General features: G+C 42.8%; 4 protein-coding genes across 6 annotated transcripts; all 4 read right to left on the reverse strand.

Moving 5' to 3' along the window:
- Window positions 1-2,434: 2,434 nt before the first annotated feature.
- gch1 (GTP cyclohydrolase 1) lies at window positions 2,435-26,538 on the reverse strand. Its single transcript, XM_080759093.1, has 6 exons — window positions 26,007-26,538; window positions 16,153-16,262; window positions 9,972-10,027; window positions 5,496-5,527; window positions 5,278-5,362; window positions 2,435-5,083 (listed from the first exon to the last, which is right to left on the reverse strand). Exons 1-6 carry the CDS (start codon window positions 26,374-26,376, stop codon window positions 4,957-4,959), a joined length of 780 nt encoding a protein of 259 aa, XP_080615219.1. The 5' UTR covers window positions 26,377-26,538; the 3' UTR covers window positions 2,435-4,956.
- On the reverse strand, window positions 12,689-13,696 carry LOC308312473 (DNA polymerase beta-like; the record flags this gene model as incomplete). Its single annotated transcript, XM_080759080.1, has 1 exon — window positions 12,689-13,696. The coding sequence occupies one exon, from the start codon at window positions 13,694-13,696 to the stop codon at window positions 12,689-12,691; it is 1,008 nt and encodes a 335-aa protein (XP_080615206.1).
- A 1,590-nt stretch (window positions 26,539-28,128) lies between the features above and the next one.
- On the reverse strand, window positions 28,129-57,949 carry wdhd1 (WD repeat and HMG-box DNA binding protein 1). 3 transcript variants are annotated; one of them, XM_080788027.1, is made up of 26 exons: window positions 57,865-57,949; window positions 57,305-57,401; window positions 56,076-56,187; window positions 55,536-55,687; window positions 54,635-54,746; window positions 53,790-53,840; window positions 53,473-53,568; window positions 52,541-52,633; window positions 51,062-51,168; window positions 49,342-49,486; window positions 48,812-49,016; window positions 46,811-46,995; window positions 44,077-44,261; window positions 41,777-42,018; window positions 40,659-40,796; window positions 39,591-39,747; window positions 37,801-37,915; window positions 36,752-36,883; window positions 36,379-36,605; window positions 36,030-36,169; window positions 35,838-35,894; window positions 35,680-35,711; window positions 34,902-35,072; window positions 32,463-32,605; window positions 32,173-32,308; window positions 28,129-28,518 (listed from the first exon to the last, which is right to left on the reverse strand). In XM_080788027.1, exons 2-26 carry the CDS (start codon window positions 57,379-57,381, stop codon window positions 28,342-28,344), a joined length of 3,387 nt encoding a protein of 1,128 aa, XP_080644153.1. In that variant the 5' UTR covers window positions 57,382-57,401; window positions 57,865-57,949; the 3' UTR covers window positions 28,129-28,341. The 3 variants fall into 3 exon arrangements, with proteins under 3 accessions (XP_080644153.1, XP_080644155.1, XP_080644154.1); XM_080788029.1 differs by lacking the exons at window positions 56,076-56,187; window positions 57,305-57,401; window positions 57,865-57,949 and adding an exon at window positions 56,012-56,050; XM_080788028.1 differs by lacking the exons at window positions 56,076-56,187; window positions 57,305-57,401; window positions 57,865-57,949 and adding an exon at window positions 55,884-55,903.
- Window positions 57,950-61,025: 3,076 nt separating this feature from the next.
- socs4 (suppressor of cytokine signaling 4) lies at window positions 61,026-62,793 on the reverse strand (the record flags this gene model as incomplete). The annotated part of the gene is made up of 1 exon (XM_080772855.1): window positions 61,026-62,793. One exon carries the CDS (start codon window positions 62,791-62,793, stop codon window positions 61,624-61,626), a length of 1,170 nt encoding a protein of 389 aa, XP_080628981.1. The 3' UTR covers window positions 61,026-61,623.
- Window positions 62,794-71,712: the final 8,919 nt, after the last annotated feature.

The raw sequence follows: 71,712 nt of genomic DNA on the forward strand, positions 1-71,712 counted from the left end.
CTCTCCCTCCCTTTTTATAGGTTTCCATAGCAAACAACTCGAAATCAAAACAAGGATACAGCTCAAATGTAGCCTTGTGGGGGTAGGCATTTGCTTCACAGGTGTGTGTGTGTGTGTGTGTGTGTGTGTGTGTGTGTGTGTGTGTGTCATTCCAAATAAGTAGTAAACTGTAATAGTATATATTAAGGTGGGAAAAGATACTCGATCTATATGGCCAGTAACGGGAAAATGTAACGTACGTGTTTCATAGTTTCTATCAATGAAGCCAGTGTGTGACGCCCTCCTCTCCTCTCCCTGAAGTTCTTCACGGTGTGTTTACTCAGCCACAGAGTGCATTCTATCCTACAGAGGGCGACCGTGTACAGTCCGGTCTGTCTTGTCGACTATCACAGGGTGGGGAATGGGGAACATATACTCTTTCTAGTTTCTACTACTACAGCCATCAGAGCCATGACTGCAGAACCGATAAAACAGTCACTGCAGTGTGTGGGAGCTAGTTTACCCATGCAGTGCTGACTGCTGAGTGATTGGGCTTGGCCTACCGTTCAGCCCCCCCCCCCCCCCCCCCTTATATCCTTCCCAGCTTTGAGTCCTCAGTGTATGTACCAGTATCTGCTCATCTTCCATTGCAATTTACTTACCATCCCAACAGATCCGCTGTGGCTTCTCCCACCTCGACAACAAAGGAGAAGGGGCCTCTAGCCCTGGTCCAGTGCATCAGCGAGTCTCGACGCACTGGACCAGGGCTAAGGGGCCGCCTCCTGCCTTCAGTGCCTTCAGCTCGTTAACAAAACTGATGCACAAACTTGGACCCATCAATCATTAGTGTTTTCTGGAGTCACTGGTGTTTCGAGTCTTGTGACAAACACCCTCCTCCAGGCGACCTGGGGTAGCTTTTGGCTACCCCAGGTAGCCAAAAGCTGGATTTCGACTGCAGCACCACATGATTGACACCACACAAAACATAGGCCCTATATCAAAATAGCCACAGTTTTCATTCAAATAAAGTACCCCCTCGCAGTACCGCCCTCTCCCCCTGGAGAACATTGATGTCCTATTTGTAATTATGTAAGGTCTAAGGACATAAGTGGGTGGGTCATTGTTTCTTGCTTAACAATGTAATGTAGATGAGTGGCCAACTGTCCTGTATAAAGAGAGGGCGTAGGGCGGAGACTCGTTGGGAATTAAGTAATTAACTATTCCGGTCGCCATTTCCCTGCCTCACTGTGGCGACAGATATACCATTGTAGATATAAGACTAGATAAAGTGCCCCTCGGGGCACAGGTCTCCACCAGGGCAGGGCAGGTTGTGGTCTCCTGGTGGCGCTATAATAGGCCAATGTGAAAAGGGTGACAATTGCCTCATGATTTCAGGCATTTTGTTACAAAAATGTGTTTTGCAAAAATCCACCGGTTGGTGGCACTACAACAGGCCAATGTGAAAAGGGTGGGATATATTCCTCAGCCTAGTAGGAAAGTCTGTGAAAGATTTCATGTAAATTGCACACTGCGTTCATGATTTGAGGCAGTTTGTTTCAAAAATGTGTTTAGCAAAAATCCACCTGTTGGTGGCGCTATAACAGGCCAATGTGAAAAGGGTGGAATATATTCATCAGCCTAGTAGGAAAGTCTGTGAAAGATTTCACGTAAATTGCACACTGCGTTCATGATTTGAGGCTTTTAGTTAAAAATGGGCCAATCCTGCAAGGCTGCAAACTTTGAAAGCCAATTAGGATGGAATATGAAATATCGGACAGATCCGGCTTGAACACATAACTATAGCATGACTATAGAGATAGCATGACTATAGAGATAGTGTTTAACGATTTGCATGATTTTTGGACAGAATCTGGAGGAGTAATATCAACAAATGTGTTTTTCAAAAGTAGGCCTCCTGGTGGTGCTATAACAGGCCGTTCTGGAAAATTTGGGGCAGAAGTTCATGTTGGCGTCCAGGGAGTGTGTGTGCAAAATTTGATCGGGTTAACAGTGCCAGAGATTAGCTGTACACGGACGGACGGACACACACAGACACGGACAGAATGCAAAACATACTCTCCCCATGCCTTTGGCCTGGTGGAGACAATAATTAAATAAACACTGTATGGTTTGGGTGTCAGATGACAAAATAACATAACCTTCAACAACATTCAAATTCAGAGCGACAAAGATAATCAACCGCTCGATGGAGGTGGAAAAAAAGTTTAAAAGTAGAATGGTGCTCAGTGGGACTGGAATACTGAAGAAAAGGCAGCAATCCGAGCACTCAAAAAGGTATAAAAATGAGGAGAGGTTGGATATAAAATCATGGTACTTTATTAGAAAAGTTTAAAAAGCCAACATGCTTCGACTCACAAAGGAGTCTTCATCAGGGCAGGCATGATGCCCTGATGAAGACGCCTTTGTGAGTCGAAAAATTATTCATTGTGGTGACGTGACGTGTGGTGGAATGTGATCATGCTCCACATGTAAGGTTTTCAGCTGAGTCATTCCCCCTGGCTGGCCCTGCTGACTGCACCCCACCATTCTGTAACCCTCAGAATGGTGAACACTATGTAGAACTCAAAATAATTCCTTCATTTTAGACCTCTGTTCTGTAGAATTTGGCAATTGTTTCTAGGCACTTAAAAGCACTTCTTGGGGTTCTGTGAACAAGCACATAGCAGTCACAAGAATAGTTGTCATGTGTATAGATTTATTTGTTGTCCTTTGATAAAAAGTATTTGAAATGAACACAATACAATAGTGGTGAAGGGGCCAACAGTACTGGACACCCCTCTCAACAAGGCCACAGATAATAAGAGAAGACCTGTTTAGTCAGCTATAACGCTCATCTTCCCATCCGCAACTCAGGCACGCACGCACACACACACAAATAATACATACTGTACATTGACAGAACCCCAGTGATAAATGTACAGTACACAGTAAAATCCTCATTGTTGATATGTGTACATATGATGGAGTGCACACACAAAAAGACAACCTACCTATGACGTGACAACAAATATTATTGTGATTCTGAAATGGACCCACATGGTAGCCCATAAAGGTCCATATCGAACAGCTCCGTATTCTGTACCCTCTTTGACTTAAATGAAAGATTTTACTGTGTGTACAGACTACATAGGTTAACACTCAGTCGGGGAGTAATATTTCATTAAAATGTCAATGTCAAAAGAATGCTCAAAAATATGGATAGCTACAAAATCACCACATACACAAAACCTTTTCCACATTGTTCACGACTACATCACAGTGAATGGAGTTCCTCCACTGACAATGGAAATGGAGGAATGTGTACAGCCGTGATTCCAGCAGTGGTTCCCATTATGTTTACATGTCTAGGATATAATGTGGACCCCCCTCTGAAAAGATCTTGTGCCAGGGACATTCATGAGTTGTGTTGTTAAAAATAAAATGTGGCAAACATTTTCAATGCTGTTCTGCAAGCTCACAAGGCGGTGCATCGTAGCACGCTGTGAGCTTCTTAGCTTGTAGATCGGCTATTTGAAAATAGGCAAGCATTCATTTTTGGGGGTTTGAGGTAATCTTATCTTCGTCTACTCAGGCTTTTGTGTGAACCCCACCCCAGACAGTTTTTATGTTCCATGATTCAGTATTTCGATATTTGATACCCCCTTCCTATACAAACCCATCGCAACTTCAAAGTCCATTTTCGATTAATTGAAAACACCTGTCTTTGGTTCTGATGACGAATCAGAATCGGTCCAGGCCCATAGTGCCTGAGTTAATTGGGCCTCATATGGGCCGATCTGCTATTTTGGAAAAATCGTGAAATCTTTTACAAATCTTTGAATAATATAAGCAAACATTTTTAACTAAAATCTTTGCTTCTGGGGGGTCCCTGGAACAAAATATTTTGAGATGGAGGTCGGTGGCTAAATACATACCTAATCTTGGGGGTCCTTGACATGAGCATGTTTGAGCACCACTGAGTTCTTTGGAAAACTGTTAGGATTTAGAAGACATTAATAATGGGTTAAGTGGAGGACAGAGCTTCAAGAATTTTCCAGGACACATAATCATGTGTGAGCTAGGGACGTACAGCTGCGCTGCCTAAAGGGCAGCGTACAGCAAGGAGGACACTGACCACTGTGACCAGCATTGATTTTGACAGCAACAATGTTAATTTTAGTCATGAATAAAATGCCATCTGCTAGTCGCAGTGCGATGTGTTGTAAGCTTGTAGATCAGCTAGTTTCAGAACATGACACCTGACTGCACGCAACAAAGCATAAAACGATTTGTCTTAGTCTCTTACTGGATCTCTTCTCCACTAGTCCCTCATAGCCATCATACCACTTATTATTTAATGTCATGGGAACTTAATGGCTCTGCATGTTCTGTGTGTGTATTTGATTTCAAAACCACACACACACCAGCAGATATCACAGGATCACTGGGACAAAGTCTGCTACAGCAAACAAACCAGTGAATCAACAAAAAACATCACTGTCTCTAGCCTCCACCAAACTACCTGGAAAGATTCAGATTAAAACATCACTGTCTCTAGCCTCCACCAAACTACCTGGAAAGATTAAAAACATCACTGTCTCGAGCCTCCACCAAACTACCTGGAAAGATTCAGATTTTACCTTTTGAACAAAACCATAATAGGTTCACAGTCACACGACTGGATTATCTCAAAATGACTAGGCGATGATGACAAGTACAAAAACACACATTGTGTGATAGTACAGAAGATCGATAGAGAAAAACAACTACGTGCATGTACTGTACTTGTACACACAAGCGAAATATAGACACACAAACGCACACACGCACACACAACAAACATCCATGACAGCACAGATGAGACAGCCCCATACAGGCAACCGGAGGAGAAAGACAGAATAGACAGAACATAGACAAAGTAACAAAGAGTGTAAAGGAAAGAACGTTTGTGTGGATATAGAGCCCACAGCGCCCCCCTCAACTCCTGATGAGGGTGAGGAACTCGTCACGTGTTTTGGGGTCCTCACGGAACACCCCCAGCATGGTGCTGGTCACCGTCTTACTGTTCATCTTCTGAACGCCACGCATCACCATGCACATGTGACTACAGAGGAGAGGAGAGGAGAAAGTATTTAAAATCCTGTGTGAAACATTAGCTTACTGTAATTAGCTTGTCACAATCATCTCCATGACCCATTTAGAGTGACCTGGTGCAACCTATACGTTGTTATACCTTTGAAGTTGATAGTTGTTGCTAATAATGCTATACATGTAGTAAAGTAACATGTGATGACCTACGTTGCCTCAATTACAACCCCGACCCCGGAGGGCTGCAAAGCTTCTGTGATGGCCACAGCGATTTGCTTGGTCAAGCGCTCTTGAACTGTGAACAAACAAGGATCAGAGCAAAGTATAAACTTAATGTAACATGGGTAAAGTTCATTCTTTTGTAACAGAAAAAAGCAGTGAATTACTTTATGCACACAAATTCCGAAGCAAAACAATTCAATGGGTACCTTGTAGCCGCCGGCTGTAGATTTCAACGATCCTAAAGGAGATCCAGAGACAAAGGAATATTTCATTAATTCATTGTTAGATTTTATTTAATGGGGGGGGTTTAGTCATAGTGTAGGCTGCTAAATGGGATTTAAACAAACTGACAAAGCCTCCCTGTCTAGTCTGTGGTTCAACAAAAGTAGCCTATTCTGCATTTGTGACTCAACCCACACACTTCTGAAGAGTAGTCTAGCCTGATAAACAAATATTTAAACAAATGAAACAGGATGGTTTGATTTGTGAAATGAAAATCATTTATATATCTAGATATTTGTACATTTTCGTGTCAAATTCCCACCATAATGAAGGATTTGAAATGGTGTATTCTGTTGAAAGTGAACCCCAAACACGGGCAAAGCATTTGCTCTTAGGTAGACAATAGCAATATGAACACATGTAGCTACTGCATATAATACTGCAACCCTTCACCGAATAACATCAGGAACTGGAGAGGTTTCACCAGCAAAAGTTGCGGGCAATCCTGGGAATCGGCTGGGAAGAACGCATCACTAACAACGTTGTTCTAACCCGTGCCGGCCTCCCAAACCTGGAAGCGATCATCACCAAGAACCACCAGCTGCAATTCCTTGGTCATTTATGTCGCAGGGAAGACTCATCCCTCCCCAAACAGACCATGTTTTGCAAACTCTATGGTGAACTCTAGGCTGCTAGGCCAGCTAGGGGGACCCAAGAGATGGCTGAAAGACCGATTTAAACAGCTACTCAAAAAGACCAGGATCCCTGTGGACAACTGGGAGGTCCTGGCAGAGGACCCCTCATCCCGGTGTTCAGAAACTTGAGACTGATCAAGCACAAGCAGCGGAAATGAAGCGTCAACAAAGACACCAACGTCTTATTACTCCAGGACCTGGCTAAAGATATGTATGCACTTCATTTAGCGGAGAATATATAACTAGAGCTCCATATATGGAGACGAGACATTTAGTGCTGATGACATCATGCAAATGAAGAACTCCATATATGAATCCAAACCGTCTGGGCACCGAGGCCGCTGAGCCAGCCTGACGGTTAGCTCAACCATCTGGGCACCTAGGCTGCTGAGCCAGCCTGACGGTTAGCTCAACCGTCTGGGCACCTAGGCTGCTGAGCCAGCCTGACGGCGCAACGCACGCTCCACTCCCGATCGCGACGGCCTTTGCCGTGTGTTTTCCCTCCCATCTCTCTCCCCATTTCCTGTCAGATTACTTTCAACCTACCAATAAAGGCAGAAAAGGCCAAAAACATATTGTAAAAAAAAGAAGCATCCAGCCGACTGGCATCGTTAATGTGACAAGCATCCAGCCAAGCCCCAGATACAGAGTTGAGAACTTGAGACCAAACCAATATTTGAATGATGATTAGAGACATACATACATGCTGTCAATGTGCTCCTGCTGAGGAGGTTGATGAACAAGCAGAAATTGCCCCCCATCCACCATTTAACTTTATTTATAATCTTATCCCTAACCTGTACTTGTACAGGTTACATACAGACTTTGCTTGATGTCTGTCTAGTAAGTAAGTAAGTAAGCCTTGAGGCCCATAGGGCAGGAGCCTATCTCCTGTTTCTGTAGCGTGAGGCAGCTTGATGTACAAGTACACCCCCTGGACATGACGCTAGTATGTCGCAGGGTCTTACCCCCAATACAACCCTTGATGCTGAGTGTCAAGCAGTCTTTGGTATGACCCGACCAGGGATTGAACCCCGACCTCCCAGTCTCAGGGCGGGCACTCTAACCACAAGGCCACTGAGCTGGTCTAGTGTCTACACACATAAAGTACATGTACCTAGCTAGAACAGCTTTAATTTGATAGATGGAGAGCTTTGGGGGTTTAGCACTAACTATTGATTAGAGGTGTGTGTGAATCCCACTGACCCCAATACCTAGACCTAATTATCTCAGTAACAGGTAGTACTGGACACACAAACACACGCACGCATGAATGCGCGCGAATGCGCTCGCATACGCGTGCACACACACACACACCTATAGACTCACCAATGCAGATTTTAAGCAGCTTAAACATACAGTACCAAGACAGACAGACTACTGGGACGGCAGTGGCTCAGGGGTAGAGTGACCGGATGGAAACCACAAGGTTCCCAGTTCGAACCCAGGCTCCCCTAGAGTTAGTGAAGTGTCCTTGAGCAAGACTCTGAACCCCTAATTGATCGCGATGTGCAGGTTGGTGCCTTGCATGGTTTCCTCCGGCATCGGTGTGTGAATGTGTGTGTGAATGGGTGAATGTAATAATAATAATAATAATAATAATAATAAGAATGTAATGCCTTGGATAAAGGCGCTATATAAATGCACAAAATAAAAATTAATTTAAAATACACACACACTATCTTAAAGTTACGCCTAATTCCCATTGAGAGACATTAGATTGAGTGAGGAGACATATGTGTTCAGTTAAGTGGGGCTTAAGAGTAGGATGGTGGGTATTATAGCAAGTGAAGACAAAGTTGGATGATGGGTATTGTAGTAAGCGGAGAGTGTTGGATCATGGTTATTGTAGTAAGTGGAGAAATCGGAGGAATTGTGTTCATACGTTTACATGGCAGGCAAAACATTTCAAACTTTCATTTTGCTTTAATTGGAATGGATTAAAAATCATGAAAACCCCCTAGTTTGACATGTCACATCCTACTTAAAGCATAAGGAAAGTTTGACATTTTTACCTGCCATAGGATGTTAATGAAAAAAGAAAAGCCCAAAACTAACAGCCGGTCAGCAAGTGGATTCATGAATGTATGTATATAGACAATATTTTAGGCCAATAAAACAAATACTATACAGTATACCAAATTTCCCACTTTAAACAAAAGACAAACTATCTTTACACCTGGGAAAAACTGAATCCATTCTATTTGGATCAAATAGTAATCTCAGCAAGGCAGATGGCTTCTTGGTTAGAGTGGGTGACAATATTATCACACGAAAAGATGAAATTACCTACCTAGGTTCCATCCTGGAGGCAAATCTTTCCGGTGATAAAATGGCCACCAACGTAATAAAAAAAAGTCAACCAAACAAGATTCCTATACAGGATCTCCTCACTGGTCAACAAAAACACCTTGAAGACCCTAACAGGAGCCCTCGTACAAGGTTTCTTCGACTATGCATGCACCTCCTGGTACCACAGCACCTCTAAGGCCCTTAAAACAAGGCTCCAGACTTCCCAAACAAACTGGTCAGGCTCCTACTTGGCCTCACTCCCCGAACCCACCTCACCCCTGCCCACTTTGACAGGCTGGAATGGCTTAGGGTTGACGACAGAGTACAGCATCTTGCAATGGGTCTGGTCCACAAGATTCGCTACACCACCAAGATACCCATGTACCTGTCTAAATACTTCCTTAATGTCAACGAAGTCCACACCCACAACACCAGAGGGAGTTCAACAAACCATGTGCAACCCAGATTCTGCACAAACAAGGGTCTAAATTCATTCCGCTGGAAATGTGGAACGCCCTACCAACAGTAATTTGCATGTCATTAAAACATGCAAATCCCTTGACTCCTTCAAAACTGCTCTCAAAGGGCACCTACGGACGGCTGCAATTCGAAACTGGCCCCCGTAAAATCTGAATCTGAATCCCCCACGCACCCCTTTTCCCCCTCACTGTATGTTTCTTTTCCATTTTTACCTCCTCTATAATGATTTCCTGTTTTGACTATATATAGTTGTGTATATTCGTACGTCTGTTAATGTTTTGATGAATTGAAAATGGTGGACCCTATTGTAAACAAGTGTAATGCTTTATGGTGTCGTCCACTCACAGTTAACAGTTTTTTGTATTGAGTTGTACTGTAATTCTGCAAACTGTTAATAAATCAATCAATCAATCAGAAGCCTGTCGGGTGCCGGACTATATGGCTTTCTTCTACCCAGCTATTTGCTTCTTTCCTTATAACATGTCCGATTGTCCGTGCCATCTCAGTCTGCCTCTCCTCATCACATCCGTTCTTGCCTCCACTGCCATCCTGTCTCACTTCTGCCCTCATCTTTCTCTCCCTCAGTGACACACCACACATCCATCTAATTATCCTCATCTCTGCTCAGCGCAGCTTCACCCTCAGGGCCCACGTCGCAATTCTGTACGTCACGCAACTTCTGACGCAGGTACAAAAACTAAAACAAATTCAAACTAATGTGTAGTTTGTCTTCCACTTCAGGTGAAAAAGCAGGGCAGCAGGGCAAATGTGACGTATGCAACACAGCTGCGGCAAATCCAATTATTTATTTATCTCTTTGTCTCTGTTGTATTTAACACCACAGTTATGAACATCAGCTAGGTGAAGGAAGACACATGTACAGTACAAGTACGTCATAAGTCCAAGTCGACAACAGGCTGAGCCAACTGGGGACTAGGAACAGATGCGTCACTGAAGCAATGTGTGCATGCATACATTTGACATTTTACTTACCTGGCCAGTTTGCTGAGTCCAAGGACCCTCTTGTTAGGGAGGTAACCAATATGAACCTGCGCAGAATGGACACACACCACATTAGCTTTTCTGGGTAGCCTACTATGTAGGACATAATTCATATTTTGTGTTTGCTAGTAATGCTGCCATTACTAGCAAACACAAAATATGAATTATGTAATTCTATTGTACTCTACATTTACAGTATTTACAGAAATAGTGAAACACGCTGATATGCATTGTAGCTTGACCGGTGGTTACTAAAAGTACGGAATTGAATATCAAAATGTACTAAAATGTGGTAGATTGAAAGTCAAAATGTACCAAAAATGTACTTAAGTACAGTCCTCAAGTAAATGTTACTGTCCAACCACTACAGTACAGTTTTTCACCTAGTAGTTTATGCTCAGTTTCAAGTGCCATGTAGAATAAGATCATCATGGGTGTGTTGGGATATGTACACCGTCCGGGAGTGCACTCACGCATTAGTTAAAGTATTGCACAGTGCGCTCAGTGCGCTACAGTATATCCGCACGCGACTACAAGCAACCAACAGTAAGGAGTCGGACTACAATGATGCTTCTTGTAAACTGACAAAAAAAAGGCAACAGCCTATCAAATTGCAGACCCACTATCCAGCAAAGCTACTGAGGACATGTATGTTTAAAGATGGACTGGTATTGCCAGGCTGATGATGTGGATTCACTCACACGTTTGAAGAACGTGTGAGTGAATCCACATCATCAGTCTGGCAATGCCAAGTAATATGTTGACAATATTAACAAGAACAATGTGTTCCTAGACATAGCCGGGTTGCCTACCCACTACCCAGGGCCAGTGAAAGTGCTCTTGGAGGTACACAGTGGTTACACACACATTATACACACACACATTATACACACACACATTATACACACACACACACACACACACACACACATTATAAAGGCCTCTCAACATGTGATTCCAAAATTGGGGATGATTGGATGTCGCTCATGTTCATAACAGTTTCTCTGCTCAGAAATAAGCTCCACTCACAAATCTTTTGAGGCAATTACAGGGAAATGGTATGGAGTATCATATTTAACGGTATTTAACGGTTTAACGGTCATTGTCACATGAAGTAGACAATTTTGTGCCAAATTTAGGGAAAGTAAATCATTTTTCGCTTTTGGCTCTGTGTTAATTGTTTACTCAAAGTGTGTTTGGATGGACATGGTTCATGATTTTTATTTTCCTTGTTTTTCTTACCGATTTGTGAGTTTTGGACACAATCTATAGTAATTGAATTGAATTGAAAAGCAATTAAGCAAAATGTCTGAGACTAAATGGTTCGCACACTAGCTGGTTGAGCCAACAGGATACACTCCCTTCTACTCTGACATGCAGAGATGGAGGGACAAACTGTAATAAGGAAGCAAAATGTGACAGACAGGGGCTGTGCTCAGAGGATGTGAGGAGAGTAGATAAACAACAGATGAGAAAAGGGGAGGAGGGAAGAGAGGCCTGAAAGATGAGAGGAGGTGAATAAGCTGGTGAATTGCTATTGTCGATTGCCTGAGCATCAGACGCACACACACGCGCGCACACACACACGCGCGCACACACACACACACACGCAACCACTCAAATGTCAGACGCAATTTGTTGACAAGCCTGGAAAAAGGGCAGCAGCAACAGGCATGCAAAGATCTCTATTGCCTATTTTCCCTTCTCTCATCTCTCTCCCTACCTGCTGTTCGCAACCCCCTGTCATGTTAAACATATTGTCTATCTTTATTAGTACACACTGCAAGATAACACAGATAACAGGGAAATGTATACTACTACAATTAGTATTAGGAATATTAATAATTGTTGAAGTAGTAGAAATAGTATACATTTCACCACATTCTCTGTTGCTCAGATGAAGAGGGGAAATGCTAGTGGGCACTAGCAGTAGCAGGTTGTCCTATTGTCTACTAAAAATGTTCTTCAAAAAACCGGTTAAGGCGTATAAAATACCACATATACAGTAGGCTCTGATACAGCCTGACAGCGAGTCCAGGTTAAATTCCTGAGCCCGACGAAGCTTTGCTGCGTGTCACTCCCTGACTCTATACCTAATAGCATAATAGCCCCACAAATCTAAAAGACAAAAAACAGTGTAATATAGTATCTGCATCGTTCTTCCACCGTCCATATATCCAGCCAACCCTCCATCCATCCATCAATCTATTAATGAATCCATCCAACCAATCATCCACCCATCCATCCGGCTGGATAGATGGGACGGATGGATGGATTCTTTCTTTCATTTTAAATGTCTAAAGTTAGAACATTTTAAAATAAATATATAAATTCACACTCTTATCATCATACATCATCACATTCCGTGCTCAGCCAATCAAATCATCACACAAAGCTGTGCATAGGAGCTAGCGCCCCCCCCAAAAAATATTTAAAAGGGTAATTGAAAAATGACATGCTCATCATGCATTAAAACAATTGATGACATAATGGATCCATCATGTATACAGAAAACCCAACAATGCCCTGTAAGAGATTGAAGTCATGGTGCATGCCACCACTTATATTGGTGGCTGACTGTGGCACGAAGCTTGGACAAGCCCATGGGTTGAGTTGGCTAGTCGTAGAAGCCGATGCCTGCTCTACAAGCCTCCCCCCTCCCCCCACAGACACAGAGTTTGCGTATTCTTGCAGTCATCTTTTTTGGTTCACTCGCTGCGGTCCTTTGGCTCTCTGTATCTATACTGGATGTATTCAAAGATTTCCCTCTCACTGTCCACCTTCAGAGGCTCGCCTGGCACTCCGGTGACCCCAAGTTTACGTACGGTGTACTCGTTAAGGGTGAAGCCTTTCTCCAGAGCATGAGTTCTCATGTTCTTATTAAAGATATCACTCCCTGTGAAATACAAAACACCACAGTAGTACTGGTCCTTGGGAATTAACCTGATGTCAATACGTCTGTGAAGGTACTCGTCATATTTGTTACTGCTCTGCAGCTGGCAGACACCCATGAACTTGGTGTCTCCTTTCGATATAATGTCTGTCACAAATCCAACGGACTCAAAGTGTTCCACAACAGCATGGAGGAGCTTTGGCTGCTTCTCAGTCTGAGAGGTGAAGTCTGGGTGGGTCAGTAAGAGATCAACATCACCACTGGATGCAACGCCTCTCCTGTAGCTTCCACAAATAGTTCCTACGTATGCTGGATCTACCTTCTTCAACTGCTTTAGAATGAAAACTTCCATCGTCTGCATTTCAGCTCGTGGAATCCGCTTCTCAAATTCCTCAAAGTACCCGAGTCCTATCCGTTGATGATGGTTTAGCTTGTGTTCAATGTTTTTCAAATCTTCTAGTGTTGTCACCCCCTCCTCAAAGAACTTCCTGGCTGCAGCAGGACCAATTCCAGTAACTCTGGTGAGGAGATTAATGGAGGAGGTTGTGCCATCATTACGAATCTCCTCCAATCTCCTTAGCTTGCCGGTTTGCAGAAACTCATCAATCTTTTCTGCAATTTTTGCTCCGACGCCGTCCAATGTCTTAGCCTCTGTACCACTTTTGATCTTTTTGGAATATTTGGCAATGGTAGAGGCAGCTTTCCTGTAGGCATTGTATTTGTGTATGGCTCTGTTGACATTCCTCTCATAATTGGCCAGTTCGACTAGAAAGTCTGTTATTCCTTTGTTTAGGGTTTCCTCCGGTGCTTTCCTCTTACTCATAGTCGATTTGTCCTTCACTTAATTGTATTATGGTAAATGTATTGTGTTGTTGACCAGTCCAATAAACAAGACAATACCTCGCAAGTCATTATCTGCTAACACAGCAGCATGTCTAAGCTAACAATGACCACACCCACAAATACCTGCTAACTTAAATTATAAAGGGACTCTGATTTTAAAACCTGGCCAAATTTGGCGTCATACATCATTATGTCAGACAACTGATGTCATATTATGCCTGCTTGACAGCTTAGCTGCTGCATCTGTGTCATGGGTTTGTAATCGGCTGCGTATGTCGGTGGTGTCGCTCGGCCAATCAGGGACCATGTATGTATGTATGTGGGTGGTGTCGCTCGGCCAATCAGGGACCATGTATGTATGTCGGTGGTGTCGCTCGGCCAATCAGGGACCATGTATGTATGTCGGTGGTGTCGCTCGGCCAATCAGGGACCATGTATGTATGTATGTGGGTGGCGTCGCTCGGCCAATCAGGGACCAATCCAGCTAGCGCCCCACACAAAAACTATTGTTTGTGTGTGGGGCGCTATCCCCTCCAACGTCATGACATGACGTCATGTGGCAGCCAAGTCTATGGACTTGTAATGTTTGTCTTATTCATGCCCCCCCCCCCCACCCAAATCAGCACGCCCCTCCGTGATGTCATGTGGCAGCCAAGTCTATGGACTTTATCAGTGCTGATAAGGAGGTGTCGGTCTCTGTCAGCGGTGCCTGCCGGAGGGAGATGGGTGAGTCATTGTGGGGTTAATGGAGACAGACACACTGATGATGCAGGTAGGAACCATGCAGTAAATGTGTGTGTGTGCGTGCGTGCGGGATTCACTGCTGTCACCATAGCCCATTTACGTGGTGAGAAAGATCAACAGCCAGCCTGTTTGCTTGCTCACACCTGCAGGCTACAATCAATACACAAGGAAGGAACAGTGGTTCCTTCCTTGGTTGGTTGTGGACTCTGGGGTGCAGGGATCCCTGCAAAATGAGTTGATATAACACAATGTAGCTGCTATTTAACAGATGTAAACAGATGTAAAGGGGCCTGGGCCATGGCTCAGCGGTCCAGGCACCTTGGCCGGCAGCCCGAGCATGGCAGTGTGTCGCGGGCTCGACTCCCGATCTCGACGGCCCTCACTGCATGTCACTCCCCCATTTCCTGTCAGCCTACTGTCTGTCTCTCTATAAAAAATATAAAATAAAGGCGAAAGCCACAAAAAAACAACATTTAAAAGATGTAAAGGAAGAATCTTTTTTGTATTAACAACTTAAATCTTGTATGGTACAAAATATGTTCTGATGGGGGTCCTTGACAGGACAGAGTTTTGAGAGCCACTGCTTTACAGAAGGCCAATTATGTCAAAGGCTCCAGGTGGAGCCAGGAGCAAAACGACTCTGGACAGAGATCTTTGGATAACTAGATCTCAGCTAATCTCATTGGATCTCATGTTCCCTCTACTCTCCGCTGGTCCAGTCACACCCGTGTTCCTCTCTGATCATGGTTTCTTATCTAACCCACAGGAAGGAAGGGCTTCTTTCTTTTCTGAACAGAGGCTTAAATTGTTTCCCAGGAGCACAAACTGCTGTCATGGCAGTGGGCTATGCGGTAGCAACTATCGAGCAACAGGTTGCAGTTCATTAGCAGAACAAAGAGTGGAGATGGGGCCAGGCCCCCAGAGCGGCTGGGAAAGGGTGAAGCCGCCCCACCCTACTGGCCTAAGCTGGCACTGCAGGTGGACAAAGTACACGCACGACCAAAAGAGCGCGCAGATTTAACGTACATGAATCGATTCAGGCGCGTTCATGGAGGTTACTACTTCCGCATGTTGGCCACCAAATGTTGGTGCATAGAGTTAGTCCGGGACTAACTCTATGGTGAGAGAAAAAACTAAGAGCATGTTATGTGGTGAAATTGGGAAATCAAAGTAGCAAAAAGACAATGGTCATTATTGGTCATTATTGGAACGTAAACCCTTTCTGGGTGATGCTGCAACAACGACCTCCTACTATGCATTATCTTTTATTTAGCTACTTAAGATTTTATATAGCTACTTAAGAACAAAATCAATAATTTTACATGAAATACTGACATTAGTCAATTCATTAATGCCCAATCAATCAGATTCGAGCATTTAACAGGGTAATACGGGAAAGTGGTCAGTTTGGCTGTGTGTGTGTGTGTGTGTGTGTGTGTGTGTGTGTGTGTGTGTGTGTGCGCGTGCCTGCATGCATGCATGTTTGTGTGTGCGCGCATGCGCAAATGTGCGTGTGTGGGTGCAAGTGTGTGTGTGTGCGTGTGTGGGTGCGTGTGCGTGTGTGGGTGCGCAAGTGTGTGTGTGCGCAAGTGTGTGTGTGTGTGTGTGTGTGCGCACGCACGTGTGTGTGTGTGTGTGTGTGTGTGTGTGTGTGTGTGTGTGTGTGTGTGTGTGTGTGTGCGTGTCCCCTACCCTGCCGAAGATAGGGACCAGGTGATGCTCACACATGGAGAACATGTCAATGTCTTTTACGATCACCATCTCATCATGGTCCTCATCAAAGATGGCGTCATTCATTACATCTGTGGAGGGGGAAACCACGTTTTTAGTCAGAGGCGGTCCGCTCCCTATATAGTTGTATTGTGTTAACACGTTGTAGTGTTAGACACTAGTGGGACTCAAAACCAGGCTGGCTGAGGGGTCCATGTGGGTTCAAAGGGGTGCATGTGGTTGGTCCCACATACTAACAGTCGACAGGCATTAGTCCGACACCCTACCCAAAACCCTAAACCTAACCTGACAGGAAACCACGGGTTAGTTTTAACCAGCCACGCATGTCGGGAGCCACGGGTGAGTTTTAACCCGGCCATGGGTTAGTTTTAACCTGCCACGGGTTAGTTGTAACCACGCATGTCGGGAGCGACGGTGTTGTCGGACTAATGCCTGTCGGACCGTTAGTATGTCTAACCAACGTATGTACCCCGGATCAAAGGGGCAAAGCCAAGTTAAAGGGGCAGTACACACTAAAGTCCTCACTGTTAAAACTCATTGACTGCCAAAGAAGAGACTTAAGTTACTACCGTATGTACTGTATGGCTCTCAGTTGCTACTAGGTGATCGATAAACGTCTGCCTCAGTCCACTAACTGAAAATTTCAAATCCGTTTATCTTGGATTCTTTTCCCAGATTGATCAAAACAAGCCTTATTCACAGAGTGAACTAAAACATGGCGGTTACAAAATGTTGTGTTACGGGTGAATTAAAATAAGATCACGGGACACGTTACACAGCTGGTCTTTACTTCCGGTTCACAGCCCTTGAGTTTTTAGTTTTCAAAATAAGAGCTTGTTCTGAAAAGACGTGGCAAGGGTTAGTATTGCTATCAAAATGTACTAAAAGTACCAACAGTAGAAAGTACCCATTGTGTAGATTGCAGAATGTCCCATATCACACGTTTTTAAAGGCAAAGAATGTATCACAATGCGTCTTGTAGATCTGCTATTATCAAATGGTCAAAATGCATACAGAGCGAAGTAAAAGTACAACATTTGTCACTGAGATGTAGTGGCGTATATTGAATACTCAAGTACAGTTAAAAACAAATCACACCCGTGTGAAGTGAGGGGCGTTAATATATTAAAGTCTAACTCATGTTGATTAGGTGATGTAAAACAAACAGTACTTAGTTACTTCAGAACCAGTGGAAACCATGCAAGGCACCAGGCTGCTCATCAGGAACAGTTAGAGGTAAGTGCACTTGGATGCTAACACGGCTGAGCCACGTATCCAAACGGGAACCTTCCAATTCCCAAGCTGCCACTCCACCTCCTGAGCCTCCTCCTGAGTCACATGGGAGCCATGCGCTTATGATATATAATAATATATCATATTGTTTATTGTCTTGACACTTTTCTATAGCACCCGTCACACAAGGCTGGATTTACCATTGATTCTTTTTAACCCATTTAGACCTGGGAACGATTCAAAAAAATGTCTTCTACATCATGACAGTTTTCTGAAAAACCTCATGTTTCTGTGCCGGTGGTTCTCAATATTTCATGTCAAGGACCCCAAAAATGATACCGGTATGTAATTGGCCGCCGACCGCCATCTGAAAATATGTTGTTACAGTGAACCCCCAGAATCAAAGATTTTAGTTAAAACGTTCACTCTGAAATATATATTCCATGATTTGCACCACATTTTAACGATTTTTCAAAAATAGCAGACCTACAAGCTCGTAGCACACCACTCTGTGGCGTGGCGGCTGTGGAAAGTCTGGTCCGGAGAGGGTTTGGATCGTGGTTGGATCATGATCTGTATACATTTCCCCCCATATCTCCAAACTCTATGGAGATATGGCGATCCTGATCCATTTCAGGGTTGTTTGCTGGGCTGGCTCCCCCAAAAAAGATTCGGAATGAACGAAGTAAGGGCTCAAAAATGATATTCTAGCCCAGGGGCCTTCACTACTATAAACCCAGCACTGGCCCCCCCACTCACACAGCTCAATACGATTTATACAAAGCTAAGAAGAATATACAATATAAAAACTAAAACACACAATCATTCTGAAACAACATCAAAATTGATGTGGCCAGTAGTCAAACTAGAAAAAGTGTCTCCATCTGTTACGGTGCTTCTCCCTGGAAAACAGTGGTGTTTATTATAGATGGGATCCCGTATGCTCTTTCTGATGTGGGTTTATTGCATTTCTTGTTGCCGAGGGCTCATATTGTGGCTTCAATAAAGGCTGCTTTATCTGTTTGTGGCTGTGTACCGGCCTCTCTCGCAAGACCGCACGTTTTAATTTCCTGACTGCCTATCTGTTTGAGCAAGGAAGGGGTGGGAGATTGTTCTGTGTGTGTGTGTGTGTGTGTGTGTGTGTGTGTGTGTGTGTGTGTGTGTGTGTGTGTAAAGACTCCACAATAAGTTAGCCAACTTATTGTTCTTTGACTTGTTACCTCAGATGTGTTTCTTTGTGAGCACTGTGTGACAAAGGAGAGTATGTGTGTGCTAACAGCTGCTTGCTTTGGTAGACGAATGTCACTGTTTATTTACCCAGTCTGTATTAACTAATTCACTCCACCAACTGGGCATTGACCGCAGGCAATAAGGCACTCTGACCTCTAATGAATTTGAGATGAATCGGTAGCAATCTGCCTCTATCAGATTTTTTTTCCTTCTTTTTAAATACATTTTAATCACTCACACAAATTAACCACTTAAACCCCATATGATTGACCGGATTCTTTTTCTATTATTGTGGGGAAGGCTTTCGGCGAAAATAGTAGATCGGACATGCTCACAGCGCGTCGCAGCCAGCGTTCATGATTTTGTTCAAAACGATAGATGGCAATCTTAGCCAAACGGAATGGAATATGAAAAATAGGACAGATCCATGTTGATCACATGACTATAGAGATACAGTGCACAGATTTGCGTGATGTTTGGACAAAATATATTTTTTTAAGATATTATTTTTCTGCTATTATAGTGTACAGTATGGTGACAGGAAAAGTCACCATCTAGAGAGTGTATGTGCAAAGTTTCACGTATATCGGTCCAGTCATAGGTAAAAACATGAATCGACATATTATAGCGCCACCATTTAAAAAAAATATCAAGTGGCATTTCTTCCACTGCCTAGTGGGAATGTGCATGCAACATTTCACAGTTCATGATTTGATCGGAAAATTAATGATCTATTCCCCCAGTATATTTGTATCCTATACACTAAAGTACAGTATTAGGTATGAATAGTACACCTGGCTGGCTGGCTCTGCCCCGCTGGTGTCAGACAATAGACCAGCTATTACCAGATGTGACCCCTGCTGCCTGTATGTGCGCTCCACTCAGTCAGCGTTGATGAATGGAGAGCGTGGGCCTCGGTTTGTGTCAGCAAGCAGAATGTGACAGCCGCTCGGCCCAGGACAGCCATCAACAGTCAACACCTACGCAGACACCCTCCATGCTCAACCCCAACACATCACACACTGCACCTGTGTACCACCCACAGGAATAAATGGACAACAATCACACACATGCACCCATTTACGAGCTCTATGTGTGAGACTCGCATAAGCACAAAAAACTTGATATAGTCCGGCAGGCAACAGCTATAGGTATCTTTTGTTTAAAGTGGGAAATTTGGTATATCGTTTTTTTTATTAGCCCAAAATATTGTCTATATACATTAATGAATCCACTTGCTGACCGGCTATCGGGATTGAGCAATTTATTTTATAGGGAGATATAATAATGTGACCATACCATTAACAACCTATAAGGCAATATTTTCAAATATTAATTATGCTTTATGTAACATGTGACATGTCAAACTAGGGGGTTTTCATGCAAACCTTGTAGCGTATACTCACGTCCTTTGAACTTGAAGAGGCACTCCCTGCGGGTCGAGAAGCTAAAGTTAACGCCTACTTGATGAGCCTCGTCTGATGATGCATTAAGAGGACTTTTAAGTTGAATTAAGAGAAGAGAATGAACAATGTTGACTACTCACCTTAAGCCTGCGGAGAAAAAATAAGATATTATTTTGATTTAAGAGAAATTGTTTGATAACACAAGAGACTCACCGACTTCCTGTTAAGAGAAGTATTTATACTCACCTACTTCCTGTGGGAAACAGACCTATGCCAACGGCGTATATACTGTATTTTCTACGTCCGAGCATAGACAGGGTAACGCCCCGCCTGCCTCTGATTGGCCTACCGACACTGAGCATAGACAGGGTAACGCCCCGCCTGCCTCTGATTGGCCTACCGACACATAGACATGGTAACGCCCCGCCTGCCTCTGATTGGCCTACCGACACTGAGCATAGACATGGTAACGCCCCGCCTGCCTCTGATTGGCCTACCGACACTGCCGGCCTTACCAGAGTTTCCTCCGAGGTGGAAGATACATGCTGGATAGTCTGCTGTGCGGTTACTCCGTGGTGGGAAATAAATATAAGTACGAGAATGACAGCTTGGCACGCGCGACAGTAACTTTTCTGTAGAAGAGGCAAACTAATATTATTTATTCCGTTGGGCTGTTTATTTGTATACATGTGTAAACTTGAAACATTTTTGTACTGTAAAAAGGTCTCTTTTCCCTTGATCTTTTTTAGTGTAACAGTATTAGTTTACTATACTGTAATTAGATTAATACACGAGTAAGACGCGCAAACGCGGGAAGCGAACGCAGATCGTAAATTGCAATAACAATTCACCATGACTCAGCCATAACCATATAAGGATTCCCCAAAGCAGCTATACGTCCAAATATGGAGTGTGGACGTAGCTCCATATATGGGCACAAAGTGTCTGTGCCCTTTGTGCCCATATATGGAGCCGAGTGATTTGTTGATGCAACACACTCCATATTTGGACGTAGCTCCATATATGGGCACAAAGGGGGGGACACGCACAGACATGATCTGCTAGGTCTCATAGTAAGTGCTCATTGCGTTCGCAACAATAATTAACACTAACACTTTCATTTAGAACACCAGCCAAATCAAATCATAGTACATACGTGTTCAATCAAAGCAAACGGCACAAACAATATTAGTTTGCCAGTTGCCGCTTCTACAAAAATTAAAGTTACAATACAATGAAGTTACTGCCGCGTGTTGCCATTCTCTTGTACTTGTATTATTTCCCACCACGGAGTACCCTTGCATCTCGGAGGACGGGCAGTGTCGGTAGGCCAATCAGAGGGAAGCGGGGCGTTACCATGTCTATGCTCGGACGTAGAATAGATATACGCTAACATGCCAAAGCAGTGAAAGCACCTACCTTCATCCTGTCAAGGGAAAGAATAAGAGAGCAGTTGTTAATTGGTTGGTACTAGATTGCCAGTGTGAGCCTGAGGCCCCGAATATCCCCCCGCCCCCCGTTATCAGGTCACCTGATCACTAAAATCGTCCTTGCAGTGTAAAGACCTTGACCTTGGCTTGAAGACAACGAACAGCTCTTGATGTTGACTCTGTTGATTCTAATTCTAATTCTCCTGCAGCATGCTTTTAGTTATATACCTTGGTTGCCTTGTCTCTGCCTGTTTTGAATCAGACTTTGAATCAGACTTGCCACAATGTGTATCTATGTGCATATGTGTGGGTGTACGCTTTTAATGCGTGTGTGTGTGTGTGTGTGTGTGTGTGTGTGTGTGTGTGTGTGTGTGTGTGTGTGTGTGTGTGTCACTCATCATGACTGTGTCCTCATACAGTACATATTCAAATCCAGTACAAAGGCACAACCCTGGGCATGATTTTTCTTAGAGTGAGTGAGTCATTCACTCAGAGGCGCACGTACACACACACACACACAGTCCCAATCCCGATTTTATTTATTTATGAAGGAAGGTTTCAAATAATTTTAAATTGACGTATGTGTTTCCACTATTAAATATCAAGAGCTGAGTGAATCAACTAGAGAATAAAACATGTATTTACTGTTTGAAGTAGGTGTGTTATGTTTCATTGGTTGCGTCTTAACCACTTAAATTATAGACTTTATTGGCCGATGTCCCCCGGGTGTTTGTACTAGGCTAGGCCTCCTAATTATGTCAACATTATTTAAAAAAAAAATTAATAAGAATTTGAAGGTTTTCAGAAACCTCAGGTTAGTTTTAGAAGGCGTTTTTAGAGTCAGCCTCAGGTCTAAACGTCCATCTATAAATGCACAATGTCATTGTCTGTGTGTACGGCTGTAATGCACGCAACTCGAGAACCGTTTGCCCCACTGACTTCAGATCTGACACACGCGTTCCACACCCCCACAGGAAGTGCAGTGCCCGTTGTCGAGTCGGTCGGACCCACAGTTGTCCAGAACCGCCACAAAAGGCTTGTGCCCGGGCTCTGGACAGGGCTCCTGCCCAGGGTCCATATATGGAGCTGGTCTGTTCTGACATCACAACACTCCATATTTGGGCATGCCTGACACATGAGAGAGAAAGATACAGAAATCTACAAATATGGGTATAAAAGGGACACAGACAGCTGACACGGGTACAATGGGTATTGATTGCATAGTCAGGTGGGGGCATGGATCTCCAACTTCCATCGTTACTGACATACTGTACTCTACAGCCGGGCACCAGTCTAGTGATTTGTAAACTGTAGCAATTTATTTCTCAAAAGTAAAGTGCTCAGAAATGCTGCTCTGCATTTCTACCGTATGTAGAAAAGAAGCACAGAACTTGGTCTTAAGTGTGAGCTAGTCTTTCGAGACAGCCTGTTGACTCATGTAGAGGAGATCTTGAATAAACAATATTTGGATATTCATGTCTTACCTGCTGTCCTAATAAATATTGGTACTCTGGCTATTGGCCGCGGGCCACCTTCTTGTTTATTCAAGATCTCCTCTACAGTTTTCTCCTGTGTGCCGGCACCGCCACAAGGACTTTGGTGTGCGTAGAGCCTCTTTGTACACAGCCTGTTGACTCATGTCAAAGAGGGCACTGTATTTCCTTTGTTTTGCCAATGGATTCCCAAATTGAGTGTGAGCAGATGCTGAGTCAAAGGAGCTTAAACCATTGAGGTTTGTGGAGACCGTAGAAGCGTAGAAGTATGTTGCTATGGTCAGAAGGGACACACCTGATCATATCCACCCACCACCACACGCACACACGGCACTGATACAGAGGTTCTCAACCTGTAGGTCGGGACCATCGAAAGAAAGAAAGAAAGAAAATGAATGCATCAAAAGTAAATCAGCAAACTATACTATAAGAACTGGTCAAACATTGCGTTGCAAGATGTTGTGAGCTTGTAGATCGTCTATTTTCACAATATTTATCCATGGAACGGAGTCAACTAAATGTAATGCCTCAACTCCTATACATTCCAAGTGCTTATCAGGGTGGGGGGGTCCCCAGGGCAAATATGATTGTTTTGGGGGTCACGGCATGAAAAGGTTGAGACACTGCACTAATACACCATTTATTTTCTTTACAGCACTAACACAGTACCACAACATGCTGTGTTTGTCAAACTTCTAAATCCAAATGTTTTTTTTTGTTTCGTTTTTCATTGCTTTCTCTGCTTTAGGGGTCAACGGGGCGGTTCTAGAAACAACCAATCAAAAGAGGGGAAGAGCACTGCTTAGTGTCTTTACAGAACAACACATATGTATGGCATTATAAGTGCCTACAAAACACACACACACACACACACACACACACCTCAGAGGTGCAATGGCACTTGATTATGTGGATAGTATACTATATGTATATGACATGGCTCATTTGAGGAAATGGACATACCGGTAAGCTACTGCAGCTCATTGAGATTACACTTTGTAGAACTCTATGTAAACTACTGTTCCTGTGAAATGTATCTAGGATTGTAGAGAAACTCAACATTCTTTGAATATGTTACAGCTTAACGATACACAACCACAGATTTCCTCCCCAACCACCCCCCAAGCCCAACGCCTCTAAACTACCTCCAGATGCATTACAAGAGGAGGATAGTTCAACAGGGACAGGAGGTCCAACAGAGGGAGTGAAGCGAATTTCGAGAAGAAAAAAAGAAAATGTGAAGAGGGGCAGCTCCCTGGTTCCACCACTCGAGGAAGTGGCGTGGAGAAGTCAGCCCATATGGACGCAGCAGTACCTCACTGGCTGTGGCTTGGAGAAGTCAGCCCATATGGATGCAGCAGTACCTCACTGGCTGTGGCTTGCAGTGGAAAGTAATGAAATACCAGTAGGCTACTTAGTTTGTTGCGGTACTTGCATACATTTTTCAATAATTTGTTCTTTACCTATAGGTTTGTTTACTTTTGTCCAGGGATGGATTAACCCCCATAGCGCTCGTGCGCACAATTTTTTGAGTTTTTCCGTGTTTTTATCAACTTTTTGACCTAAATTTAACAAAATCAGTGGCCAATGAAAGGTCCCCAGGAGCTTTTTTCAGGCTTTCAAGCCCAGTACAGAGCGGTCCAATTTCCCCAAAGGGCCCCTGAGAGCCAAGGGCCCCTGGGCCACGGCCCCATTGGCCCAATGGCTAATTTGGCCCTGCTTTCTATCTACAGTACTTCAAAGCAACTACCGGTATACTCCACTACAATTCAAAGCAACAGTTCATTCCAACAAGCACTACACTACATCTCAAAGAACATTTCAATACATTTTACAACACTACATTTCTAACAATTATGTTTCTACTTAATTCTTTCATATGAAAAGGACAAAAGCTAAATTAATCTGTCCAATTAGATAAGCAGATTTATGTAACATTTCAGGATTGCTGATATATTGTTCATCAATGAACGATGCATTAAGTCTTCATCCTTTCAAGGAATATGTTGATAGTGTGTATAGAGTGATAAGGCAGGGGGTCAGAATGAATGCAGCAAAAGGCCTCGGGTTGGATTGAAAGCCAGGCCAGCTGTGGCAAAGACTTTTCCTTAACATAGTATGCATGTAATGTAAAGGTGAGCTACCTGGGAACCCCATGGCGATGGCATCTTCACCCCTGTTGAATTACAATGACTATGGTGTGTGTGTGTGTGTGTGTGTGTGTGTGTGTGTATATATATATATATATGAGACTAACTATAATATAAGTGTGTAACTTTGTATCTGTTTTGCTGTTCAACCTGTGGGGGGGGGGTAAACCCATTTTTTAACAAAAAATAAAAATAAAAACTTGATGACAAAAAAATGAGACTAATTATAATCAATTCAAAATATTGTACTTGCAATTCATCCAAGTAATCTATACTTTTATAGCCGAAGTAGAAAAGTAGCAAGCCCATAGCCTCCTGCCCCTGTACTTTTTTAAAGTAGCCTATATATTTCCTTGTAAACCCCCACATTTCCACTCAAGTTGAGATACTGCAGTGGTACTAGTCATAAAGTTTTATCTTTTTCTTTCAGCTCTATTTTCTTCTTGGCTGCCATGAATTATAGCTGTATTTATTATTTATTTTCACCTATTTGTTTAACAATAAATAACAGAGAGTAGACAGTATAGATAGACAGCATTTCACAGATGAAAGGAACATATTTGCCTATAGGCTGTTTTTTTCTCTCTATTCTCGCTTCTTTCAGAAGTGTCATTTGCATTTGCGCGTGTACAGCTAATTAGCAACCAATTATAGAATGGCGAAGAACATTATTTCTGGACATGGATAATCAAAGCAAACGATAAGGCTGCCTAGGCTATATTGTACAATAAATGTTCCTGAATTGACAGCCATCAGCCGGGTATACTGTAGCTACTGTAACTATGCCACCTGTTGATCATCAGACAGACAAGACAAATCACCGAAATGCATTTCAATTATACATTTGGTTTTTAACAAAATATGTTGACTTACCCATAATTTTCTCCTGGTATCCCTTTGTGAAAAACTGCATAGCAGTGGCAGCCCTCCATGGAGTTTTGAGGAGTCCCTGTCTCTGCGGGTCCTCCCCGAGTCCTCTGAGGATGGTGGTGTAGGCTGCCGCAAGACTCGGTAGACTCATCTCGTTGTCCTCCACGCTCCTGGTGCGCTCTCTACTCCAGCTCTCCACGACAGAGGAGGAGGTGTTCGGCGTCTGGGAGCTGCTGCACTCCCCGGCAGCAGCGGGCAGCGTCGGCTTCCTCACCGTCTTCCCGTCAAAGTGTCCGACTATCACGGCGTCGCTGTCACCGGCGTCTTTCTTCTCGCTTTGGCCATACTGATGACAATGTTTGGAGCACTCCATAACTCGAGTTTATAAGAATCTGACTTTGGTTTTCTTTGCGGTGCGTTCTCTCTCCGTCTTTCGCAGGGACTCGTCTCGAAGTTTCTGTGGATGTTGTCGCTTGAGAATTTTTACCTGAGATCAAAGTATGTAGAGGAAAAGAGGGAGCGCACATGTCGCAGTTTCAGCATCCTTCTGTCTTTATAATAAACCCACAATAATCCCCGAGGATCCCCATTGGTCGGTTACTTGTAGTAGGCTACGTCACATTCAGCTGAGTGACTCACACAGTAGGAGTAGATCAAGGCTTAAATAGATTCGTTTAAATATTTAACATTTTTTTTACCACTTTCACCCTGGCTCCCTGATTTTTGGACAAAATAAATAAATACATCATCTTCAGAAATAGCAGTTTTACAATTAATCTCAATCGCTTTGTCAAGTCTATTTATAGCACGTTTAAAACAGCTGCAAGAATAGTAAAAGATAGACCCAAGTCCATTACAATAATAAAACCTATAACATACCGTAGGTGACTGTGGCTCAAGAGGTAGAGCAGGTCGTCCAATGATCCATGGGTCGGCGGTTCGATTCCCGGCTCCTCATGTCTACATGTCGAAGTGTCCTTGGGCAAGACACTGAACCCCAAATTGCTCCCGATGTGCTGGTTGGTACCTTGCATGGCTTCCGCCGCAATCGGTGTATGAATGTGTGTGAATGGGTGAATGTAATGCACAATCTATGTAAAGCGCCTTGGATAAATTTACCATTTACATACCGGTATTCAGAAAACAAAAAACAATGACCTCAAACTGTGCTAAAAGAAAAAAGGTGGGTCTTTTGATTGCATGGATTTAAATTTAAGCCTCACATATGTAACTTGTCTGTATCCAATCTGTATGGTAGAGTATAATACTACAATATAATAACTTATACAATTGTAGTGGTTGTATTTAGTATTCCTGCTCTTCTATTGAGACATTGAGTAAATAGAAATATAAATAAAGTCCAAGCTGGAAGCACGCACATCTCAAAAATCACACTTGTGGAGTGAGGCTTGGCTGCCACATGACGTCACACATGAAAGCCAGACGTTGGAGGAGGGGCTGCTAGCAGCTAGCGCCCGTCAAAAATACAGGTGCTGAACAAAATGCGTACAATGAAGGAGGAAGGGAGTTTACACACTGGTCTGTACTAGCTCCTAGCTAGTACAGACTAGCTCCTAGCACTAGCTCACCGAGACACAGGCTGACACAAATGGTGTTTTTCTTTGAGGTCAGGATTGAGATTGTCCAAGGGCCGGGTCCACCCCCCAGACCATACATTGCTCTAGCCTAGACCTTTAAAAAAAAAAAAAAAATGCAACATTTTGAACTCAATTCTAAAATGTACTGGTAACCAATTAAGACATTTTCTCATTTCTTGGTTCCAGTTTAATATAAGCAGCTGATTTTTGGACCATCTGTAGACAGGAGATGGTGGACTGGTTCACTCCCAGCAGTCCAAAGTAATCAAATTATTTTGTTCTTAGTTCAACAATTACTTTAATAAAAAAGAAGACATGTACAGGGACAGGTACAAAAAGAAATGGTACAATAAACAGATGAAGATTTCAGCAGATTAGCCCAATAATCATTGTTCACATTTGCAACTGAACAATTCAACCACATGAATCCACTTATATATATATATAATATATATATATATATATATATATATATATATATATATATATATATATATATATATATATATCATACAGGCTACTAAATACACAATGCAGGGAAGGGCTTACATTGCTCTCCTGAAATCGTGATCTTAAAATAGCGTTAAAGTGGAATGTGATGCTCGGACCCCCTGAAACCCCCTCAAGGTTCTCAACCTACTTTGAGAACCACTGACCAAGGTCTTGTGCTACCCAACTAGAAAGGTGCAAATAATAGAGCACAAATTAAATTATCTTACATAGTAAATTATTAGCTTTAGTTAATATTTGAATGCAAATGCCGACAGCTTGGCCGAGGTATCCAGGGACTTCTTTTTCTTGGCATTACTGTCATCCGTTTCCACCTCCATGTTATCATTCTCTGCACCTCCAAACCTCTTTCTCTTCTTCAAATCCGTATCTCCGGCCGGAGGACCTTTGGCTCTCTCTGTCCATGACTAAAGGACAAAGTAGGTGACGGAAGGAAAGGAGATTGACAGAAATTATTCACTTTACCGAATCAATGACGACCAACAAATGTATATATAATTAGATTTTTTTTAAATAATAATCACACTCGTGTGCCAATCAAATCATCACATTCCATGCTACAAACACACAAAGCTGTGCATAGGAGGGGGTCAAAAAGGCAAAATGGCCGATGTTGTACTGTGCCGACCCTACTCACCAAACACCCACATGATGGCCAAACACAAATGCACACACTCGCTCAGCCATGCAGTTGGAAATTGCATCCTGTCATGTATAATCACTATTGACAGGCTCCATCCCTCTGTTTGGCCTGCTGGCTCTTATCCTCCCCCGAGCTAAGACAAAAGGAAGCGTTTTCCTGTAACGTAATGGAGCTGGGATGACTCATCAGTGGTCGGCGTGAAGACAACTAGCAACAGTCAGGGCCTGCTGAGCCTCCACTCTGCCTTCAAATGCCCACCCACCACCTCAACATCTGCATTTGAAGCCCATCCATTAACCCCATGCAGAACATTCACACAAGCTACTGTAGGATCATGATTTGATACCAGATATTTCATGACCCCAATCAATCTGTACTGCAAAATCCTTGAACTGTCATGTAACGAGCAGACATCCAACACCTTGCCCTACGGCCTATGCTGATAACGCCGTAGGTCTTTAGAAGCTTGAGCGGGTGATATAGGGGGGGGGGAATCTAATTGATATTGTGACAATATATTATGACTATATTTTTCTTTAAATGAATGCAAACATAAAATGGCTAAAATAGCCGATCTACAAGCTTACAGCATATTGCATCGTGATGCATTGTGAGCTTGTAGACTTTTTGATTTTGTTTATAGATATTTATACCGGTAATAAGACTAAAACCAGGAAAAGATAACAATTCAATTCAATCTTTATTTCAGACCCAAGGGAGATCCCTGTCACAATAAAAACACCACAATAAAAAGAAAAACAACAGAAGAAATACAAAGACTTCCAGTTTCGAACATACACAGACAAGTGTGCCAATGGCCCCACAGTCTAGAGAACCTGACAGAACTACGTATAGGGTTAGTTAACTTATGAGTATGACAGCAATGATGTTATTTACTCATTACTGACCTACACATATGTAAGATGCAGCGGCGCATGTGGGTACCCCAACACTAACAAACATCTGGCTTGCAATAGAGCTCCTTGGAGCTCTCAGTAGCAGCCGCATACAGTCATAAACCACTGTGAGTCAGCTGATGCTACCTTGTTTGTAGCGACACCACAGGTGGGTCGTATACAGCCTTACAGGGGTGTACAGAAAGATCTAAAGAGTGAAATCTTCACAGATACTGAGAACATGCTAAATTTGCGACACAGCATGTTCCCTTAAGCATATAGCTTCCGACAATGTCTATATACATCCTCGTCATCAGAAAGGTAATTTTAGATGATATGGCCCAAATATTTTGTCACAGCAATGACATGTTGATAGATTGCTCAGCCCTATTTTAGAGCATTCTTTTCTTTGATGGCCAGTCCGATGGCTAGGATAGGCAAGGCAAGAACAGCATTCCTACTCCTTAAGAACACCTGACGCTCTAGTCTAGATAGACAAAAATAAGAATATTTAACTCCAATGTAAAATCAGTCCTGCTTTATGGGGCAGAGACATGGAGAACAACAAAGAGCACAACAAATAAAGTGCAAACCTTCATCAATAAATGTCTCAGAAGAATCCTGAACATACACTGGCCAGACAAGATCAGCAATATTGACCAATGGACGAAGACCAAACAACTACCAGCAGCAGATTCAATTAGGCGAAGAAGATGGAGATGGATCGGCCACACACTATGCAAACCAGTGTCAAATACTACCAGACAGGCTCGGACTTGGAACCCCCAGGGGAAGAGAAACAGAGGTCGGCCCAAAAACACCTGGCGGAGGGACCTCCGGGCAGACACCAAGATGCTAGGGATGCACCTGGTCGCAGATAGAAAAGAACGCCAGTGACCTTGAACTCTGTCTGGAGGACCCTTGTAGACCCTTGCCTATACCCTGGAAAGGGTGTCAGGCATAAGTAAGTACGTTTTCTTTGATGCGAAAACACTAGGCCCGCTGGCACACCACATAGACTATAATGCCCGACAGGTTCGAATCCCAACTTTGCTGCGTGGCACTCCCAGTCTCCCCCTCCCCCTGTCTATCTCCACTGTGTACCACTGTCTCCATCAATGAAGGCAGATATAGCCAGAAAAAGATCTCTATAAAAAACAATCACAGCCGTAGTGTCAGAGGACTGTTAATATTTGAATAATCATTGATTAAAACATTCAAGGACAAAGTTCACTTTTCTTTGGCTGTGGTCCTACCAGTATCAATGTTCAGCTGGCTGTGGTCCTACCAGTATCAATGTTCAGCTGGCTGTGGTCCTACCAGTATCAATGTTCAGCTAAGACTTTTGGTGAGATTTGTGACTGTAAAATCGATTACTGTAGTTTCCATAGCAAACAAAGTAACCAGTAGTCAGAGCTATATGATATAGCCTTTTTTTTATCACCAAAGGGGTACATAAGAAAGAATTACATAAGATTATTATTAATTACATAGAGGAAATCTTTACACACAAGGCTGTAATAATGACTATTATTCTCTCATGCTCTAAATCAAAATGACAACCCCCCTCCAGAGGCCACTGGTCACACACAGTACATATACAACCTGACTAAATGTCTTCAATTGTCTTGTTTTAGAGGTTTTGTTAAGGAATGTTAAAACAGCCCAAAATGAAGCGCATTTTGCCACGGATCAGTGTAACCGACATTCACCTGAATTGTTACTTTTCCAAACCTCATATTCCCCTTTCTCTCCCTCCCTCTCTCCCTCACACGGCATCATTAAATCAATGGTCTACTCTATGACATCACCAACCACTTCAAACCACACACACACCCTCTTGGTGTACCATGTGAAGTGGCATCTAGCATTCTCCTGAGTGGTGTTGTATGTGCAGAGTCACAGCTGATGGTTAGTACAGAGCAAGACCAGGCAATCTGGGACCTAAATCATCTTCGCTGGACGTGGTGAAAAGTGACATGTGTGATGGTGACTAATGCTAATGAAAGGGCCGAAGGGGTATTGTGAAAAATACTGAAGGGAATCCACAGTAAGAACAGGGTTGATGGAAGCTGTCAACTTACTGTCCTTCTCAGTGAAGAACAAAATTATATTTTTTGGGGCTAGTTTGAAAGTAGACCGACAGGAAATGGGGAGAGAGATGGGGGGGATCGGCACACCCATATCAATGGGTGTATCTCTTTATCCTTTATTGCAGTGTTTCTCAACCACGAGGGCCCAACGCCAAAGAGGGTTGTTGGATGCTCCGACAAGGTCACGGACAAAGAGTTCATTATAAGAAACATTGTGGTTTCTGACTTCTTGGGCCAGTAGTCGGTACAAAATGTCACACGCCGTATAGTACAAGATCGGATAACCAAACAATTTGATTGATACAGTATGGTTATGGTACCATACTGTATGTTGCTTCATATTATATCACAAACATAACTCCTGTCTCATAGGGATAGGTATCATTAGGATTTTTTTTGCGATTGTGTGGTTTAAGACTTGTTACATACCAGTCGATCCTCTGCAGACAGCGTTCTGAAGCGACTCATCGCTTCCTTAATGACGTCGGTCTCCTCCAGGTCAGGCTGGTCAGCATTAATACTCTTCCTGTTCTCCTCCAGCCACAGCTGGAAGCCTGTCTTTGGCCTGACACACACACACACACACACACACACACACACGGCAGAAATGGCGATAACAGTTACTGTACAACAATAATATCTATGGTCACATATCACATTAATATGAAAAACGGACTGGCCATTTTCTGATAATATTGTGCCGGCCGATAATGACTTACTTCCTGTTTTCACCGCTATCCGCTGTTGGGGCAGGAGGCGGGACCTCTGCTCGCTTCGGCATATCCGAGTTCTCCCGAGGCTTCTTATTGGCTGCCTTAGGTGTAATCTTAGATGATGTCATGTTTAGCAGTGTGGTCTGAGTCTGGAGGAAACAAAGTGAAGTTGATCAGCATAAAATCGGACTGATTTAAAGACCCACTCTCGTTCGAAATGTTTGATCAATAATCATGCCCCTGTCAAGTATTTTTCTCACCCAAAAAACATCTACCGGTATATAAAAATGAGTTTTATAGCACCTTGAACGTGGCTCTGTCTGTGCCCTCAACAATTCCAGGATCTATTAATTAAGCCACGACTTCAGGAACAACCCCTCATGAATATATTTATTAAGAAAAAAAAAAAAAATGTATAAATTAATTGCAATGTAAATATTGTAACATTGTTTTTCCATAAGGTTGTGTTCTGTGCAAACTTTACTAGAATAACAGTGGTGCACGTCTGAAGACATGTCATGTTGTTACATTGGCCATTGACTGAGCCTAGAGAAGGAAAGCTGGACCTGGATTTCTACACAATCTCGGCAGACAACACACACACGCACGTGTTATATTGTTATACAATTAGATGGCTTGGCAGAATCTAGTTAGCATAGAGCACCGAAGTCCTGACGTCACTGTCGGTAGAGGTCGTCAGTCCCCAGGTTCATGTATTTTTTATTTGCATTGAAATCCCCATAGGGGGATTTTAGATCTCTTCATATAAGAACTGCGTTTGAAAAATAAACCGATCATCCCGGCCTTTTCACTCATATGGATATGAAGCATCGACTGAAGGTGGAAATGTACAAATATACCCAAAGAGTAACAAAATAAGCGTTAGAAATGAGTCAAACAACCCAGAGACTACATTTCCGGGTAGGCGGGTGGCCGCATCTGCCCGTCGCACAACAGAAACTGAATGTTAATTACGTTTATTTTTATTTTATTGATATTTAATGTTTCGTGGAGTCGACCAGCTGAGCTTACGTCAATGAGGAATCTCAGGAACGCAATGTGTTGACAGCTGGGCGTGACGTATATTAGCAGCGACATTTCAAACACAGTTCTTAGATGAAGCGATCTAAAATACCCCTATGGTGATTTCAATGCAACTAAAAAAATACATTAACCTGTGTACTGGCGCCCTCTACTGAAAGTGACGTCAGACTTCGGTGCTCTATTCAGATGCAGTGATCAACTTTCACGTGCTTTTGTTTACTTCCTAGTAGCTTTGCTCCTGTCATGTGGGTGGGTCTGTTGTCCAATCAGAGGCTGAATAGCCAGAAACATTATGCAGCCCAACCCATTGCAGCCACCATGAGGTGCTCTATGTATATTCAAGCCTTTGAAGCGTGTCCCTACTCCCTGATGATGTGACATGATAACCGAGTCAGGTGTTAAGGCCAGTTTTGAAGGCCAGTGAAAAATTAAGGCTTTAGAGAAAAGCAGAGTGGATTTTCATAGATAAGGTTAAAAAAAACATTAAAAACTCAAAGAACATGAGTGGAGTGAGCCTTAATGTGTTTTTCAAGCATACCCATGAAAATGCTGGTAGTTTCTTGTGCTCTTCTCAAACACCTGCAGCATTAATATACAGTTTTACTTCTAAAATCTGGTTTTCAATTAGAGCCTCATTGTACATTTATTGAAGAGATTTATCTAAGAATTTAACAAAATTGTGTGATACTTACAGTACTACTAACATCTGCTGTAAGCCAAATTGTACTGCAATTGTACATTTCAGATTTCACAGTAAATAAGTGGTCCCTATCCAGTTAGTTATTGGTTCGCCCAGGCCAACGTCATGTTTTAATAAATATCATTTAGGAAGTGAGGGAATGAAGACTAGAAAAAAAAAGTTTCATTTAATACAATAAAACTAGGGAAGTCTGCACACTGTTCTGTCTAGAAAAAGTATTCATTTAATTTAAGTCGACAATGTTTCGACCTATGTGGGTCTTCATCAGGTCTCAGAACTCTCACAATACGTCTAGAAGTATATATATGCACGATCATTCTGTTTTTCAGAAGCGAACACTCCAAGAGTACACATTTAGGGGGGGAAAGCCCAAGGGCTTCCCCCTTATCCCTAAACTTCATTGCCTTTTTGTTTTACTATTTTGAAAAACATTTTTGAAAAGTTCAACTAGCCAATCTACATTGACACGTTGTGAGCTTGTAGACTGGCCATTTTAACATAGTAAAAATGGCCATAGTCAAAATAGTAAAAAGAAAAGGTAAAGAAGTTTAGGGATAATGGGTTTAGCGGTGACGAAAGTGGAGCCCTAAGTGCCCAACCCTACCGCTGTGTGTGTGTGTGTGTGTGTGTGTGTGTGTGTGTGTGTGTGTGTGTGTGTTTACTGTAAAACCCCTGAGTGCTTGAAAGACTGAAAGTCATACCTTTGTCTTGGATTTGGGTGCCAGGGGTTTAAGGATGGGGCTTTTGCTCTGCTTTCCTGCAGAGCTGCTGAGAGGAACAGGCCTCCTTACTGAGGTCATGCTGTCCAGCACATTGGTCACTCTGGACACTGGTTGACCACATGAAGGGGAGGGCTTCCCTGAGCCCATAACCTGCACACATCACATTAAGAAACCTTTCATTTTTTATGGCGTGACTCCGTAGGAAGTAATCTACTAGTGTGTGTGTGTGTGTGTGTGTGTGTGTGTGTGTGTGTGTGTGTGTGTGTGTTTATCTGAATGTATTTAGCTATGCTTTCAATGTCATGCCTTTATTGGACCCAGTCTTGATTCTTTTTTTAAAGAGCAGCCAATAATTTGTTTCCCCTTTTATCTACAAATTCCATGTATTGTAGTGTACCACCCTTTATCCCTAATGGGTTACCACGGTGGAAGTAGCCCCTCCGTCCTATTGTTCCCGTTCAACACTCCTGCTGACAGGCACCATCCCAGTCCGTAGGTGGCGGTGCAGTGACAAACATTCCCCCTTCCCGCCCCAGTGTTCCCTCCCATGAACATGGTGAACAGTGCCCCGGTTTGGATTCATATTGTAAACAAGGCCTGTCCAGGCTCCGTTCAGCTTCCAAGGATAATACTACTTCCAGTAGACTGGAAATGTGCAAAAGCAGCAGCAGCAATGCAAGTGTTCAGTCAAAATGTCCTAACCAAGATACTGTAGCGTCAAACCATCGGTTGAGTTTTTACATTAAATATAACTCACCTTGAAAGGATTAGATCGTCCCTCTTTGCTTACTGCAAAACAAATATAGATATACAAGTCTTTAATGACAATTGTCTGTGGTTAAGGTCAGGTTGATGTGTATTAAGATATGTACAACTAGTCTATCGTCAGCCGGTAAGCTAATAATGTTTACTCACTGGGTTTCAGGACTGGCTTTTCAGGCGACACTGCTCCTTTTGCAAATGGATTCAGACCTACGTGGTTGTGAGAAAATATCAGAAGAAAGAACATACAGTACAGATACAATCAATGCAGCAGAGTATAATCAACAGAAGATTAATTTAGATGTTGTGATGTTGGGCTGAGGGATATGCAGGGTTACGACTTACGCTTCCCGTTTTCTGCAGCCGCCTCCTCCTGCACCGTCTCCGTCTCTCCTTCGTCCTCCATTTCATCTCCACATTCTTCCTCATCATTAGTGTGTTTCGTGTTGTGATGGACACCTGCGCTCCTTCCATGTTGACCATGTCTGTCCAAAACAAAAGTCAATGGATAAGTGCATGATATTGGCAACAACTGGTTTCATTACAGTGGGAGAAATGCGTACAAACTGTACATTGTTCTAATATCCCATTCTGGGCGGGAACGCCTTTTGGTGTTTTACCCCTTCAGGACGGGAACCCCTTTTGGGGTTCTAATTGCTATGTACAGTATATTGGCAGCATAAATCAACTTTACCCAGAGTTCCGCCGGGCGGATGTATACTCCGGCTCCTCTTCCTGCTCGCCGGGCCCTTCCTCTTCCTGGAGCTGGTTGGCCTTCTCCAGAGCGAGTTCGCTGAGGCGCTGAGCGAGGACCATGCGTCTGGAGCGCGAGGCGTAGCGCATGGCCAGCGTCACCACATTCTGGGTCATCATCTCAGCCAGCTCCACACAGCGGAACTCCCGCTCTAGCTTACAGGACAACTGGAGTAACACAAGCACAGACGAGGGGTGTAGGAACACTGCACTGTTATTTAAAGGTCTGAATTGTCCCAGCAAGCAGCAAATGACAATTACATAAACCACTTTGTAATGTATCGTCCCAATATATAAGGTTTTCCCTCACTCACAGCAAACATCTTCATAAGCAGCTCCTGCTGTTGTTTCTGAGTCTGGCTCTGTGCATCCTCGTCGATCTCATAACCACTGGAGGATAAGAAGTTGTAGTGATTTTGGAAGAGTACCGAACGCCAGTATTGCTCCTGGAGAATGAAGACAAACACAGAATTGGACAAGAAAGGAGCACAAACCTCCTCCAGGAGGCATGCCATACCTCCTTCCATCTGTCTGTGGCATATGCATTGTCGTTTTGCCTAGAAACACCCCTTGATGTGAAGTCAATGAAGTAGTACCGTAGTTGTGTGCGGAAAAGGCACAGGGACAATGGGGAGAAAATGATGGCATTTACTCACAGCCCATGACAATGGGTTCCAATATAGCCTGGAGGGATGGTGGGTCTGATATTATTAATTCATAAAAATAACAGTCAATAACTATGTTATATGTGACCAAATTTGACTGAGACTGCCATTGGATTTTTTTGAACTTTTGTTTTTTCATGTCATATGAAATCAGGGAATCATAGCTTCAAATTGACATGTTGGTTGTTGAGTTTGACCCACCAGTTTTGGAGATATGGCTTATAGAGTAATGTCTTGCAGAAAACAGCGAGTTGAGAAAAGAGGCTTGAAAGGTTCACTTCTGTGGTCTCTAACATTACACCTAGCTATGTTAAGCATTTATTTCATATTTACATGTAGATTTCAGCTCTTACTCTTATTTCAGACATGCTCTAGTATGTGAAGAGCCTGTGCTATTATCTCATTTTGAAAAATAATAATAATAATTCTCCTCTGGTGAAAAGCTGGAATTTGCGCGCTCATGGCAGTCTCTCAGTCAAATCTGGTCACATATGTTTGGCAAGAGAGTTCCTTGGCCTAGTGGCAACACACACGATCAGCGTACAAGTTTAAAAAGACACCAGTACTAGTAAACTGACAGGGGTGAAAACACAATCTCCACCCGAACCGTCAGCGTACACAATTAGCAGAGTGTAGAACAGAATGGAAGAGCTGGTTAGCTGTCTGAGGTGTAGTGGCTCCAGAGCAGGCATTATTACCTCCATCTGTCCCTTCTCTGTGGTGGTCTGACAGACGGGCAGGTTGAAGGGCAGGATTGCCACAGCGGGTCTGGGCAGGGTAGGGGGGTACCTGGAGCCTTTACACGGGATACACCTGGACAGTCCAAAGAGAGACCAGCTTCAGCACAATACACTAAAACACTATTATGAGTCATGACTGAACGGAGGATTCGATTTGAAAGACATGTTAAGAATAAAACAACTTCAATGATTACAGCCATGTCAAATGTCTATGTTTTACATCAAACGAAAATACATACAGATGCTGGAAGGACCTGTAATAAGCCAAGTGTTCATGGCCTTACATAGACAGTTTGAGACAGGTGAGTGAGTCTTACAGAAAACGGCATGAAAGTGCTAAAGTGATCACCCCAATAAAAATTATATATAAATGATGTTGAATGTATCTAAGTTTAGGTCAGCCCAACCTCCGAGAGGCTCAAAAACAACATCATTTAGAAAATGCTGCCACCAGGTAGTAAAGGGCTGTGGTTTCCACATTCATGTATATTAATCCTGCGAATCAAACTTTAGTCTTACAACATGTATACACAGGTAGAGACTGTTTAAGTTAAGTTAAACAGTAAATGGACAGAGCACGGAACCTGAGATTAAGACCACGGGGGAGCAGCGGAACCTTTACCTGAGCTGCTCTGGGTTCTGGTGAGCCCCCACCACCCAGTACTAGTGAACCTTTACCTGAGCTGCTCTGGGTTCTGGTGAGCTCCCACCACCCAGTACTAGTGAACCTTTACCTGAGCTGCTCTGGGTTCTGGTGAGCTCCCACCACTCAGTAGTGATCCTTTACCTGAGCTGCTCTGGGTTCTGGTGAGCTCCCACCACTCAGTAGTGAACCTTTACCTGAGCTGCTCTGGGTTCTGGTGAGCTCCCACCACTCAGTAGTGATCCTTTACCTGAGCTGCTCTGGGTTCTGGTGAGCTCCCACCACTCAGTAGTGATCCTTTACCTGAGCTGCTCTGGGTTCTGGTGATCTCCCACCACTCAGTAGTGAACCTTTACCTGAGCTGCTCTGGGTTCTGGTGATCTCCCACCACTCAGTAGTGAACCTTTACCTGAGCTGCTCTGGGTTCTGGTGAGCTCCCACCACTCAGTAGTGATCCTTTACCTGAGCTGCTCTGGGTTCTGGTGAGCTCCCACCACTCAGTAGTGAACCTTTACCTGAGCTGCTCTGGGTTCTGGTGAGCTCCCACCACTCAGTAGTGATCCTTTACCTGAGCTGCTCTGGGTTCTGGTGAGCTCCCACCACCCAATAGACAGTAGTGAACCTTTACCTGAGCTGCTCTGGGTTCTGGTGAGCTCCCACCACTCAGTAGTGAACCTTTACCTGAGCTGCTCTGGGTTCTGGTGAGCTCCCACCACTCAGTAGTGAACCTTTACCTGAGCTGCTCTGGGTTCTGGTGATCTCCCACCACTCAGTAGTGAACCTTTACCTGAGCTGCTCTGGGTTCTGGTGATCTCCCACCACTCAGTAGTGAACCTTTACCTGAGCTGCTCTGGGTTCTGGTGAGCTCCCACCACTCAGTAGTGATCCTTTACCTGAGCTGCTCTGGGTTCTCGTGAGCTCCCACCACTCAGTAGTGAACCTTTACCTGAGCTGCTCTGGGTTCTGGTGATCTCCCACCACTCAGTAGTGAACCTTTACCTGAGCTGCTCTGGGTTCTGGTGATCTCCCACCACTCAGTAGTGAACCTTTACCTGAGCTGCTCTGGGTTCTGGTGAGCTCCCACCACTCAGTAGTGATCCTTTACCTGAGCTGCTCTGGGTTCTCGTGAGCTCCCACCACCCAGATGTGATCCGACTTGCCCTTGCAGTGGTCCCTGGTGTTACATACAGGTGTCCACATGTTTCCCAGGGAGCGGTTTAGCAGCCGCACCACCCCCTCGGAGTCTACGTAACACGGGGTACCTATAAGATAAGAAAGACACAATCACGTGTAATCCTAAACTGGAGGAATGACGGATACAAACGCCTATTTTACCCGTCTAACTGTCAACCGACATTACGTATTTTGAAGATAAAAGTAGCTGTGCATCGATTCAAAATGGTGTGGTTTTATGACGGATGCAATTAGGTACTACCCACGCCACGACACACCATGTAAGTGAGAGCAAACCAGCAGCACATGCCAGACAAGAGTAGCAGGTGGTCTCCATAATTTACTTGTCAAAGACTACATTTTGCTTCCGGCAGGTGTAATAAATAGTACATTTAATCTCATATTAACGGTTAATGAATGGTTAATGAGTAGCCTCTCGGGCAGAATATTTTTTTCTCTAAATTAGCATTCCTGGAAGAGAATGAACCTTCTCATTCATTGTGACCTGCCAGACAAGAAGCATGCTGTCCCCTGTCCTCCACGTCATCAGTGCCCATACCCGAAGGCGGGGTTGGCGAAAGGGCCTTTCTGTGTGGAGTTTGCATGTTCTCCCCGTGTCCCCTAGGGTAGGTACCCTCACAAAAAACATGCAGTAATCCTGGTCTTTAAACTGCCTCCCCCTGGCCAGCCGGGGCGCCTGATGGAGGGGAGAGGAACTGGTTGGAATAACGTGTTCCTTCCACGCGCTACGTCCAACCAGGGAAACTCCCCCCTGTCAGGTGCAAAGGAGCAACTTGGACACTCAGGCATGAAGGAAGCATGAGTTCAAGTCCGTTGCTCTCCCCAGGTTGGCGGAGGGTGTGTAGAGCCCAGGATCACATTAGATGATTGACACAGGGGTGAAAAATGGGTTACAAAATGCTGTCCAAATGTGTAGACATTGAACTAGTTTACTCTGGACTAAAGCACCAACATCATGGTGGATATTTGTCATACTGACCCTCGGCAGTGAAGCCCAGCCAGGACAGATGAGATCTACGTGACAATGGGAGTGGCTCGCCGTTGATGATCTGCCTCTTTCTTTGACCCAACTGTAACAGCTGGACCCCCAGGGCCTGTTCCCCATCAAAACCTGTAGCTAAGAACACAAAACATGTATGTACTGCATATATACTGTACTGTATGCGTTTCCCAATGTTACTGGTTATTATCCCATTTTGACCTGAGATCAGATTCTAAAAATGTCTTCTACATCTTGACAGTTTTCTGAAAAACCTATGTTTCTGTCAGTGGTTCTTCGATTTTTCAAAAATAGCAGACCTACAAGCTCGATCTGCTATTTTTCAATAGCTAACACCAAAAGGGGTTCCCGCCCAAATGGGTTATACATTTATTTCCCTTTTGTATATGACCAGCTTTGACACTCTGTGTAAACTCAAACATTGAAGACAAAAGTGTGTAAACACAAACATTGAAGACAAAAGTGAGGACGCAAATTGCGATTGGCCAGAATGAGATGATGTATGATGACGTATGATGATAAGAGCGCACAACACTTCACACAGGTGTGATTTTTTAATAATTATTAGCGGATGATATCTAGTGGATTGAATCCTTAGCTTTGTTAAGTTAATGTATTAATACAGACATTGTGAGCATTTATACATTTAAGTAAGTGTGTATGTAGTGTCTAGAATCTGAATAATGTTAACTGCCTGTATGTTTCCACATTATATTCTCTAATACTACAGACAAGTACTGTACACTTCAGACTACAGACGCATATCTAGATTACTCTAGGGAAGGAAACAAGGAAAATTAAGGGTTTACACAGCATTATATAACCTATAACCTAATGGAGTAATGGTTAGTTACACAAACTGCCAAATATCTCTCCACTGGCCTCCAGTGGGTAATATCATTGACGATAAAATACTGCAACTCATCTTTATATCCCTCAGTCGTTTAGGACCTGCTAAGACCATCTCTGACTTGCTTTTACAAACCTCAAAGCAGGCATCATCATTTAGATTTGAACCGTGTCCAAATTCTCTCACACGAATGTGTGTGCGCATGTGTGCGTGCGTGCGTGTGTGTGTGTGTGCGCGTGCCATCTACCTCGGTGGTAGACCACAAGCAGCTGCTCTCCGTGTCCGGCCATGCAGACCACAGGCCCGGGCAGGCTCCAGAGTTCCTTCTGAACCCCGCCGATGGAGAAGAGGCGCAGCGTCAGGGCGCTGGTGGCTACCGCGGCCCAGCCCTGGCCCAAACACAGAGCCCGCACATCCTCAGCCGACGGCAGGTCCACCATCCACTCCTTGTTGGTGTCCCATGAGGAGAAGTGGAGGCACTGCAGCTTACTGGGAAGGGAGAGGGTTGAGGGATCAGAGGTCAGAGAGAGGCAGTGACCTCCACGTTTTTTTTTGCCCAAAAAAGAACATGCGACTGGTAGGGATGGGCCGTGCGAGCGAGCGTGCATGCATGTGTATGTGTAATTGTGTATGTACAGTATGTACATACATATATGAAAATATGTTGCAAAGGCTATATTGTCATCCAAACCCTGCGCATAGCAATGACCAGTTATCAATCTTTTTTTCTTTTTTTTTAATAATAATAAGTAGAATCTTTCATGAAATAGATACAATTAATTGTAATTATGGATGAGTCATAATAATCAAAGATTCCAATCATCGTCTTTTGGGGATCGATTATTATTCATGTTTTGGTTGCCCACAGTAACTACAGTTTAGACTAGAGGATACTTAATGTCGCTGTAATATTTATTCTTTTCTGCTTTAGCATTGTCAATGTGTCATTGTCAGGACAATTTGTCATTGTCAGGACATTGATTCAGTTTCAGTAGGAACCATTTACAGATATCGTTTCAGAAGGAACCCTTTAGAGGGCGGTCCGCGCCTTATTTATGTCCCCTCAGGACATAAATAAACACAACACATAAATAAAGTGTATAAATCCCTATTATCAGTGGTGGGCCGTCAGGGCCAGCAAGGCCTTCTCTGCTGGCCCACTTGCCTGATGCAGAAATTTATATTTTATAATAAGTTTTTATTTTTAACAAATATTATATCTTGTATTTATTTTGCTGCCACTGCACTGTTTCTCACTCAGACAGGCTGGATGGTCTGCTTCCATTCTGTGCAGGTACAACAGCCCTTGTTTTTTTGTTTTAACCAATGAGATTATTTCCTTGTGTTGTCTCCGGGTAAAATTCTCTACCGGGAGGCCTGCAGAAAATCCATCCCTTGTTGTTAAAATGAATGGGAGCAATATAGAAATTGACAGGTTCCTTAGCCAATCAGATTTTGAGTTTGTTAGCTGGCCTTTGGTGACGTTACCGTCTTGCTTGGATCCCATCGCTGGTGGGAAATATTGTCCAATGAGAAAAGAGAACTGGGTTTTTTAAACTTTCTGCGCGAGTTCCCATCTGGTTCATTGAGCTCGCTAAATTAAGAGATTTAACTCACAAACAAATGCGGAAAACGGCTGAAGGAGGAGAAGAAACAGATTTAGTGGTGGATTTACAGTCAAAGCATTTTTCGAGAAGGAAGGACTTCAAGAAAAGCTTGCAGGGTAGACCATTCAATATTTTATAATATTGAAGGCCTAGTTCATTCCGGCACGGTCCGCCACTGCCTATTATAGAACCTACCTAGACTACCTACTGGTAGCAATAAGTAACTTTGTCGTGATATACGGACGCTCCACGTCCGGAATTTCCCCCACTATCCCCAGTAGAAAATCCCGGGAATAAAAACGGGGGCGTCCCGACTATTCCACGGACATTCTACTATTCCGCGGATGTTTGAGAATTCCACGGTCGGCTTTGAAATCAGCGGTAAATTCCACGATCACGGATTCCTGTGGGGACTATTGAGTACAGGGCTACAGGCCAGTGTGCCTGCATTATTGGCATCGATGGTAATGGCATCTGTTCATTTAGCCTGATTGAGGCAACATTTATGTGGATGGATAACAATGCAATTTTATCCCCAGGATCAGGATGCTCAAGTTCTTCTGTGTGAAGCAGTGTTGTTTTCGTCGACTAAAACTAAGACGAAAAATGTTCGTCGACTACCTTTTTTCACTGACTAAAACTAAATACATAGCATCTGCTATTTTCAGCATGCAACCAAAGTGTAAAATATGTCATTACAACGACATCAAGGCCTGTCAAAACACATTTTAGTCGACTAAATCAACTGTAGACTTAGTCGACTAAAATCGTATGACATTTAGTCGACTAAAACTAGACTAAACACTTGACTAGAACATTCCAGGTGACTAAAATGTGACTAAAACTAAGTGAAAGCTATTCAAGAGACAACGACGAAAAACTAAAATAGAAATTTGCTGCCAAAAACAACACTGATGTGAAGGCGACATGGCGGGCCTACCTGGCGAGCTGGTCAGTGCTGGGGCAGGCCAGCAGCACGGCCTCCTGGGACAGCGCGGCCGCGGTGTGACCCAGGGAGTTGGTGAGGTGCATGGCGTGGTGCACGGCCGTGTCGTGGAACTCCACGTCGATGGCGTTGTCCTGCTCGTCGTTGTAGCCTCGCACAATGCCCACGGAATTCCACATCTGAAAGACAGGGAAAACCATTTTAGCCGTCATAATTATTCCCCCTGCTGGCCATATACTTTATTGATCCCCCCAGGGACCAATTTAAAGGCCCGCTGACACGCCCCTCGGGAGCTAAGAACTGCTATCAAACAATGCTATCATGATTCTGACGTCAGAGTGGCGAGGGGCTTTCCCCAACGACTTCTATGCGGGCTCGCCGGGCTTGGTGGCCGTGGTAGCATAGCAACTTATGCTACTATTTTGGTGTCACATTTAGCTTGAATACTGGGTTAAAGTCTCATTCAAAAAAAAATTTTTCGCAACATTGTTCAGGTGAACTGTGTGTTTATGCTTGTTCATTGTAATAATCAATATCGCTATGATTATTTTATTTATCGCCGCGTCGCTCCGCATGACAACATACAGTCTAGCCCGTCTCAGATGCAGGCTGCACACACACGGGGGGACGGACACGTGTGTGTGTGTGTGTGTGTGTGTGTGTGTGTGTGTGTGTGTGTACACACATGCCCAGTCCCCCGTAGAGGCTCATGATCTCGTCCGCAAGACTATGCCTCGGCATAGCGATATTTATTATTACAATGAATACAAACATAAACACACTATAGTTCACTTGAACAATGTTGTGGTAACTAACTACGGTATTACAGAGTGAGAGCGAGGGTGTACATGTCAGCCTGACATGTACACGTGTCGATGACATAGTCATATCTAGCAAAGTAGAGGTCACATACCTAGGATGTATCCTTGACAATAAACTGACAGGAGATAGCATGGCATCAAGGGCGATTAAAAGAATAAATCAAAGGACAAGATTCTTGGGCAGAATCTCCAACTTTATTAACCAAAGGGCCCTTAGGACCTTAGCTGGAGCCCTCATACTGCCCATTTTTGACTACGCGTGTACGTCCTGGTTCCCTAACACCTCAATGGCACAGAAAACCAAGCTTCAAACTTCTCAAAATAAACTAATCCGACTTCTTCTTCACCTAGGGCCCATGACCCACCTATATGCGGAGCATTTTGACAGCATAGGATGGCTCAGGGTGGAAGATAGAGTCAAGCAATTAAAGATGGGCCTGACTTTCAAAATTGTAAATGCAACTTTACCCTCCATGCCCCTAGTACCCACTTACTTGTCTAATTACTTTTAAAAAGTGTGCAACACCCACAGCCATAAAACTAGAGGGAGCGTGAACAACGATCTGGTGCCACCTATTTATAAAACAAATATGGGCAAATTCACCTTTCAAAGCACTGCTACCCAGGTGTGGAATGCCCTCCCCTCATCGCTCAAAACAAACAAATCACTGGCTTCCTTCAAGACAGGCCTAAAAATTCACCTGTCAGCAAGTCAAAGGGAGAGGAGGTGATCGCATCAGCCGCTTTTGTGCGAAAATAATCGCCTTCCGATTAACTTTCGGCCCCAACCTGTAAATACTGTATATTTCATGTTTAGAGGAAATGTATATGTTGCCTTAAATTATTATTGTTATATCACTTACTATTACTGTGTTAACTTATTATTCATGTCATGTGTGAGTGGATAGGACCCGAATGGAAACAAGGCCGCAAGGTCTTTCTTCGGTGAAATCCTTTTTTGGACAAAAATGCATGACTGTACTTTGTGCTGTTTGCATTTATGTTGCCTAATAAAGTATTCAATCAATCAAGCCTGCGGCTGAGAGGGGAAAAGAACAGTAGTCGCGCTGCGGGGCTGCTCTCACAGCGGCCAGACAACAGCAGACCGTCCGTAGTCGCGACTGTCGCGCTGCGGGGCGGAGAGGTCTCAGAGCGGGCAGACAGGGGTGTTGGCGACCGGGGGAACATGGGACTCAAGTCCAAAATTTGCGCTTGTGCTGCAGTTCCCCTAAAAAAAACCCACGCCAACCTCAATTGCATTCAAACTAAGCATTTCTGGCGAAAAAATACTTTTTTTCAATTACATTTATAGCCAATATGACGCTAAATGTACCGTCAAAAACGCTAGCCTGACCTATAGCCACTTGTTGCTAGCGCCGTAGCCCCGTTTCAAACTGTTTCAAACTGTTTTCAGTCAGACCACGTGATGTGCTGTACCACCCATATTAATTTCGGGGCGTGTCAGCGGACCTTTAACCCATTTAGACCCGACGTCTAAATTAAAGAAATGTCTTCGAAATCTTGACAGTTTTCTGAAAAACCTTATGTTTCTGTATCAGTGGTTCTCAAAAAAGGCACATTTCACGATTTTTCAAAAATAGCAGACCTACAAGCTCATAGCGCGCCACCGAGTGGCGCACTATGAGCTTGTAGATCTGCTATTTTTCAATAGCTAAAGTATAACAGAATGCTTGAACACCAAAAGAGGTTCCCGTACAGAATGGGATAAGAAAGAAAAACATTGCATTGAGAATTTGAGATCACATCTGATCTGTGATCACAGGTTTTATCTCAAACAAATATTATAATTTATAAAGATTTAATATACTTTCTTTAAACACCCAAATCTGAACTATTTCTTTAACTCTTGGGGACAGAGGATACAGTATTATTTTAACATATCTTACCATAAAGCGGTGCGTGAGGTAAGAAGGAGTAGAGCCTGGCTGGAAAGCCTTCTGTGGTGGCGTGGGCATAGGCCCATCATAGGCAGGACGCAAGGGCACCAACGCTGCAGCAGGGGGCGCTATGGCCCCGTCAAGGTCATCATCATCATCCCCGTACTTCTCCAGACCCAGCTTGATAGAGGATCCTAAGTGGAAACACAAAAGGGAAATTAAGGGTTTACAGTAGTAATAGTACACAGTGTATACGTTCATGGAGTAATGGTTAATTACACCGACTGTCAAATATCTCTCCACTGGCTTCCAATGGCTCATATTATGATCATCATCATACCATAAGCCACCAAGTCTATGTTCACAAAAAATGTGTCTGTCCGAGAGAAGTGTCTGGGGTATAACTCTGAGAGAAGTGTCTGGGGTATAACTCTGAGAGAAGTGTCTGGGGTATAACTCGTGGAACAATAGAGAAGTGTCTGGGGTATAACTCGTGGAACAATAGAGAAGTGTCTGGGGTATAACTCGAGAGAAGTGTCTGGGGTATAACTCTGAGAGAAGTGTCTGGGGTATAACTCGAGAGAAGTGTCTGGGGTATAACTCGTGGAACAATAGAGAAGTGTCTGGGGTATAACTCGTGGAACAATAGAGAAGTGTCTGGGGTATAACTCGTGGAACAATAGAGAAGTGTCTGGGGTATAACTCGTGGAACAATAGAGAAGTGTCTGGGGTATAACTCGTGGAACAATAGAGAAGTGTCTGGGGTATAACTCGTGGAACAATAGAGAAGTGTCTGGGGTATAACTCGTGGAACAATAGAGAAGTGTCTGGGGTATAACTCGTGGAACAATAGAGAAGTGTCTGGGGTATAACTCGTGGAACAATAGAGAAGTGTCTGGGGTATAACTCGTGGAACAATAGAGAAGTGTCTGGGGTATAACTCGTGGAACAATGGAGCGTCGCATTCCCACCCCCTTTCAGAACGACGAGTGGCCCAGGAAATGATTCTCCATTCATTTTCTCCATAGGCTTTTCAAAAAGTATTTCTATAAAAACGGTTACGCCGCGGACAAAGCCAACTCGGATGGTGACAAATCATCACAACAAACACAATATTTTGTGCCGATCGAATAATTTGAAAGAAGAAAATAAAGGCAGGATACAACACTATTTGTTTTGTTTTTTCTTCTTACTAATTATTTGATCGGCCCAAAACATTGTAATTATTGTCATGATTTGTCACGATCCGAGATTCCGAGTTGGCTTTGTCCGCGGCGTAACCGTCTTTAAATAAATACTTTTTGAAAGAAAAACAGGCCGGAGGAGGAGGCATAGAATTTCAAAACTCAAGACTTGTTTTTTACAAACATCTAGCAGATCTCATCAATTATAGGTTTGACCTGGGTCCAAAACTCCACATTATCAGAGCAGATACACTTTGGGCCATATACACACAATCACATCCTGCCATAACAATGAGTCAGTTCAGTTCCTGTCTTTTCCCACTCAAATTACAGCTATAAAGACAGTTACATCTTTGAGGATCTGAACTATCATCTGTATTGATTAATTTAAAGGAGGTGTAGTGAGGCCATGGCTTCACACATAAGTACATGCAACTTCCAAACAGCTTCATGTAATCAGTATTGGAACCCACCAGTCTGTCAGGTTGGATTAGCAGCCCAGATGCCTACGCCAGCCGCCCGGGCCCCACCATGAATCTTTGTGTGCGTCTCAGCAGACATAAGAGCCTAACGCTAAATTATTGGCCCAATCAAACAAAATAGGACCGTCCTGGTCCTGGAGAACTCAATATCGGGCCAACTATACAGTATAACTGACAAATTACATAATGGTGGAGGTAAAAGGTATATACACTGTCAACTCGTTAATGAAAAAGAAAAACACAATAAGATAATTATGGAATAAACTGCCACAGCAGGTCCAGGAATTAAGAGAAGGCCAGTGGATAATAAACAAGTTTCAAGATGCCTGCGGCTTTTAACTGACCTCGTGAGTTCTCGTCATCGAGGAACGCCCCTCTATTCCTCACTCGCCCCGTCGCAGGCATGAGGTCATCGTCGTCCTCATCATCGTCCCCTGCAACAGGGTTCTTGGTGGGGGAGTGGGTGTCGCTCAACCCTTCATCCATAAGTCTGTCATCATCTTCATCGAACAGATCATCATAGTTGTTCGCCTCTTTCTTGGCTGGAGCCTGATGAATGCCCAGGGGAACATGACAACTTACCATGTTTGACAAAGTAACATTTATTCAAATGAGGAACATGTGGACTTTTCAAATGTGAAGTGGGAAAATTAAGTCAAATAAACCCCTTCTTACACCCTCTGAAAGTTTGAGACATTACATAAATGCATTGGTTAATTCTGTAATTAAATAAGTTTATCACATTTACTTCTAGTCTACTACCAGCACAGTAAAAACCAAATGTGTTCATTCATGGCACCTTATTTAATTTGTACACTCTCTGAATTAAATTAAAACTGAGAGATTTTATGCGAGACAAAGTAGTGGAATGTACCTTAGTGGTCTTTGTGCTAGAGCTGGCTGCTGATGAGAAGCCTTCGAGCATCCCCAGACATCCTTGACTGTCTGTATATGCCAGCTGACTGCCGGAGGGGTGCCAGGCCACACCAGACACTGTGTGTCCCTTCTCATGCTTCTGCCTGGAAGAGAGAGCAGAAAAGCACCTTTAATATTCCTCATACGATAAAATCTTCAGTGTCTATTATTCACGTACTCTTGACAGTACAAATGTGGGTCCTTTTGGTTACATTTGCACAGCCTCGTAATTAAGGTTATATTCTCACACACACAGTGGGGGCATTTATTTTGTGCGATTCACTTGCATGAATGAACGCAAACTGTTGATTATCTACAGCCACACAGGAGGTGAACATCACACGGCGATGGAACAATAAGGTTGATTTCTATTCTCACCACAAATAAAGGCATCAACTTGTATGAATAATCAGGCAGGCCCCAACTTATATACTGTAGTCTTGATATAAACATACTCACCAGAGATTTTTTGCATTGTTTATTAATAAGTCACGCTTGCAGTGTGTAACGACCTTTACAAATGGATAAATTAACACTGAATATTTTAAATGGCAGCACCTCAGGGTATCTGGCATGTTCTTCAGTTCATTCCCTTCACAGGCCCCGATTGCTTTTTAAATCCTCATAATAATTAAAGCACGGTTGACTGGACACATACATATATATTTTTAGGCCAGCCTCCTGCAGGCACTTACACAATTACACACATACAAGCTAGACAGCTGCCCAAAATTACCATTCTCTCTCAACTCAAGTGTGAAGTGCTGATACAGTGCCTGCCTAAAGTGCACATCAATGACAGGACAGGATCATTGTTCATTTGCAATCAACACCCTATTCCGCTCAAAGGCTCTGTGAATTTGAAATGGTGGCCATCCAGTAGTCACATAACCACTTTGCTCAGAGGTTGGGTCAAGGAAAAAATAACTGCCATGGTCTCTGAATGAACCCTTCTGGGCTGCCCAACCCTGTTTTTGGTAGTGATTAGAAGGAGCAAAAGGGTTTCCCCCAAGCAGTCTATTGTTGCTGTTGTCTCGGTCTATGGGACTGAAGTCTACATTATTACCGCCGCCGGTACAAAAAAGTAGAAATAAAAAAAGAGATCAGAACAGAACACTAAAGAGACCAAATGTAAGGGCAGAGGAGAGTGATGCCAAGACATGAACACAGGTTGAACCCAGTTACTCTATGTTTTCGGCACATTAACTGGTTTAACCAAGGGACAGAAACCGTCTCACTGTCGTATACACACACTTCTCCCTCCTACCTCAAACTGGCACATCCACTGGGCGGCAGGTGCATAACAGTGTATAAGCAGTAATATATAAAATATATATATATATCTTTTTTTTAAATAGAAATCCGCACACTAACTTTGTAAAGCTCTCAGTCAAGGTTTATTATAGATTAACGTTTCGACAGAGTCTTCATTTGAACTGACTGAGAGCTTGACAAAGTTACAGCCTGCAGACTTCTATTGTGTATATGTATACATATATACAAACAGACTTTACTGTAGTCGTTCTCAAATATTCTCCAGAAAGAAAAGTGGTTAAACTAAAGTTGACATTGATAAATTCCAAATTATCCAAGTATTCTGAGGCACCCCTGGACTTGCGTCACAGCACCCAAGGGTGCAACTAACGACACACACTTTGAGAAGCCCTGCTTTACCGTACCTTTCCACACACAGCTTGCTGTCCACGTCCCACACCGCCAACAGACCACCGACACAGCCCGCAGCCAGGAAACGACCACAGGGTGACCAGACCACTACGTTAATGGGCTAAGAGAGAGAGAGAGAGAGAGAGAGAGATATTGTGAACCACTACCCCAAAATGAGCCATAAGACAAGGTCACAGACTATATACAGAAGGGTTCCAGAAGGGGTACGCTCGTCATAATATGACTCATTACGACATATTGTCTCTTTATTGTTACGTTTAATGTTTGCGCTGGCACCGTTTGTTTTACATCACCATATCAACATCAAGGTCAAGGTAAACTTCATTGTCCACAAGGGAAGTTTGTCTTGTGCTTTCACCCCAGCTACAGCCACACATAAAACATCAATGACAGACAAAAATACATTACAGAGGGAGACACAACATTACGTGGATAATCTAACCTCCACGCCGTCGGCCCGTAGAAGCAAAAAGCTGCTTCCCCGTATTTTTTAGTTGCCATTTTTTTAGGCAAAGCGAGCAGGCCAGCAGTGGAAGACCTTAGGGGGGGCGGTTTGGGACATATTTAGGCAGGCAGTCATGTAGATAGGAAGGTGCGAGACCATTGAGAGCTTGTAAACAAGTTAGTGGACTGTATACCCTTGGCTTCTACACAAGAAAAGGTTCTTTGGGGCATGAATGACTAATGTTGAATACAACAACAGATGAAAGGAAAATGGAAAACAGGAGTTCAGCTAAACTGGGGTCAATTAAAGAAAAGTGACGGAGGGAAAACTGCAATTAAACACTGTAAGAAGACCATCTATTAACCAATAGAACTCCAGTCCAGAATGATAGTTCAATCTGTGTTTCAAACAAGCGCTGACAGACCAAGTTAGTCAACATTTCCACTTGGTGAAAGATGCTGCTATGCCATGCCTTATAGCGATATGTGGGTGACCGAGTTTATGACAGATCAAATATAATTACAGTTTAGACCATTACATACAGTATCGTTATAGTTATTAACAAAGCATTGTTTCCAGGTGATAAACTCGACAATAATGCTGGTTTTACCATTAAACGAACAACATTTGGACTCGCTCTTACTGTGAGCAAGCTCTCAGCTGAAGAATGAGATTTTTCTTAAACTTGAAGCTCACTTCTACAGTTTAATCATACCACTTTGAATCTTTCACTCTGAGCTGCTTGAATAAGACGTAATATTACGGTAATACTACAATACAGGTATATCATACATTTGCATTTCTGCAGTAGTTGGGGGTAGTCTCCCTACTTCAAATGAGAAATTCCCACTTTGGTGTTGGGTAGGACACCTGCTGGACACTAGATGCAATTTATAATGTATTTTGAACGCCATTGCCGTCTGCTTTAATGTCTGAAATATGACCGAAACATTTTTATTGCACTTTTGTCCACTGCATTTTTCAACAGTAAAAGTTGAATATCTGTGTGTAATTTAGACTCACTCACCTGTGTGACCAGGTCATCAGACAGAGTGCTGACATGGTCCCAGGAATCCCTCTGATATAAGTGCACCTTTGTGTCCACGGGAACGGCTAGAAGCTGTGTATATATGCACAAAATGGAAAGTTCTCATATTGCTCTCAGGTATAAACTGTGTTTTGTGGTGCATTCATAATACAACCTCATTAAGAAATAATAAGACTACCCTTTTCCAACGCCTCACAGGGTTCTTGCACCATTTTGAAAGTGAAATTGAAGACTTTCTAAGACCAATTTAAGAACTCAACAAATGTAATTTAATATGTCGTAACGCCTAAATTTAAATTGGCTATTGGGAGGGCCAGCAGACCCATCGTGGCCCGTAACCATGCACAATATCGTGTTTAAAAAAAAAACACTTCTCAAGACCGATACCCAATATTAAATAATAAAACTTACATTAAAAATATATTTGCACAAAGAAATACTAGGAGTGGGCAAAGGTGGACTTAGCTTTGACCTAAAAAAAATAATACAGTAGGCCTATATGACATCATCACTATTAAAACAAAACAAAGAAGAGTTCTGACTGAAGATATTTCATTTTTTTGAGGGGTAAAAAAAAGAAAAAAAGCCCCTCCTATATGCAATTTTTGAGGGGCGCTATATACAGGTTTAATGTTTGTTTTTAGTTCAATGTTTGTTTTAAAAACGCCATTGACAATGAAGGGAAAATGTACGTCATATTGTCCCTCATTACATCATATTGTCTCTTTATTGTTAATGGCATTTAATGTTTGTGTTGTCACCGTTACATCACCTAATCAACATGAGTTAGACTTTAATATATTGGTGCCCCTCACTTCACATGGATGTGATTTTTTGTTTATGTTCACAAACTTTGTCTTAAACATTAAATTCCCATTGACAATGAATGGAGAATTTAGTCAGTCACTGACCTTGGCGTTCTTGGGTTGCCATGCCAGTCGACACAGGGACTTGGCGTTGCTGATATCAGTGGATTTATGCAGTACAGGCCAACTGACGACCTGAGTCTGTAAGACACACAAATATGCTCGCTACTGAATGCCAGGCTGGAGAGATGGAGCCAATACATACAGCAAGTAAGTGACTGACTGACTGACTCGAGTTGAAAAGCAGTGAAGCAGGTAGATTAGTAGTAGTGACAGAAAGAAACTTTCCAAAGGAAAAAAAGCAAATCAATTAAATATATGAACAGTAGACAGAAACAATAGAAGAAACTAATCAGACGAACCTGTTCCTCAATGTTCCACACCACTACAGAGCCATCACAGCTAGCTGAGGCCTGTTGGAAGAATGCAGAAGAATGAGTGTTATTGTATTTCTCCCCATGGTATCATGTACATAAAGCATAACGATCAACACGTAGATTGTAGATTCTAAGTGTTGATGAGGCAAATAGGAGTCGAGACAATATTCTACGATGTCACAATTATTGTTGATTGGATCAATTGCTGATTGATCCAGAATACCACGACAAAGAGAACACAGAACTTCATCATGGGTCTTTTCCATTCAATATTCTCAATATTCTTTCTCCAGGTATTTGCAAGTATTCCATGTTGGAATACTTGCAAATACCTGCAAACTAACTATTAATAGTGTTTTGTTTTGTTTGTACAATGGATTTGTTTTTCAAAATAAAATTGACAGACACCCTAAATGCTAATTTATTCTCCCTTTATGTATCATAATATAAGTGGAACTGCTCAGTGCTCACATACTTCTATGCGTCCTTTGCATTGGCATAGATAGAATCTGTTAAGCAATATCCGCTAGAGGGCAGTTAAGAGTCAAACATTTTCACACTCATGGTGATGGCGACTCTCCCTCTCCCCCCTCCCTTTTTTGTTGTTATTTTTCCTGAAAACAAAAGGAGCTTAGCTTGCACAAAAACTAATTCCACTCACTTCTTTACACTTGTAAAACTATGATGCGATAATAAAATCGATACAATTGATATTGTCAATATGAACTTAATGAGCTTCGATGTATCTGGACCTACTTTTCACAAAATCAAAGTGCTTTTGTTGTTCTTGGTGAATAAAGTGAATCTTGTGGAGAAATATCGATACCCACCAGGAACTCATCCTTGGGGTCAAAGGCCACACTGAGAACAGGTGCATCATGGCCCCGCAGTGTCTTCTGTTGACTGCTGTCTGACACCTCCACCACCTTCACCATGAAATCACTGAGGACATTGAAGGAAATAGTACACTGTTAACTGCTGTCTGACACCTCCACCACCTTCACCATGAAATCACTGAGGACATTGAAGGAAATAGTACACTGTTAACTGCTGTCTGACACCTCCACCACCTTCACCATGAAATCACTGAGGACATTGAAGGAAATAGTGAGAGATTTTCAAATTAAGTTTGTGTGGCTGGTGTGTAGTTGTGTATTTCCACACATGCCTAGTAGCGAGCAGCAAAACGATGGAAAAGGGCATGCTACTCCAACACAAAAGGGTAAATTGATGAATCGAAGCACAGGAGAAACATAATAATCCTCATTTCCTTGAAGATCCGTCAGGATGGATGCCAAACGTGTACCAGCCTCGCATGCCAGAGTTTTCACAATCAATATGACGACAGACATTAGCTGTAGGTGAATATAGCAACATCAATACGGCGCCGTGGCCTGTGCTTTTATTGTGGTGATAAACCCGTTTAGAGCAAATCAATACTGGCAGAAAACAGATATTCACCTCCAATCAAGACCAATCATATACCAATGCTAAGTGGCAGTGCTGCTCTGTCTCTATGGTAGGAAAATCACTCATGTGTGATCTGCTTTGAGCAAACTGAAACAATGGAACTAAACTCACTTTTTACTAGCACCCTCCCAATTCTGGGCATGTCATAATAGGAGAGCAAAATTGACGTTATACAAGTTGCTCGTAACTTACTGTTTGGCATTGAAATAGTAAAAAACAAAAGAACAATTCCTGGCCTCTTAAGACAGGGCTGCACTATACCTGGAGCCTGCAGCGACTCTGGTGCCAGTGCTGTTGAACGTAACATGGGTGACATTGGTGGTGAAGCGGGTCAGAATGCCGTCTGGATCACCATCAGGAAACGTGTGGCACTGCACTGTGTTGTTGGAGCCCGCCGTCACCAGCTTGCCCTTCTGCAGAGTGAACCAAGAAACATAAGACCATTTTTAATATAGAATTCAGACTATGGGGTCTAAGTACTGTATCATAACTGGAGATCACGTCTGTGTCATTTGCAATGAATCAGTTTCCAGCGCTTGTTTGTTCCGCCCATCTACGCCCAGAAAAACTTGGGGCTCTTTCAGGCTAAGCTCCTCTTAATGAACCTACCTTCAGGGCTACGGAGTAGGCCTTGTCAGCAACGTTGATGGACTTAATGGGTTAATGAACCTACCTTCAGGGCTACGGAGTATGCCTTGTCACCAACGTTGATGGACTTAATGGGTTAATGAACCTACCTTCAGGGCTACGGAGTAGGCCTTGTCACCAACGTTGATGGACTTAATGGGTTAATGAACCTACCTTCAGGGCTACAGAGTAGGCCTTGTCACCAACGTTGATGGACTTGGGGTCATCATCATCCAAACCCTCCCAGATACGAACATCCCCATCACTGCCGCAGGTCACTATAAACCTGAGAAGAATGTGCCCGTGGTCAGTGGTTGGATATTTATGTGCATAACTGGAGTCCCAGGCAGGTTTCCATAAGGTGACATACTCAAAAATGAATTGAAAAACACAATTGTAGTTCTTTGTCTAAGCACATTTAAAAGTATAATCTAATCATATCTTAAAGAAGGGCAGAAAAGCTGAGTAATAGTTTTAAAAGGAAACCATAAAAGTGGTAGTGACTGTGTACATAGCACCACAATACATCAAGCACTAGCACTAGCTCAGACCAGCCTCTCCTCTTTAGTGGAAATCTCAAGAACGTTTGACCTACTCACCAATACAAAGACGGGTTGTGTCATTAGAAAGGTACTTTTTGGCCAAAAAGGGATTTTGTTTCCACCGGGAAAAAAATACTTTGTTACTCCAATGTGCCCTCTGCTGATATTGCCCAGAGAATTGCCTCATAGAGAATATTTTTCCTCCGGTGAAAAAAAATCCCTTTCTGGCCAAAAAGTACCGTTTATAGTGTGTGGTGGGGGGCTCAGACTCAGAGTGCGTTCACTAAGGAAAGTAGGCTTTCTAATGACACTACTACTCTTTGTATTGGTGAATAGGTCAAACGTTCTTGAGATTTCCACTAAAGAGGAGAGGCTGGTCTGATTTCCATGTGAGATTTAAAACCGAAAGTAGCATAGCCTTCATAGAATCATAGAAGCAGTAAGGCTATGGACCAGAGCTAATCAAGCACCAACACTGCTGTCTGACCTCATGAAATACTAGCCTGCATGGTTCCAGCTTGCAAATAGGAGTTGTGGGAGTTGTGACACAGTAATTACATTTTCATTAATAATACTATATTAATTCATTTTCATAAATACTATATTAATTCCTATGACAACACTTTGATGAATTGAAAATGGTTGGCCCTATTGTAAACAAGTGTAATGCTTTATGGTGTCGTCCACTCACTGTTAACAGTTTTTGTATTGAGTTGTACTTGAAATGTACTGTAATTCTGCAAACTGTTAATAAATCAAACACATGAGGGTCATGCCTTGAGTTGTGTACTGTGGCGAGGATGCATTTTTGGCTTATATGGATATTGGTAAAGATTATAAATGTAGGCAAACAAGACATACTTCCCGGTGTCATCAAAGCAGACATCTGTGTGTCCCTCTGAATGGCCATAACGCATTGGTTTTCTTTCACATGGCATTCTGACAAAAAATTACCCGACTGTGGATGACAGAGTACAGAACATGAATAACGTCAGACTCAGAGATTATGTATCTCGTAGATTGAAAATGTCAGAATCGATAAATACATCTACGAGAGTCAAAATCTTAGGCTATTCACAATTTCACAACGTAGCCTAGCTGTTTTCGGGACAGTTTGTATTTGGTACATTCATTCACAAGCGAAGTACTCCGCTACTGATTAGCCGCAAGATAGAAGTTTGCTCACATATTAAAGTTACTACCAAAACAATGCAAAATCATTGGAACATTGTAGCCATTACGCTAGTACTTCACGAATCTGACGACAGTCATGTTAACTTTCAGGGCTAGGAACATTGCAACAATCTGGGCTGGCTCGTAATTCAATAATAATATATACACCTCAACCAAACGTTCAGCGTAAAACGGGTTCTTAACTGATACTTTATACCTATGCAAGTATGTCGTGTAAATAAACTTACGGTATAATTCAGCACGTAATGGAACTATTTTCGGTATTAGATGATCCTGCTAAATATCCCGCGTCCTACTGTCACTTGAAAACAAGGAACTGTGTGTGGGAACTCCCGCCAGCAACGTGACGTCATTGCGATTAAATACGCCTACCAACGTCACATCCGGTTTTGGGAGAAACCATGATCACAACATAAAACATAATGTATGGCAATTAATTTAATTTAGTCCAGAGTAGACTCTATCATGGTGTCGTCCAGACCACAGTAACAGTTTTTGTATTGAGTTGTTGTACTTTAATTTCTGCATACTGTTAATAAATACATCAAATATTGTTTTGTTTTGTTTTGTTATGTGTTTGTTTTGTTATGTATTTCTTTGGTTGTGTTTTGTCTATGTCTATGTCAATGTTTTATATATATATATAAAAGAAAATTAATAAAGTACAAATCATATTAAAAAATAAATAAATAAAATACATCAATCAATCAATCAATCAATCAAACATTCTAACAAGAGCATGCATGTGTATGTGTGTGTGTGTGTGTGTGTGTGTGTGTGTGTGTGTGTGTGTGTGTGTGTGTGTGTGTGTGTGTGCGCGTGCGTGTGTGGATGAGATGTCTCGCATTCCCATTGAGATACTTGTGGGATTGTAGAATGGGGAAAAATCTTGGAAAAATGCATGTCTTGTCATAAGCTATTTATAAGTTAGTGCTGTGGGCCTTTATGGCATTCCATTCCTCAGTTTTGGATTTCAAATGTATTGTATAGAAGGCCTTCTATATCAAATATAGCATAATGCTTGATTCTGATTATATTATCATAGTAATCATTGCTGTTAGAATAGAATGTTGTAGCCTACCTATTACTCCCATCAGGAGTTGCAGGATACAGGATAAACAAGTGAAGTGCTGGGAATCGGTACACTATCAAATTGAAGCTGGTAAATGGGTTCTCTCTCCTAATTGGATTGAAATTGGTGAATGAAGAAAAAAATCTGTTAACTCAAATCTTTGCTTCTTTGGAACAACATATTTTCAGATGGGGGTCGGCGGCCAATTACAGATAATTCTGGGGGTACTCGACGTAAGAAACATAGGTTTTTCAGAAAACTGTCATGATTTTAGAAGACATTTTGTAGAATCGTCCTCAGGTCAAAATGGGCTAAAAAGCAGGAGAGATTAAAAAAAAACACAATTCACAGAATATAAAGCTTTGATTTAACCAAACATATGCCTAGAGGTACATACTATAGGGGTCGAGCCATCTATGCTTTAAACATGATCAGTAAAATCTTAAAATTATAGTAATTCCAAATGTAGAGCTATATCCTACTGTATGGGCCTATGTCTATGCTTCTTTCTTTCCAACTGAGACTGGATCCATCATATGACTTTTCACTGGTCCCATTTGGGAGTTATCCCACAGGATAATTTGATTAGCATAGCACATAGCAGGAAATACATTGCTAACCAGACAGCTGTGTTCCTACACATTGCATCAATGAAATCTAATAGTCCACATTCTAACAAGAGCATGCATGCGTGTGTGTGTGTGTGTGTGTGTGTGTGTGTGTGTGTGTGTGTGTGTGTGTGTGTGTGTGTGTGTGTGTGTGTGCGCGCGCGCGCGTGGATGAGATGTCTCGCATTCCCACTGAGATACCTGTGGGATTGTGGAATGGGGAAAAATCTTGGAAAAATGCATGTCTTGTCATAAGCTATTTATAAGTTAGTGCTGTGGGCCTTTATGGCATTCCATTCCTCAGTTTTGGATTTCAAATGTATTGTATAGAAGGCCTTCTATATCAAATATAGCATAATGGTTGATATATTTGATATGCTGTATACTTAAGCAATGGATCATACGAGACATCATTAATATTTCATATCCATGTGGTCCGGGGGAATCAATATGTGTGGCTCCTTTGGCCGTCCATTGACCCAGACTGTACATTGACGAGCGTGGTGTCATATTGACCATTGTAAAATGATGAGGATGGTGTTACAGTAAAAGGGGGTGAATAAGCCTAGATGGCCAAACAACAAACTCAAACCACCAGTGATTCGGTTAAGACAGTTTTTAGTGAAAAGTGCAGAATATTAAGGATTTCCATGTTTTGTGGCTCTTATATGTCCATTTAAAGAATCACAAGTAAAGTTTTGATGCATGATAGGCCTACTTGAGCAGTAGTGAAGATAAGAAAAATCCACACAATTATAAATCAGTCTGTGTAAGGGTACAGAGTACTAGTAACACTTAAATTGAGGTACAACATGTATTTGAGTTAGTCTAATAGTAAATATACTGTAGATGGTGTTGCACGTATACAGTGTAGAACAAATATATATGTCTATAGGGGCAAAGCAAGAGCTGATGTTGTTTTACCCTACCATTCAAGGACATTAAGGATGAATTACAAATGATTCATGAACAATTGCAGAATCTGAATGCCACCCCCCAGACATTTTCATGTTTATGTTCTTATCTCCCCATTCTGTGCTCAAGAGTTTGGATTTGATTTGGTGGTGCCACCACAGAGAACAGTGTGCCGGTGCCCTGTTTACAGACCCTGGACCACTACATCAAAAGGTGTCATCATTACCCTGTCTGATAAAACAATCTGCAGCCAGTGAACAGCGATGAGGAAGCATGACTTCTGATTTACCATTACTAGTGTGTCCAGTCCAATCATAATATGCAAATTAAGTGCCTTTAGAAGATAGCATGGCTCTGAAGGTAAGCAATGGAAAACTGTCATGCTACAGAATCAGTGTAAATTACATTTATTAGTCTGACATTTATTATGATGGAATTCAATAATGTGCCTACCCAGGTGTGAAATCACATTGAATGTTGAATGTTTCAGTATTGCAACACAAAATTCTGAATACGGACTGAATGGGGTGAAGATTTCAAGCACACTGGCCTTACATGGGCCATCAAAATTGTCATCAATTCATCAATAAATGTTAGAGATTATCGTTTGGTAAACATTAGGGGGTCCGACTTCAACCTGGTTAAAGTACCATATGGCCCCAGCATGTAAACAATATCCAAAAAGCAATGCTTTTTGTTGAAAAGAAAGCTGTAAACAAATCCACTGAGTCTTTAATATCACACTAAGTGATATTTCAGTCAGTATCAAATGAAGTAAAGATTGAATGGTATGTCAAATGAGTGGTTCTAAACATTAGCAAATTTAGCATTGTATATGTAGCTTTTATCTGTGCACTTGTCCTGCCATCTTGTGGCCATAATGAAAAAGGCACCATTGTCAGATCAGTTGAGTTGAGTGAGTTACCAAAGTAACTTCCCTGTGTCTAAAATAGGAGAATGAGGTGAAGCATGCAATATTTCATGGCAGAACAAGTTTACACCAGAGTGACCAGATACGTGCAGCAAGTTTTACCAAACTCTCTCTCTCTCTCTCTCTCTCTCTCTCTCTCTCTCTCGATATAAGGTGATGTCAAATAACTAAAGTTACCAGCTCTCCTGTATCTTCATCTAAACTTTCTCACAAGGAAACAAATGTGTTCAAATATTCATATGCACTCTGCAACACTCACTCTATGCTCAAAGTCAATAGAGGGAGATATTGTCCGTCAGCAGTATTGTACAGCGACCATGTTCAGTTATGTATTTTCTAGCTGACAAGTCAAAGCCCCTGGAAGTCCCATGGCTGTTTTCGCTACATTGTTAAGTGCTTGTGTATCTTTTGGCTTCAATGGGTGGTTGGTAAGGTGCGACATCTTTTCCCCAAGACCATGTTACACAGCACAGGCCCCATTGCACTTGATGTGGTACTGTCGGAGGTAGTCCCTAAGTTGAGGTGGTAGCAAAAGGCACTCAATGCCCTGATAGGTGGTGCAGCTACAGATGACGGCCCTGCACAGGTGCTGCAGTGGGAAAGGGAAGTTCCTGGGCAGCGGCCGTGACAGGAGGGGCTCAAAGAACAAGCAGGCGGCCGGGTCACTGTAGTGCCGCAGCAGCCCTGTGACACTGGGGTCCCGGTACATGCACGGGTCACGTCCGTCAAAGCTGAACCGCTTGCCGTTCTGCTCAATGCGTGCGTGCAGCGAGCGGCTGTAGCGGCGGAAGCTGACGGAGAAGAGGAACTCATCCTGGGCAGAGTCTCGCAGCAGGAAGGTGCCCTCTGGCTGTCCTTCAAGCAGCTCCTCTGCCTCAAAGCGGTTCAACACACCCCAGTAACATGGGCTGTTGTTGATCTGAAGGAGATCTGGGACCAGGATGTAGTCGGTGTGACCGCAGACATCTTCTGCCCCCGCATGGGCACGCGATGGGTCCCAGTCATCCAGACTGCCGCTTCCCGGCCCAGGAGAGCAGCTGATGTCCTCCCAGGACAGGGGAGTTGGAGGTGGGGAGGAAGAGCATGTCGGCACAGCATTTTTGCTGTGCGCTTCCAAACTGCTGATGGCACTCGGGTGGGTGGCGTGCTTTTTAATAAGGTGCCAACAGTGGGCCAGTTCAGACTTGGGCGAGAAGGGGCACTTGTCCTGCATCAGCTCAGAGACGTGAATCTTGCGCTTGGACCAGAGGAGCACAGAGAAGGGCCGTGAAGAGCTCTGTGGGTGGTGGTGGTGGTGATGGTGGTGATGGTGAGAGCGAAGGGGCAAACACTGGCCCATAGCATCTTGGAACTTCTGCCGTAGCGAACGGCGAGACAAGGCTTTCCGGCACGGGACATCTACATCGAAATCACTGCTGCAGCTGCACTTCCTCTCCCTGCGGCGCCGGGGACAGGACGTGGAGCGCACACCCAGCTCCTCTACACCCTCCGCCTCCAAGCCCCCGAGACCCGTCTCATTCCGGGAGCTCCGGGAGCGCTTCTTCGCTCGCCAGACGTAGCTGTCGGCACTCCAGCTCCGGAGTCCACATTTGGGACGGGTGTCTGAGCCCCGGGATTTCTTCTCTGACATAGTTTTCTTCTCCTCTTCTCCTTATTCTGTGGTATATAAAAAAGGGAAGCAATGCTAAGTACAGAGCACAGCATGTGTCTCATAATGAGTATATTTTACAGTCTTAAAATACATCATCCCAGATTAAGTATAGCCTATACAGCAACAAGCAGCAACAATCAGACTGTAAATTGTACAAGTGCCATAGTTATCACAAAGGGTAGCAATCCTCAAAGGGGGAGATACATGGAGATGTAAAATCAATGCATATTCATACCAAAAATATCCTGCAATCTCATTGTAGATTTATCGTAGGCTTATTAGGTCTAATTTATTTGTTTTTTGCATGTAGGCTAAAATGTAGGCCTATCCATTTCAAGGGTCCTTTGTTAATTAATAAAATAAATAGCCCTATCTGATACTAATCATTGCTGTGTTTGTTCAGTAGCCTAAAAGGCGTCTCCCCATCTCTCCAACTCTTTTTTGGAGAGAGAATGCACACAGGATAAAGGATGAACAACTTGAGAGTGATGACATGACACAAAGAAATAAGTTGACAAAATTGGAACTGGAACTGAAACACTAGCCTATAACATGTTGTAGCCAATAAATGGGCACTCTCCAGTCCATGATTGGCCGAAAAAAATAACCAAATAATATCATTTATCCTACCTTTATTAAATTTGGGGGGCAATATGGTTCTCTGACATACCGACACCGTACTCAAACAATGTCAAGAAATCTCGAACCGAACGGTATAAGTTCTGTATGTTCCTCACATCGCTTTAAAATTAGAAGTAGCTTGGTTGTTTTAGCCTGTTCAATTTGACAGGACAGAGGACACTAAAACGGCGACTGTGGTGAATGAAAGCCAAACACTAGTTGTTAAACAACGACTCGTTTAGGATAGCCTACTGATGTCCTATACTTTACTGGATAATAAAGTAGCCTTCTTACCTTTCAAATTGTTTTAATTGGACTGCTCAATATCCATGATGATGACCAAGAAGTCAAGTAGACTGCGTAGGCTACATAGGACGTGCACGTGAAGACGAGCCGTGAGCGTTTCCAACTCTGGAATGGGCAGTGCCTCTCGATCTCTATATAATGCCCAGTCCCCGAGGGAGAAGCCGTTTCCTCCCAGACAGGACAGCACAGGGCCAAGGATGGATGAATGAAAGTGTGGAGGCGGGGTCTCTGATTCATGTGACCGCGAGATGATTCCCTAAGCTCCTATACACATTCATTGACAAATTCTATAGAAAACAAGGTAGCCTATTAATCCATTAATCCATTGTAGCCTATTATTATTATTATTATTATCAAATACCTACAGTAGCCTACAGAGCTTTTTCCCTCATGCCATATAGCTATAATTTGATCAGTAAAGTTTTAAAATTGCATTTTTAATTAAAGCTCCCTCAGTGTTTCTGTTCAATTTGTAGCCAATCAAGACAGTTATACTGCAGCATATTTTGATTTTACTAATAAATGCCATGATTTTTTTTAAATTCAGCATAGGCTATAATCTATTATTATTTTCAAAATTGTAGACTACCATTACCATAGCCTACAATACCCCCTCACCTGGCTGTGAAGTCACCACCCCCAGCACCTCCGGCTAATAAATAGTTCCTGTGTAGCGATACAGTATTGATCTGATAATCCATGTGTTTCCTGATCATTTTGCCTACATCCGGCAGTTAAAACACTGTAATAACACTCAACTTCCCCTGAGTTAAATATTGATCAACTTTACATTGTCACCAAGGAACTTGCCTGTTCATCTGTCTGTTGCCTGTTCATCATGTCTATGCACTTTTATGACCCATCGCATAGCACTTTAACGCCTGCACTTTAATGGTTGTGTGCACCTCTGTACTCTGGTATCCGCTATGTGAACTGTTTGTTTGTTTGTTTGTACTGTTTCATTCATTGTTTAATGTACTGTCTATGCTGCAACCCAATTTGCCCTTCGGGGACACTAAATAAACTTAAACCTTGAACCTTGATCTCTAGCCTATTTAGAGTTCCAAATCATAACATTTTGAATCATGCTCGAACTAACTGCACTGCATGGTCACGTTTGAGAAGTAAAAAAAAAAAAATAGCTATACAGGTATGTGTCCCTATGTCTGTCTGTCCCGTCTGTTTGTTTAGAGTACGACCTATTGACCCCTGCAGATGATTGGGGTTGTCCGGTCAGGCGGTCACACACACTGTACATTCACAGTAATCAGTCCGCTAATTGCTGTATTTTAGGATTTTTCAGCAAACACACATAGCTGCATGTACACTTTAGTCTCAACGAACGCACTTGCCATCAAATGGCTTTAACTTCAATTTCAGGAAGCAGGTGAAATTGACTGAAAAACACACACGGGATTACAGTTTAGGCAATTGGCAGTTTTGGCACTGGGTGAAAAATGGGTTACAAAATCGTGGGATAAAAGATTTGGAAAAACACGCATGCACGCACGCATGCAGACACACAGACACACACACACACACACACACACACACACACACACACACACACACACACACACACACACACACACACACACACACACACACACACACACACACACACGCACACACACACACACACACACACTTGGGTAACCATTGATTAGAGTTCAAAAGGGTCAGGGGGAAGTGGAGGATTGATTCGACCTGACCTCATTCACTAAATGAAACGGGAAGTGTCTTAGTAAAAACACATTTGAAGGGATTTAATAATTTACCAGCAGTATGTGTTATAATAGACACATTTTGAGGGGTTTCTATTATTCGCTTGTATATTTATAATTATTCTCATCTCACTTCCCTATAAAACACCCTTTTGCGGAGCGAACTTGATACCGGAAGGTTGCCAGTTCGCATCCCCGGACCGGCACGTTAAAATTACCACCGCTGAAGTGCCCTTGAGCATGAAATGTTCTATGAGCAGGGTGTGGCTGCAAACAAGTCCTTGGCCTAGTCCACTTCCCTGGGTAAACAAAGAACTTTGCTTTGCTTTGTTTGTCATGCTCGTCTCACTGTAAAATCGTCAGAGTTAAATTAACACTAGGGATTTGAATGTGTAGTTTAGCCCAGGAAGTACTCTACCTACTACAGCAGCTGGCGCAGCCCCACCTACCCATTAACCTGCCACAGTCCATCACGGAGGCACAGGGGGAATCAACCATAGGGGCTCATATCTGGCCAATATAACTGGGGCATTGATCTGATGGCAACAGAACTAACAGTAGGATTCATGAATAATTGAGTTAACTCTGACTGACTGGGAAGTGTAGGATTAGCAAGCTGTGCTTGTGTTTTACAGGCATACCGTTCTAGTTTCCATTTGCCTTCATGTGGTGTCAAATATGTGTTAACATATAACATTGAATAACAATTGTGTGTGATTTAATATGGGGGACATGGGGAGAGCAACAGACTTGAACTCATGCTTTCTTCATGCCTGAGTGTCCAAGTTGCTCCTTTACACCTGACAGGGGGAGTTTCCCTGGTTGGACGTAGCACGTGGAAGGAACACGTTATTCCAACCAGTTCATCTCCCCTCCATCAGGCGCCCCGGCTGGCCAGGGATAGGCAGTTTAGAGACCAGGATTACTGCATGTTTTTTGTGAGGGACACGGGGAGAACATGCAAACTCCACACAGAAAGGCCCTTTCGCCAACCCCGCCTTGGGTATGGGCACTGATGACGCGGAGGAGGAGACACGCCACCAGTACCCATAGCGTCCCGAGCGGGAATCGAACCCAGGACCTTCTAGCTGTGAGGCGACAGCACTACCAACTGTGCCAACGTGCCCCCCATGCTGCCAAAACCATACTGTGTGAACTCTGCATTAGTCCTTTATAATGCTCCCATTATAAAGGACTAATGCAGAGTTCCCATTACAGTATGGTTTTGGTAAAATGTAATATAATACTGTATATGATGTTATTAAGCAAGTCTGAGAGAGGGAGATTATTATGAAGCAGTTTACTGCACACATTTGATAATGGATAAACACAGACACACATAAAATGAAAAGAACAAACCCATACGTTCCCTAATACATAATGTGTGTGTGTGTGTGTGTGTGTGTGTGTGTGTGTGTGTGTGTGTGTGTGTGTGTGTGTGTGTGTGTGTGTGTGTGTGTGTACGTGCGTGTGTCTGTGCGTGTGTGTTTCATGGGTAGCAGTGAGATCATGTGAATTACAGAGATGGTAAATTGAATCAGAGGGGAGCCTCTGGCTCCACTGGTCTCAGTTCTCTCATTGATCTGTATCAGAGGACCGGGTAGAGGCAACTCACTTCTCATCCCTGCTTTGGCAAATAGCACTGGACCACTGATATTACATATCTTTGTCTCATTTGCATAATTGATTTTAACAGCACTAAACTTCATTTGCAGTGAGGTCAAACAGTGTTTCTCCAGTTCCTCCGGTGTCACGGTAATGGTGTTTAATCTATAGTAGTCAAGATGCAGTCCATAGGAAACCATATAATGGAAGATATTACTGCGCAGTACTTAGTTTAGACAGTTTTTGGTTTAGACTAGTCATTGGTTAGACCAGTCATTAGTCCTACAACTATAACCTATCTCAAACCCTCACCCTAAACCTAACCTCCCACGGGGCAGCACACCTAAACCTAACCTTAACCCATGTCTAACCACTGACTAGTCTAAACTAAGTATGCACCCCATTATGTTTGCGCTGGTGTTTTGTTCACGATATTATGATATATGACCTACTACGGATCATATGTTCCATTTTAAGTAGGATACAAATACATCAGTCACAGACTACAGTCTTTCAGGCTAGATGCAGAGTTAAGATCATGTTTTCATCCGTGTTGGGTGAATACGTGGACATATGGGTTTTTACTTTCAGATAGAAAAAAAAGAAGCCAGGACTTCCCTCAGACCTGCAGTAGTCTACATAATATGTCTAGCCTACACTACATGTGATGTAGTTGTATAGGCTACTGAAGGCATGGCAGTCCATGCCGTGCCATCAAAGACTACCTACAGACATTTGATAATGTATATCTGCCTCTCAGTGTACATATCTATGCTGTGGACATGTGAGCCAGTGGATCAGCTTTCCACAGGGGATATTTATTTATGCTTGCAGGCGGACCCATTTCCCGCAAGGTCTATCCAATACCTTCTGGTCCGATGCTCCGCCTTCTCCTCCTGTCCTCACAGGCTCACACTTTAAGCTTCTCTGTGGCTGATTCACCACGTAACCAAAGCCAGGCCTGACACTAGGCTATGTGGTTAAGTCTGAATACACATACTGTATACAAGCGTGGATATGCTTAGACATGAACATACAGTACGCACACTCCGGTGTCACTATATTTGTAGCAGTGGTGATTTGTAATTTTCTTTCCAATTCCACATTTGACCATGTTAAATTGCTTCTAATGTTTGCTCTATATGCCAGTTGCCGTGTTAACGGTGTTCCTTATTGGACAAATTGAATTCACACACTGTAGTCTGGGGTGTCTGGTTGTGCACTGACTGCACACTCTTTGTGTGTAGCTGGGTTCAGGTCAGGCTCATACTGTCTGTCGCATATCAGTTATTTTCTGTCACCCTGTTCTGCTAGTAAATGGTGCCTGGTAAATACTGCATTTCTCCACAGCACTTTACAATGTGCATTACATGTCATTTATTTACCCATTCACACACTGGTGGCAGAGGACATCATTAAGACACCAGTGCCCTGCGCTCTAGTCTATAGGACACTCTGACACGCAGCTAGGAGAAATCATGGACTGAACCAGGAATGTTCCGATTACAAGACTCCTGAGGCAGTGCTAAAAAATAAACGTATTAGTATATATATATATATATATATATATATATATATATACACACACTAATACGTTTATTTTTTAGCACTATATATATATATATATATATATATATATATATATATATATATATATATATATATATACACACATTATTCAGCTGCTTCAAATGGATGGTTTTCAACACCTTTTGTTGTGTTCCACATCCATATGAGCCAGGTTTATTCTGAGGGCAGCAGGGGTTGCAAAGCATTAGGAAGGTGTCCCTGAAGTTCTGTACACTCAGTTTGATTTAATTAGTGATAAAATACAGTATTTTGAAGATATAAACAGGCTAATAAGTGAAAGCTGAGCCTGCTGACAAAGGGTTAGTTGATCTAATCTGAGTCATGATATGATTCATTTTGGAGCAGCGCACCTGATGATATCTTTGGGATTTATCAGGATGCTAATAGAGGATGCAATCGAATATCCCACAAGATGACTTGTTTCTGTGTCATGCTGTGTCACAGTGACTGACCACTGACTGACCACTGTCCCATCGTGTCTTATATCTCCCCCTGAAAAGTATCAGTTTAAGTGGTAAATGGTAATACAGATAAAGACTGAGCTTAACCACGACAAAAATGTAGATCTACTATTTCTCCGGTGGAACACCAGCGTATAAGATATATAAATTAGGCATATAGGTCCAGGCTATTTTTGACAATTTCTCCCTATAATGACATGACCAAAATATGTACACCAGGGTTAATGTGCAACAAATGGGTTTCTTTTCATGTTGACATGCACATCCATGTTACTGTAGTTGTGCTTGTGCTATGTACGATTAGTCAGGATTGGAACAGGCTGAGGAAAAAAGGTTTTAGAAAAGGAACAAAAACTAAAGGCCAAGTTACCTATACCCAGGGCTGTGTTGTGACCCATTTCACTTTTTTCTATTCATTTCACTTTGCATGATTTGTGTACCTGTTAATAAGAATCAAGGATGACTGATTCGACTCACCTGTTTCGACTCACCTCTGCTTTCTAGCTGACATAAGTCCAGGGTTCGACAGGAGACCACAAGGTGAAGAGTAATGTCTGAGGACCAGACAAGACAAGAAAGCATTCACTCAGATAAGCAATATAGATTTTATATTGAACTGCTTCTTAGACAAGAAAATAAGACAATCCAGTTCAGCAACATTTTGGTTGTGTCTTTCAGAAATGTAATCACTTCATTGCAGACAGAGTGTTTGCGCTGTTGAGGGTTGCACTAGACTCACCAATACACACCCAGGATTTTATCTACAGCATTCCTGGTCTTTAAATTAGACTTTAAATTAAGATGTCAGTCTCCGGCTGACATCTTATCAGTCTTATAGACAGACATACAGACAGTAAGTCAGTCAGTCAAACAGAACGACAGACAAACAGATAGATGGAGAATCCCTGACAGATTTTCCATCTCTCGTTCCTCCCAGAGCAGCTTATCTGCCAGCTCACATCCTGCATGTCTGACCTCTAATGCATGGGAGGGGGAGGAATCGTTGCTGAAGGCTTGTATGTCTCTGCAAGTCATGTAAATGTTCACAAAGACCACCATAAAATCAATAGCAGAGAGGCAAAATTCCAGTAACTCTGGTGTCTGTGTGTGTGCTCCGCAGGCAGCTTGTCTTATCTTACAACGGAAGCACAGGGTCCTGGTGACATGCTAAAACATTAGCATCCAGAGCCATTAAACATATAGCACATGATACTGTACAAGGTGTTTGGTCAGCAGATGTGTCTATTTCTAGTAGTAGTAGTAGTAGTAGTAGTAGCTCATTCTACAAAAGAAATCTACAAAAAATCAAGAGACTTACAAATTCTTAAATCAATACACCCCTCTAATATTACACCATGATACATTAGCAGTATGACTCAAAATGAAACAGATCAAGCCGCTGGATCAGCATGTGCTCTTCTAGGATCACAGGAACATTGCTGAGGGGTTTGGACCCCTGTCCTTATTACTGTTAGTTTGTTGTACTATTAGCTATTGATGAAATTCTTCCCCATGTTCTCGTTATTAAGTGCTAATTACGTGTAGGAATTTGCCCCTTATGAGGAAGTGTACCATACTAAGTGTTTTTTTCTTTCCAAAATAGAAGTAGGCCTACTGTTTAAAAAAAATAATTAAGGTTAATGATACTAAGAAATGGTTAAACATATATAATAATATATAGTAGCCTACTGTTCAAAAATAGAACAGTAGTTCTACAGTACACTATACAACATGGAGATTAAAAAAAATACTTTTGACATTGTTGTTGTGTTGTTGGGGGTATAAAGAACAGTGGGTTAAACAACAAAGCACCATGCTATCTAAAGTTCATCCAGGTGCCCACATGTCCTATAGTGCCCAGATGGTTTTGGTGCAGGTGCCCAGTCTGCCCACGGTGCCACCCCACCAGCACTAACTAAGAAACACAGTTTCTTATGGTTCAGCTAAATAACTGTGCTTGCATGTGCGAGCATAATACACAAGATGGCAGCAAAGGGCTATGTCAGAAAATATTTATCACATGTATTGTTTCTAGCCTACTGCTGTAGTTAACGAATAACAATTGTAATATCATCATCAGATCAGTTAATACAATTAATACATTTCTAGACTTCTCACTTCTGTTCAAATTGGTTATACATTTCTGGACTATTTAATTTAGGCTACTGTTAATTACTGTTACGGCTGCAAATCAAAGCAGCTGCGCTGGCAGGCGCCTTTCCAGCATTCTCCCTTGTGTCCTATGCTTGTGTCCTATCTGAGACAGATCTCGACTTCTGTGCTGTCTCAATCAAATAAAATAAAATACACAGAATTAAGTAAGTAATAATTAAGTGACACCGAACAGTACAGTTAGAAACATCGTAGCGGAGACAATAAATAAGTAGGCTGTATAGATCTGCGAAAGTATAGGCTATGCGACAAGAGTCGGTCTAAATGCGATAAGCTATTAAGCGACGAGCGTACGAAAATAAATATTAATCATATAGGCCTAATAGCCAAGCCATGCCAATAGCCATGCCAATACAGGTCTGCAGACCTGTATTCGACTATCCGTACAGATGTGATTTACACTGAGAGAAAAGGCAAAC

The sequence above is a fragment of the Protomyctophum bolini genome, assembly GCF_963924005.1.
Source record: "Protomyctophum bolini genome assembly, chromosome: 1".
Taxonomy (NCBI): Eukaryota; Metazoa; Chordata; class Actinopteri; order Myctophiformes; family Myctophidae; genus Protomyctophum; species Protomyctophum bolini.

Bases quoted from the DNA above. Each gene is read 5' to 3' on its own strand.
- gch1 (XM_080759093.1), bottom strand. From the start codon at position 26,376: ATGGAGTGCTCCAAACATTGTCATCAGTATGGCCAAAGCGAGAAGAAA. The intron at 16,263-26,006 runs GTAAGTCAACAT...CCCCCTCCACAG, and splicing joins ATACCAGGAGAAAATTATGG to ATGTAATGAATGACGCCATC. The intron at 5,363-5,495 runs GTACCCATTGAA...GTTTGTTCACAG, and splicing joins CTACAGCCGGCGGCTACAAG to TTCAAGAGCGCTTGACCAAG.
- wdhd1 (XM_080788027.1), bottom strand. From the start codon at position 57,381: ATGCCATGTGAAAGAAAACCAATGCGTTATGGCCATTCAGAGGGACAC. The intron at 53,569-53,789 runs GTTCGTCTGATT...TGTGTCTTACAG, and splicing joins TGTGGAACATTGAGGAACAG to ACTCAGGTCGTCAGTTGGCC. The intron at 44,262-46,810 runs GTAAGATATGTT...CCTGTCTTTCAG, and splicing joins ACCTCACGCACCGCTTTATG to ATGTGGAATTCCGTGGGCAT.